The sequence below is a fragment of the Musca domestica genome, unplaced genomic scaffold, assembly GCF_030504385.1.
Source record: "Musca domestica strain aabys unplaced genomic scaffold, Musca_domestica.polishedcontigs.V.1.1 1, whole genome shotgun sequence".
NCBI lineage: Eukaryota > Metazoa > Arthropoda > Insecta > Diptera > Muscidae > Musca > Musca domestica.
In genome coordinates this window covers 5,493,781-5,556,950 of record NW_026712114.1, presented here as the reverse complement: position 1 = coordinate 5,556,950, position 63,170 = coordinate 5,493,781, and the positions used below count along the sequence as shown (strand labels likewise).

At 34.2% G+C, this 63,170-nt stretch overlaps 4 protein-coding genes across 8 annotated transcripts; 2 read left to right on the top strand and 2 right to left on the bottom strand.

Annotated features, from left to right (window-relative positions):
• Positions 1 to 3,773: 3,773 nt before the first annotated feature.
• LOC101901587 (palmitoyltransferase ZDHHC6) lies at positions 3,774 to 16,134 on the bottom strand. The gene is made up of 6 exons (XM_005183957.4): positions 15,930 to 16,134; positions 11,494 to 11,678; positions 8,087 to 8,168; positions 7,724 to 8,022; positions 4,531 to 4,749; positions 3,774 to 4,461 (listed from the first exon to the last, which is right to left on the bottom strand). The coding sequence occupies exons 1-6, from the start codon at positions 15,988 to 15,990 to the stop codon at positions 3,994 to 3,996; spliced, it is 1,314 nt and encodes a 437-aa protein (XP_005184014.2). The 5' UTR covers positions 15,991 to 16,134; the 3' UTR covers positions 3,774 to 3,993.
• A 2,697-nt stretch (positions 16,135 to 18,831) lies between these two features.
• Positions 18,832 to 23,063, top strand: LOC101901422 (protein suppressor of hairy wing). 3 transcript variants are annotated; one of them, XM_059118129.1, is made up of 9 exons: positions 18,832 to 19,035; positions 19,466 to 20,072; positions 20,127 to 20,285; positions 20,359 to 20,786; positions 20,855 to 20,987; positions 21,097 to 21,287; positions 21,349 to 21,491; positions 21,743 to 22,503; positions 22,564 to 23,063. In XM_059118129.1, the coding sequence occupies exons 2-9, from the start codon at positions 19,608 to 19,610 to the stop codon at positions 22,858 to 22,860; spliced, it is 2,577 nt and encodes an 858-aa protein (XP_058974112.1). In that variant the 5' UTR covers positions 18,832 to 19,035; positions 19,466 to 19,607; the 3' UTR covers positions 22,861 to 23,063. The 3 variants fall into 3 exon arrangements, with proteins under 3 accessions (XP_058974112.1, XP_019892465.2, XP_058974111.1); XM_020036906.2 differs by having other exon boundaries at positions 18,832 to 19,111; XM_059118128.1 differs by having other exon boundaries at positions 18,832 to 19,136.
• A 2,423-nt stretch (positions 23,064 to 25,486) lies between these two features.
• LOC101901754 (TRAF3-interacting protein 1) lies at positions 25,487 to 28,419 on the top strand. Its single transcript, XM_020036907.2, has 5 exons — positions 25,487 to 25,738; positions 25,802 to 25,919; positions 25,980 to 27,568; positions 27,713 to 27,912; positions 27,975 to 28,419. Exons 1-5 carry the CDS (start codon positions 25,604 to 25,606, stop codon positions 28,120 to 28,122), a joined length of 2,190 nt encoding a protein of 729 aa, XP_019892466.2. The 5' UTR covers positions 25,487 to 25,603; the 3' UTR covers positions 28,123 to 28,419.
• Positions 28,420 to 32,193: 3,774 nt separating this feature from the next.
• On the bottom strand, positions 32,194 to 58,508 carry LOC101901142 (rho GTPase-activating protein gacG). 3 transcript variants are annotated; one of them, XM_005183954.4, is made up of 4 exons: positions 56,979 to 58,508; positions 39,336 to 39,533; positions 35,603 to 36,159; positions 32,194 to 34,007 (listed from the first exon to the last, which is right to left on the bottom strand). In XM_005183954.4, exons 1-4 carry the CDS (start codon positions 57,024 to 57,026, stop codon positions 33,773 to 33,775), a joined length of 1,038 nt encoding a protein of 345 aa, XP_005184011.1. In that variant the 5' UTR covers positions 57,027 to 58,508; the 3' UTR covers positions 32,194 to 33,772. The 3 variants fall into 3 exon arrangements, with proteins under 3 accessions (XP_005184011.1, XP_005184012.1, XP_019892464.1); XM_005183955.4 differs by lacking the exon at positions 56,979 to 58,508 and adding an exon at positions 40,188 to 40,406; XM_020036905.2 differs by lacking the exon at positions 56,979 to 58,508 and adding an exon at positions 39,654 to 39,675.
• Between the last annotated feature and the right edge of the window lie 4,662 nt (positions 58,509 to 63,170).

Genomic DNA, 63,170 nt, shown 5'->3' with positions numbered 1-63,170 from the left:
ATAACCACTTGTGGTTTTCCAGCCAAATATAAAGAATAGCGCTTGAATTCCATCACGAATACCTTTTTTCTGGAAAATTCCCACCAAATTGCTTTTGTACGGTTGTAAACAATATAATGAGCTGTCATCTGAATTATTTTAACAGCTATCGCACCAGTGGCTTAGAGATGACAGCAGTCTGAAGATGATTGCAATTTTTTATTCTCACCCTGTGTTTTTTTTTTTTTTTTTTTTGCATGGAAACCCCCATTTTGCCAAGCCAAATGTTGTGCATTAATGGAAGCTTGAATTGTGAATACTTTGTCGGAAGAAAATTATTAAAAATTCTAAAAATATTTTTTACACAAAAAGAAAAATTAATTAATTTTTATGTATATTAATACATTAATTCTAATTATTATACTTTTTCCCCGTTTTTATCACAACTATTATACAACACTAAACATGAACAACCAACAACTAAACATAAATACTACATACTACTCTACTATTATATTGTATTATGCTATGGCTATTCTAACTATATACACATAATATTCTTTTTTTAACTATATATATATTTATATTTATGTAATTTGTAATTTTAATTGCTATGAAAATGAAAAACGAAAAACAAAACTAAAAATCGTGCTAATTTTAAACAAAACAAAAATGTTTTTGTTTTTTGTACTTTTTTTTTGTCTATTTTGTATGTCTGAAACGAAAGGAAGAGTGAAAGAAACCGAAAATCGGAAGATAATTATTTATGTATGTTTCGAAATGCATTAGTGTTTTGAGTTCATCATCGATTTTTGTATTTTATGTTTTTGTGACAACATTTATTTATTAAACACAACCACAAAATACGAAACCACACACTCAAACTCAAAAGAAAATGAATCGTCAGTCCCTATTTATTATAATTATTATTATTATGTTTTATACATATACACATATATGTCAATGTATGTATGTACAATACGAATAACGAATTTATTGATTTTTTTATTTTTATTTAACATTTATTCGAATCGACACAAATCAGTCAATAAATAACAAAAAAATAAAAACGATACAAAAAACAAATGTATGTAGCAAAACAAAAATCGCATGGTGTTTTATTTGTAATATTTGTGAATAAGTTTGTATAAAAAACACATTTACCTCAAACTCAATCAATTTGTTTTATTCGCATTCAAAAAACACATTCAAAAACGTCGAAAAAATCGAAAAAAATATGCATTAAAAATATTTAAAAAAAATCCACTATGGTGTTTCTAATAAACCATGAAAAAGAAGAAGAATAAGATCCTTAAAAATTCTCCAGAAGTTCCACAAAAAAAAAAATACAATTATGGATCAAAAAATACTTCTAAAACATTAAATTTTTTTAACAAAATTCCACGATTATGAATCTAATTGTTCTGAGGTAGTTCACGTTTATGTATGGACAATAGTCCTTGGAAGAATATACTAAAAAAAATTATGGTCATGGGTCATAGAAATGTCTAATAATAGTCTTTGAAGAGACATTCTTAAAAAAGATCGCGATTGTGAACTTAAATATATTCTTAAAAAATTCACGATCCTAAGACCATCGATCCAGTTCTTACAAAAAAAAAATCTTAAAAAATCGGGATTATGGACCTAATAATCCTTGAAAAAAAGAGTATGTTCCTAAAAAAATCCACAAGTTTTTAAAAATTATTCTAAAAAAATCCCTAATTTGCATAAAATCCATGATTTATTTAAAAAAAATATTCTAAAGGAAGATCCTAAAAGTCCGCAATTTAAAAAAAATCTTAAAAATAAATAAATAAAAAATATTCTTGAAGTAAGTTCCCGCTTATGGAGGGACAATAGTACTTGAAATATGCTAAACAAATTATATGATAATGGGTCATAGGAATAGACATATCTTTAAAAAACGTCTAATAAGAGACTTTTGAGAGACATTCTTAAAAAATAATCACGGTCTTAAGTCTATCGATCTAGTTCTTACCAAAAAAATATTAAAAAATCGGTATTATGGACCTAATAATCCTTTAAAAAAAATATTATATTCCTAAAAAAATCCACAATTTTTTAAAAATTATTCTAAAAAATTCCTAATTTCCAGGATTTCTTAAAAAAATTCAAAAAGAAGATCCTAAAAGTCCCCAATTTTAAAAAAAGTCTTAAAAATAAATATATAAAAAATATTCTTGGAAAGCCATGGGTTTAAACAAATGTTCTAAATATTCTTAAAAGTACTTTTAATTATTTAATATTATGAAAAGTTTTCTCATCAACCCACGATATATTTAAAAAAGTTCTTAACTTTTCTGAGAATTTTTTTTTCTTAATAATTACAATTTCTTTAACTAATATTTAAAAAAATATTCTTATGAATACAAGCATTTTCTTAGAACACCATGATTTATTTAAAAAAAATTAATAAAGATTATCCCCAAAAAATCCACAATTTTTCAATAAATATTAAAAAAACATAAAATCCACGATTTGAAAAAAAATAAAATCCACGATTTAAAAAAAATTAAAAGCCATGATTTTCTTAAAAAATCTTCTAAAATCCACGATTTGTTAAAAAAATTTAAAATGTCCTTAAAAAAGTTTACTTAGCAATTCACGAGTTTTTGAAAAGATTACTAATTAAAAAAAAAACAAAAAATTGTTTAAATTTATTTAAACAAATATTCCTTAAAATCCTCGAATTATTCAAAAAAACAATTTTTAAATATCCTGGACTTGGGTTTTAATATTATTAAAAATCCGCGTATTAAAAAATCTTAAAAATCCACGGTCTTAAAAGCCATAGCTTTTTAAATATAAAAAATCTGTATAAAATATAAATTAACGATATCCAAAAATATTTAGAAACAAAACCTCGATTAAGTCCAACATTACGGGTCTAAAAATGTTCTTTAAAATAGCGATTTTGGGGTCTAAAGTCCTTAAGAAAATATTCTTCAAAAATTACGATTGTTGGGTCAATTGTTTTCAAAAATAATTCCAAAAAAATAATTATTTATAACAATTAATAGTCCTGGAAACACGATCGTGGGTCTTACTGTCCATGAAAACGAATACCAATAGTGATTGACCTTAAAATATTTTTAAAAAATGCTTAAAAATCCTTAGAACCTTTTGAATCCATTTCGAAACCCAAAAAAACCTTGAAAATATTCTTAAACAGATCCTCGATTAAAAAGAAAAAAAAGAACTAAATATAATTACTACTACTGATCCTTGAAAACCTTTATTTTACAAGAAATTCGAAGCCTTGAAAGCCGGCCTAAGAAAAAAATCATTTTTGAAACTCCAATTTTGAAATTTCACCATTTAACAGGTGCCCAGAATAAAACAGCAAGGCTCGCATAGAGTTGTGTATGAAAAAAATGTTATCTTGGCAACCACCTAAGAATAAATAAACAAATCCAGAGCATACTTTGAGGCGCATAATATCACGTCGTTTGATTAGGGAGGTCTTTTATTATGAAAGGGACAGCTACACATTCCCCAACATGTCATTTAATAATAATCCGCTAACAACTAAGCACAATCCGGAAAACTTAAAGGATAGACTGATACAAACTTGAATTCTTGCTCCAAAAAATACTAGCAAAATTTGGCTGGTTTTTTTAAAGGTATCTCGAAGGAATAAGCTTGCCTTCATCACCGCTGTTACCAAATATTTCAGCTTTATTACAATATATCAATATCCAAAGAAAGTAGATTCAATATTGTTCACCACCATTCTAAAATAATCCATTTTTATTACAATACAAACAACATTTAATTTACCAGAATATATCAGCATCCTTTTTTGATTTCTCCAAAAGAGAAAAAAATATATATATTTAAATAAAAACTGCTTATAAAATATTCACATAAACACTATATAGGTTGTTTTTTTTTACATTAAAAAGACAAACCCCATACTTTTTGCAAGGGCGGGGTTTTCTAAGTCTGTCATGTGTGTATTAGGTAATTTACTTCTGTAATTCATTTTTGTCAATTACTTTTCTTATGACCATTTTGTTGGTGAGTCGCTTTCCGGCGAGAAACATTGCCATTTGCAATTTTCTTTGATTTATCCAATTTTCCATTGTTGGACCTTTCCGGCTCATTGCAGTCCTCTTCTTCCGATGTAATGGGTTGACTTGGTTGTATTAATTCAATGGCACAACGTCGTGGAAACCAGCCACGCAAGGGTTTCTTTTTTATAGCCTCGCCGCCTTCTTTTTGCAATTCTGTAGCGTCCACGACACGTTCACCAAAAAGCCAATGTTTTCGGAATCGTGTCACTTTTATAATATCCTCTGGCTCCAGGCGTAAACGTGGTTCGTCCGTACAGGGTGGTGACAGGCATACACGGAATCCTTGGGAGAAAAGTGGCAAAAAACTTCCGGTAGCTTTCCGTATACATTTATAGGTTCTGGTTCGGGCACGCTTCTCACATTTTTGGGCAATCTGTTCGCGCTGGAAGGAGAAAAAAATGGCAAAATATTAGGGCATTGGATTTTTGTGAAAAATTAAACATCCACTTACTGTCAATGTGTATTGATCACATCCTTCAATAACTTTCCATTCCACACCCACACCTTTGGCAACGCATTCATTCTTGAAAACTTGCCTTAGATTTTCTTTGTAGCCCAAATCATAGGGATACACAAACTCGTCGAGATCTGGATAATGCATACGCCTGTACATGGCTTTTTCAATGATCCACATTTCAATGCCAGTTTGGTTTTTCAAAATTGATTTCATCTGAAAAAGATTAAAAGGAAATGTAATGAGAACCATAAAAGAAAATGAAATTTCTGTTGAAGACAGTCTTTGGACAGCTACAGGAATTTCCGGAAGAGGTGTTATTTTTAATTACCCGTTATATTAACAAGTGGAAAAAACGACATTATTAAAAATACAAGCTTCTACAGCGTATTGAATTATTATAATTCCTCACAAACGGAAAATCTTCCAGTCAAAGTCCACAAAACTGAAGTACAGCAAGACGGACGGAATGAGAAGTGCGAAAAATGCCTTCCCACGACACTAGTGCACCATCTACATAAGGAGGCGAAGGGCCTTCCCATACGTCAGCATAACCATATGCTTTCAGTATTTGCTTGGGCATTATCGTGGAAGTTATCCAAACCACTCCCCCGCATAGGTGTGTCGGGAAAGACCTACACGATCTAGAGAAAGCCCAAGGCTAAAAGAGAGAGCCTCTCGATCAAAAAGCCTTTTAGACAGAAGCCATTAACAAATACAGATTGAATGTCTTCTTCGAAGTCCACCTCCCATCCATTGCAGCGTCCATTTAAGAACTGGGTCCCATCCATGGAAAACGTCTGCTGTCTGGACAAACCCAGGTAGTTTTGGCGCAATTATGTTCAGGTTAGTGCAGTCGTCTCAATTCGTATTGGACACGAACTGACAAAGATGTGCGAATTCTGCCTGGATATATCTTTAATATATTTTATTGTCCTAACAAAATTACCCACTACTCAATCCTGAAGATCTTTTGTTACAGTCCGCGAAGTTTTAGCAGAAACCAAACCAAACATGTATAGCTCTTACAGGCACAATTGTCACACCTGGGGCTCGATAACTAAACAATTATTATTGGAAAGCATCTTCATCTTCATCGTGTGATGGTATTCGGCGATCTGTGATTCGACGGTTCTTTAAAATTTTTTCGAAAATGAGTTTGGTTAAATAATGATTTTTATGCTCGGAAATGGATAGTATTGATCGCAAACAAGGAAATCATTGCTCTTTAACAGGAAAAAAGTCCGAACCGTATAATCTGGCTATTAAAATATTCAGGAAAAGGATTTAATACTGTGGTGTCCATTCGGATATGTAGGCTGTTCAAATATCCAAATTGACATAATTTTTTTTCGAGTGAAGGCACCAAATATGGGCTATTATCTGCAATGGTCCAGTTCAAACAAACGGAACTCAGAACAAGGGAATTTGCATTGTGGGAAAACAATTTTCTCGAAAAGTGTATTAATCTCCTATGTCACGGTGGAACAATCTATCGAAAATTCAGAGAGTGACAGGATATTCAACGGCTACGTGATCTACAAGAGCGAAAGTAATACTCTTTTACGGGAAAAGTTTCCGGACCGTGTTATATTTCAAATAGGTAATCATAGTTGGCCATAAAGATCTGGTGATTTAAATCCATGGGCAAATTGCTAGCGTCTATTCGAGACCTCAAAGATAAAATACAGTCCCACAAACAGTTCTCTAGGCCAAGGGATTCTTAAAATTCTTAAAAATCCTTAAACATTTTCTAGAGAACAATGGAAATCTACGTCAGATTGAAAGACAGTTTTGTTAATATCTCTTGATACTGTACATGGAATGCCCATTAAAGATACGTTCTCTTGTTCCTTCTCGTATCCATGTACCATCCATTCTCATCCATCGGGCAAGACATTGACATTTATGGCCACAGCAGTAAATGGCTAACTTCTCTAATAAATGTCCCTCAGAGACTTCATCCTTTTTCAACATGTCTTGAACAAAATCCCATTGATTTCTTCCAACTAACCGATGTCAGAACCAGGGAATTTACATTGTTGGATAACAAGTTTGAATGATTCTTCTTGTTTTTTATAGGTCAGTTCGTAGAATCTTAAAAATAGCGAATGTAGCAATTATGTTAGGGTCTATACGACGACATGAACCTGCGTAGGTAACATTTGTCATAAGCCATTACAATATTCAAATGCGAAACTTAAAAAAAAAATCGGGTATAATGTCGATAAAATCAAAATATTGAATATCGGGATTTACCGTTATATGGGGGCTATACGAAGACGTGACCTGCACAGATAATTTTCTTTCGTAGGCTGTATTATCCATTACGAACATCAAATATCAAATTTGAAACAATTCTGGTGAAAAATGTCCCTAAAGTCATTAAAATACCGAATATCGGGAGGTACCGTTATATGAGGGCTATACGAAGACGTGGACTTACATGGCTCATTTTCTGTTTTAGGATGTAGTATCCATTACGAACTTCAAATACCAAATTTGAAACAATTCCGGTGAAAAATGTCGCTAAAATCATTAAAATACCGAATACCGGGGAGTTCCGTTATATGGGGGCTATACGAAGACGTGTAGCTGCACAGACAATTTTCTGTCATAGGCTGTAGTATTCATTACGAACTTCAAACACAAAATTTGAAATAATTCAGGTAAATAATGTCGCTAAAATCATTAAATACCGAATATCGGGAGGTACCGTTATATGGGGGCTCTACGTAGACGTGGACCTGCACAGACAATTTTCTGTCTTAGGCTGTAGTATCCATTATGAACTTCAAATATCAAGTTTGAAAAAATTCCGGTGAAAAAATTCGCTAAAATCATCAAAATACCGAATATCGGGAGGTACCGTTATATGGGGGCTATACAAAAACGTGGACCTACATAGCCCATTTTCAATACCAAAAGTCCTGCAGACATAACATACATTTGAGCAAAATTTTATCAATCTACTTCAATTCGTTCGGAAGCTAGAGTGATTTCAACAGACGGACGGACATCGCTAAATCGACATAGAATTGTGCTAATCAAGAATATATATACTTTATGGGGTCTACAATGTTTATTTCGAGGTGTTACAAACGGAATGACAAACTTAATATACCCTCCATATTATGGTGGAGTGTATAAAAATAAAACCTCTTATTGCAAAACCCTTTTCTTTACTCACCTGAAAATATAATAGCATACCCAATGCTATGACCACACCAATGGCTAAGCCCATTGCAAATATGCACATGATTATGCTGTAGACAGTAAATTGAACTGTGGCCAGATGGACCAAACCCCGCGAGAGATACCAATAACGATGGATGCCACGATAAAAGGCACATGACAATATGACAGCACCATGTAAACTGCCCACGATGGAGAACAAAAGGAAATAAGTAAAATAGGCATGATTTGCCCAACCAACGCAATGGTTGATCCACGGGCAATGATGATCCATTTTTTTAATACAACGGTTACCTGAAAGATATTTAAAGTTGATATTAGTTGAATCATATTTTAATAATTAAAGGCAACAACTTACATTTTCTACAATGATGAGATCTGGGAGCTTTATAGCCTTCACACACTTTACAATATTGCAATTGATCCGTAACGCTAGGATCCTGTTAAAAAAATTAGAATTAGAATACATATTAATACCAATTGAAATGAAAATTAATTTCATTTAATTATCCTCTCAAATGTCCTCCTATCCAAATGACTTTCCCTGCCCCACCACTGCTAACTGCTGGGCGTTATTAATATTCCTGCTTATAAGGGATGTTTTGACGCTTTAAAATGGTTTTATTTTATTAATTTGTATACTACACGTCGTCTTTGAGATCCAATCTTGAAACACAATTGCGTGTTAGAAGGATATTTATAACAATGTATGAATATATGCCTAATGGAACGTTTTATTTGTGTAAAATGGTTCACAAGGTTCGACGACAATCTAAACAAGTTTTGCTACTACTAAACTCTCTGGGCGACAAATTTGTTGGCACGATTCAACCGGAACACGGAAGAAAATCAAGAAAGAAAAGAACACCATAAGAACTTCATTCGGGGCGACAAGCAGCAAGCCGAATGCGTTTTTAAATGCAATAAACTAAAATAAAGTGGTTGGGGGAAATTCTTAAATATTATAATTAAATAATATTGGGTTTGGTTCGGTTCAATTAAAATTTGTTTGTGCTTAGTCAGAAGTTTGAAATAAAGGCTGGTTTCTTTGTGAAAAATATTTCGATAGCAACTAGGAAATGCTCATAAAACTATGACTTGAAAATAATAAGCCTAATAATAACAGTTTAGGAACAATAGCTGAAAAATAACTGACCCACTTTTATAATGGATGTTGTTGTTGTTGTTGTAGCAGTAGTACATGTATGTGTTTGCGTTCTGCTAATCTGGTTCCAGCTCGAGGTTTAGAAATTCGGCTACTTTAACGGGCTGTAGCCAGAGATCTTCTGGAGTGAGTTGGGTAGGTTTGGCTGTGCAATTAAAGAGGTGTAGCGTATTATGCGGGCCTGTATCGCACGCCGGGCAGGCGTCACGCACATCTTCATCAATTCGTGCCCAATACGAATTGAGACGACTACACCATCCAGAACGTAATTGCGCCAAAACTACCCTGGTTTGTCTAGGCAGCTGACGTTCTTCAGCTGCAATGGATGGGGGTGGACTCCGAGGACGGCATTCACTTTAAAACTGCTAATAGCATCCGCGACTGCATCGGTGTGAATGCCACTCAGACCTGCCTGATAGGCTTCTTGATTTAGAGGTTCTCTCTTGTCATCTATTTTGCCTCGAAGTCCGTTGCAATTGAATTGCAAGAATGCTGCACAATCCGGAGTTGGAGCAGCAACATGTTGAGTTAGGTGCTGCGGTGTTGGTTGCTGTTCTGGAGACTGCGGTGGAGTGCCATACTCCGACGACGTCTCAGATGAGGACGACGAAGAAGTGGACTCGCTGGGGACTACGTTACTGCAGCAAGTCGCAACATAATCCCTTTCGCTGTAGTCTCGCAAACGCCTTAGTCCGGAACAGTTCTTGAAGTGCACCCATTCTCTGCATCCATTACATCGCACCGAAACAGATCTGTGGTGGATGACGTTCTGACAAACCGAGCAGAACCAAGGTCCGGGGTTTTCCTCAATCCCGGCACGGACCAATAAAATCCGGAGCAAGCATTCCGGGATATGCTGCTCCCAATGCAGAAAAATAAACAAACACAAACATGTACATACTGGGTTGGCAGCCGCTGGCCGAAACTGGGATCTTGTTGTTTCGGGTCAATCCGGTATCGTAGAACCCGCTGCCGTGGGATTGTTTATAATGGATGGTTGTTGTTGATGTAACAGCTTCACATGGCTGTTACAGCTGGGCAGATCGCTGTCAATCCGGCCCAATAGGTGCTGCACCGTCCGGATCTTAACTGACTCAAAACTACTCGGGTTTGTTGGGGCAGCTTTCGCTCTTCACCTGCGATGGTCTCCTATTAAGTATTCGCTATATATCCTTCCAAGACTTCTGAGACCGCGTTATAGTACTATTCAGTCCCGCTTGATAGGCCTGTTGATCTAGAGGCTCTCTCTTATACCTTTGTACCTCCCTCTGGATCGTGAGGGTCTTTCCTTATGTGCCTGGGCGAAGGTTGCCTATCCACCAGATGGTGATTCGGATGACCTTGTCTGTAACACCCAAGCAGGTATTGCATTAACAGCATTTTATTAGAACTTATATTCGCAGACCACACTGGAGCCGCATAGGTGACCATAGACCGTTGTAAGAGGCTAGGCTTTACCATGAGGAAAAGAATATAGTCCTTGATTTAGGTTAGGTCCTTGTTTTAGTCATTGATATTTTCATTTTCCTCGCATGGCAGTAGGCGTGGTGGCTGTGCTATAGAAATATATTGCAAGTATTCCGAAGAAAAAACGTCAGATAGCTTTGAGGACATTAATAAGTTTGCTTCAATGCTATAATGGTTCTTTATTATGAGTATGTATAAAAAATAAGCCCCACAGATAGACATGAAGGACAAAAGATCTGCAGAATTCATTTTACCTTAGAAAACTTTTAGAGACTTTATAATTTCCTTTGATGGAAAGTCCAAAAACGGAATATTCACTATCTCCTTCTCATCTCTATGTACCATCTCTAACCAGCCTTTCCGGGTTGGGTATTGACATGTATAGCTACGTTGGTCGTTGGTTTTAAATTTCTCTAATAAAATGCCTCTCGGCCTTTTCAATATTTGTTAACAAAATCACTTTGGTTTTGACTTCAACTCTTTTTCATATGAGAATACTATAAACCCCACAGAGAATACTATGGCCCCACAGATAGATCTGAAGGCCAAGAGATTTGCAGGAGAGATTTTACCTTAGAAAACTTCAAAAGATCAATGGAAATACAAGTCCGGTAAAAAACAGATACTTTACGTGGAAAGATCAAAAAGGATTTGTTCTCTAATTCCTTCTTGTCTCCAGGTACCATCTCTGACCAGCCTTTTCGGGTTGGGTATTGACGTTTATAGTAACTGGTCGATAGTTTTAAATGTTTCTACCTCTCCGAGACTTCATAACTTCTCAGCATTTCTTAACAAAATCACATTCGTTTTGTCTCCAACTCTTCTTCAAAGTCTTCTTCCACACTGCTGATGAAAACTCCCTAAATCAATATTACAAACTAGCATTAATTCAAAAACAAATTAACTTACCCCAACCTTACTCCCCCCCTCTATGTTCCTTCACAAACTATATATACGTTAGGAAATGTATAATAAAACCAAAATAGCTTTTAATTAATATTGTTAAGTTTGACAATTTATGACCTCTAATTAGCAACCACTTTTTCTTCGTAACTAATTCCCACAAAAATTACTAAATATAACAAATTATTTTTGTGTAGCGTAGAACACTCGCGTTCACTTCGCTCACTTACCTGTGGCTGCCATTTTAGTGGCAATAAACCTGGCCCGGTTATTGTGGCCATCACATAGTTAAAGGTGGCCAACGATGAAAGCATTAAGAATATGGCTTGATTTACGAATGCGCCCAATGAAATATTCGGTGGCCACCACATTGAGTTCATGTATAGAGTTGTCAGCGTAATGCATTTTATAATGCCTGCAAATGAAGGAAAAAAAACGAAAATGTAAATAAAAACTAGTAGTTAAGTGTTTGAAATAAATTAGAGGTAATGGGTGGCAAGGATTGGTGGCTCCTATGCATTTGTCTCGAACAACAGAATTGGTGCAGTAATGAAATTATTAGGTGTTATTATGAAAAACAATTGCCTTGAAGCAGAATATGTACATTTTATAATTATGATTTGAAAGTCGTGGTGGAAATATGCATCAGATGGGAGTTTTATAGAGTCACCCACATACCGCTTACGTGGAAGGAGGTAACAATGGCATTTTCCTATAAGGTTGTAGTTAACAAATAACTGTAGAACAACTAACCTTCTTTCCTTCTAAACTATTTCAAAAAATATTAGCTAAGCAATGTTAGTGAATACATTTAGTCAACAATGAATCCAAACATAAAGTGGGAGCGAACGGATTTGAGTAGTTCTCTATAGCATGTGGAAGGTTCCAAAATCGAGGAAGGCAACGGAACAGTTATATATTATGTTATTAGATATTAGTTACTCAACATGCAGTCGGACGGAAAGGAAATTGCATTTTTTGGGTACTATATTGAAAACTTTTCACTTCTTCCTGTGACTCTCCATTTGTTTGAAGTGCTGGTCCGATACATTCAAATAAGTCGTTATAATCCTTTTCTTCTTGAATATGCTCTCATTTTTGCTATTTTTGGTTTCATTTATTCGCCAACGTTGTTGGAAAAATTGTATCTCAATGCGGACATTTGAATTGGACCGATGAATTGCTCGAAAGTTCCCCGAAGCTCTGGTTGGAGAAATATCAAAATTCAGGTATTCCCTTGCTAAAGGAAATCATATCGTTCAGAAGCTAAGGAAATGGGCAGTATATTATTGGTGGTCTGATCTCAGAAAAATAACACTTGTCCAACGTTTTTGTTTTTTTTTTTTCAAGACTAGATGAGAGTCTAATTAAGGTCTTGAGTCGACGTTGGCCTGTTTCGATGCCTAATAATGACCACATCTTTAAGATATAACAAGGTTTGGAAATGTTTCCCATTAAAGGACAAAGTTTTCGTTGCTTGTGTGGCACGTATCACCGTCTGCCCGAAAGTCATCCATACCTTCGAACTCCAACCAGATCTTGCATAGCTACCGAGTCCAGCATATTTCAGGAAGGCCATCCTCTAAGTGATTACTGTAGTATCCAGATCCATTTCCTCGTCAGGGTCAGGTTATCTCTCAGAAATTCAAAGAAATGCAATACTGACTCAGCCTCAATAATCTAAGGAATTTCTGGTTGTGACTAGGAAAACTATCGTTTTTTTAGTGCAGCATCATTAGAGATCCTCTGGACAAAGTTGGGTAGGCTTGGCTGGACAATTACACAGATGCATCGTATTGTGCGGGCCTGTATCGCACACTGGGCAGGCGTTCCGCACATCTTCGTCAATTTGTGCCCAATACGAATTGAGGCGGCTGCACTTTCCTGAACGTTGTTGGGCCAAAACTACCCTGGATTGCCTAGGCAGCTGACGTTCTTCAGCTGCAATGGAGGGGGGTTCTCCATGCTTGTAGTTTAATTTGGCGACGTTGCCAAAGCGTCCACACCAGCAAGAGTAAAAGTTAATTGTTTTCCCTTTTTTAGCCCGATTGTTATGTTCTGATCTTCCATTTTCCATATCATCGAAGGACTTTGTAAGTAAACCTAAATTTCTTTGAAGCGATACTAACGAAGCTCCATTAAAATAAAGGCTCTGGCTCTAAATTTGTAACATTGGCTCTAAATTTGTAACATTAGGGTACGGAGTTCACCCTCATCCACCCGGCATTGAAATCCTAACTTATATAGATGATTGCACGATCATGGCGTGGCATCCCATCATTGAAGACATAAATGTAAGGCTGAACACCAATCTTGCCGCCTTTTTCAGCAACTAAGTCAACGGCCACATTATTTACCACATGGTCCCCGGAGATGAGAACAGACCTGAATATGTAGTTCATTGGACACTTAATTCCGCTCCACCCAAGAATGGTTACAAAATGAGTTTCAAAATCTCCGGAAACCATTCCGTTGGGCTATTGGGTCTGGAGTATTTTGGAAAGCAAAGTTGGCACTAAAAAATACCAAAGTGTCGATCACTTCAAGCAAGCGCTTCGCAGGGAATGGGTCAAAACACCGCAGAGCAACATTTAGTCAGCGTGTGACGGTTTCATTGGCCGTTTGAAGGCCATAATTCGTGCCAAAGATGACCAACAAATCTAAACTTATTCTAAAATTTGATGCTATTTCCGACATTTGTTGCTTTCATTCAATAAAATTAAAAAAAAAATTAAAAATTCTGTCGTTTGACTTTGTTGCAGTTTTTTTTTTTATCTCACCCTTTATATATATGATTGGAAGGTCATGGCGTCTGGTCCCATCGTTGAAGACATAAGGCTGAACACCAATCTTGCAGGCTTCTTCCATGCAAAGAATATGAAGATATCCGCCACTAAGTCAACAGCCACACTTTTTACCACAAGGTCTGCGAAGAAAGATGAATGTGTAGGTCATGGGACATTAAATTCCGACTAGGAACTACCCCATGGGTCACATTCGACAGCATGTTCAAGTGGTACCCGCAAGCCACAGAGCAAGTTTCTCAAGGCGCTAACCGACAGCACTTGGGGTGCGGTCAAAGAGACTTTGTGGAATTGATGTTCGAAAGGTGCTTCAGGATTGCCCAAAATACTTGTTTTACGACCTGTGACGGCAAAATCTACAATTTGTTATAGTGAGTTGCATTACTGTCAATATCTTGTTCAGGCGTATTTTGTTCCATTTTTAGTAGTGGCCTCAATTAATATCACATACCGGGTAAGACATTTTATGTGTCCTATGTAATTAGAAGTGTACTTTTCACTGGTATAGGATTTATTTTTCAGAACTGCTAGAGATCATCTAAAACACCACAATTCGTACTAAATATTAGACATTTTATCTAGAGTTGTGCTAATCTAGTTCATAGTTCAGTATACCAGTTCCTAAAAGTATGAGTGGTTTCATAAATGTCATATATTTGGTATCACTCGTACGCGGAGTTTTCATACAAACGACCGGAGTCACCGGAACTAGATAAGGAACTTGTTCGTTGCATCGAACTAGATTGGCACAACTCTTAATTTTATCTAGTCATCAAAACCCTTATAGATAGCACATTAAGCGGTTAGGCACATATGTGGAAAAAAACCTAGCTGCTTTAGAATAACATATCTACTGCAGTACAATAATGGGCCGTTACTATACTAAACTAGCAAAAATAAATTCTATGCAAAATTCCTATCAGAGTTAGAAAAAGACTAAAATAAATACGATGCGAAGATAAGAAACAAAAAGAACTTGTGAACCTTCAATTATGATTCATAAAATTATTCCATGGCAAATTGTTATGGGTGCTTTATGGTCGATATGAAGACAAGTCAAAAAAAGTATTTGTGTCAAGTTACAAAAATATTTCTGTCAAGTCATTTGCGTTTGTAGCCAGCCATCATCATGGGCGGACTGACACAAGAAAGTGACGAAATGTTTTGCTTCAGAACAACACCACAAAACAAAATGTTCTTCCATGGTGCAGTTTGCAAACAAATGTATTACAAATCAACGCCTACATCATTTGTTATTATATTTCCAGATGCGGAAGGCAATTTCATTGTTACTTTTTTTTAGGTGTTTACATTTGCATGTCACCATAACCATACCCCATTGGTGGCAAATTGAGAAAAATAACTTTTGGAACAACAGTCGAAGGATTTGGGGGTTGATTGGTGACATGCTAAATACAAGAACACCAAATATATGAGCCGAAATTCCCAACCCATTAAAATAGGGTCGCCTCTTGATTGAAACTGCCACAAGTGGTCTTTTTAGTGCGGAATGTTAACGTGGAATTTTAATATCCGGAGTAGACGCACAAGCGGAAGTACTGTTGGAGTTAATGTGGCATGAACGAAAAAGCCAAATGAATTGTAAGGGCACGAACAACAACAATTACTTTGTTAGCAAACATAGAATTCCTCCTTCCACCACAAAGTAGTAACAAAAAACACCCACTCCAAAGTGACCAAAACACCACAATCAAGCCACATAACATGAACTCGCAATTGCGTCTCTTGTGTAAATTACAACTGAAATTATGTTGGCCAAAAATTTATGAATGTTTACAAACAATATCATTCAATTGGAAAAATATCTGCAAATTCGTACCATAGTATTTTCATTGACTTACTCAGAGCTGTTATTGGACCCCAGTGTAGAAATCGTTTAAACCCCGACAATTCAGCAGACATTTTGTTGGTGTATATAAATAGATTTTTTACAATGCAAATTTATGTTGTAATATATATATTTTTTTAATTTCGTATTCCATTCATTATTTCCCTTTTTAAGCAAAACAGCGAAACGCAAAACAACACCCTACACCTTAGAAATTCAAGAACGAACTAATTCAACGCAACAATTCACGTAAGGGAACCATCATAACAATATCCAGCTGTTTCGTTCATGTGGTTCTTATCGTTCATCTAGTTCTATTCGTTCAATCTTAATTCGATATGTTTGTTACTTGTGTTTCTCTATTAACTGTACTTGTGAAGACTAGAAAATAAAACAATTTCTTTTTTCAACATTATTTTCACAGAATTTATTATTATAATAAAATATCAAAAAAAAAAAAAAAAAAAACAGATCAAACTGATTACAGCATTGTTGGGATATAAAAAAGTAAAAAAGACAAATGGGTAATCGATTTTATGTAATCGATAACTAAGTGCAAACCTCAACTGCCAGGCATGGAAAATTTCATTGATAGAAAAACAAAGATTAACCTGGCGTTTAAAAAATACACATCATCTTCAATCAGATTTTTGACGAAACGGCTGAAGCTAGAATCTTGAAATTTTGCACAAGGATCAGGCGTATGATAAGACTGGGTTTTTGGAAATCCGTGCCTAAATCGTACGAAAAATACTAAAATGTACTAAAATTGAATACTTTGACTCTGTTCCAGAACCTGCAAGTATCTACTATTTTTGCGATTTCATAGAGGGAAAATCGGCTATCGTATTAAAAATATTTTATATTCTTAGAGTTCTGGAAAACACTAATTGTTTTGGACAAACAGAATGACCTGAAATTCTTAAATTAAAAACGAGAATTAAGAAGGTAAAGTCATGCAAATATTCGATTAACTGTTTTCCCTCTTTTTTTCTTCAAAATTATACATTTCAAAATTATTTGTTTTTATGCATTGAAATTTGACAAGGTATGTTACTGACTTTACCTTCTTAATTTTACCATGTATGTACCAAATGGTTTTTGAAAATTCGAACTTAAAGGTCACTTAAAGTTGTAAAATGATACTGAACTTCTAAAATGGCACCATTTGGTATGATGTGAACGGATAAAGGTAAAAACTTGAAATGTTGTATAAGAACCAAGCATGGTAGAAGAATATGGGTAGACGCATCAACACAGCTGCTGGGACAATGAACTGTCAAACCAATTTGGGAATTGAAAATTTTGAATGAAAAATTATTTAATTTTGTAAAAGTTGTTGAAAAACGCGAATTATAAAAACCCCCAAATGACGTCGTATAAGAAAACGTATAAAAATCTACTTATATTTGAAAGAAGATTTACAATTTTTTGGCATATCAATGTTTCCAAGCGTTGATGCATCTATATGTATTTCTACCATGGAACCTAGGTTGGAAAATGTGTTTGACATATGAATGTGGTTTTGAAAATGTGTACCTAGAGAGACAACTGTACAGTTTAGTTAAAAACGGATGAAGCTGGAATTTTGAAAATTTCTGTGGTTCCACATTAGAAGTCGATTTGTGATAAAGAGATAATTTTGGAAATGTGTACTACAAGTGCACGAAATATACTAAATGGTGCTATATTTGGTATTGTGCGAACAGATAGTGCTTAAAATCTATGGAGGTAGTTTCGGAAATGTGGTTTTGAAATCCTAAACATTGATAATGAGGTCACTGTTGGTTTCTAAAAAAAAAATTTAAGACGTGCTTTTCGCGAATGAAGCAACGCCCACTTGCTAATATATGATTTGTTCCAGAACTGCAAGAATGTAATAGTTTTTACTACGATAAGCGATTTTGCCATTGAGGTATCGAAAAAAGTTGCAAACCTACCAGATTCTTGCAGGTTCTCGGACTGAACAATTAAATATATATGTTATGCTTACACTACAAATTTGTAGTCGGTATCTTAACAAAGTCCCACAAAAATAGTACACAGAACTTCCATCTCAATCAACACGTACTGTGCTGGAAGCCGAGCACTTACATTTTTAGCCAAAAAAAATTGATAAGCTACAGTGAGATGCGCTCACCACTCACTCAAAACAGGAAAACCAATGTTGCCCAAAACATTATTTCTAAATATCACCCTTTAAAAACCGGTGGTGACATTTTCCACAGTGCAGACAGAGACCTCAAAGCGTATCAAGCATGTTCTCACTCTTATGTCGGCGCCCAATTGTTCTGTGATGTAAACCAACATAAGCATATCTTTCTACCATTTCTCTCGCACATCCCAACTCCAGAAGAGATTTTCAAGAATAAGCATCCATGAAGACATCTATGCATATCCAAGCCCCTTATCCAAACTTAAAAACAGGTGCCAAATTAACACATTCGATATGAAACAAATATGGATTCTATCAGTTAAGCATTTTTTAGATATCATGAAGGAAATATCGCTTATCGTAGAAAAATAAATTATATTCTTGTAGGTCTGGAACAGAGCATTAAACTTTTCTATGCACATCGGTCCATGCATGCATCGACCTCTCACTCCCAAATCCACGCCTAATCCGTTACAATTCAATTACAATTAGTCGAACTTTCAATTCCACACATTCATAGTGAAATTTTAGGGGAAACTTTTGGTTTCAAAAGCTGAAAACTATGAATCTACCTTATAATGACGTCCACTTGCACACATCAGTTTTACGTTACGTGTTCGAGTAATTCCAAACCTAATTTGACATATATAACAGAGCTGCATAAAACGTACTCATGTGAGATCACTACTTTTGAGAGAAAAAACGCCAGATTGTTAGAATTTATGAACAGTTGATAACATTGTTTCATATATTGCCACATTTCAAAGCATAAAATTAGGTAAAGAGAAGATTTCAGCCGAACTGGATATTGTAAATAGTCAAATAAAATTATTTGGTATTAAAAACGTAGTTTCCCGAAAAGATGCCCTGTAAATTGAGAATGGATGAAAAGTGATTTTGTGGAATATTCGATGATCGTGATTTCACTTAACGTTCAGAAAATTGTTTTTCATACCAAGAAAAAGTGAGAATTTTTGCTAAAAAAGAAAAGTGAAAAATACAATTGACAGACAACCTTTATCTAATCTACAAAGTGAGCAGTGAGTACAAAAGAAAAATATAAAGGTGCATTTTGTTAATAAAAAAAGTAATTTTTAAAGAGAAATTGTGTTACTTTGAAAAGTATGCAATTTCAATTGAAAGAAAAAAAATACAGTGAAATTGCAATTTTATTTTATACATTTTTTTGGTTAATAAATGAATCCCGATCGGTGTTTTCTTTTTTCTTAGTTTGTTTATGTGTGCATGGGTATTTTTACTTGTTGCTTGGCTTGTGTGCTTGTTGTTTTTGTTCCCTGTCTCATTCTCACTTGCGTTGACATCGACGGCAAGAGAGATCATGCGACTGAGTGACTTTATAGCCGCCATTTTATAATTTTCTTCAATGTTTTTAGGCGTTGCTGACATTTGGACCATCATTGCATTTGGAATTAGAAAAAGGTCGCCACTTTTTCAAATTGCCTAAAAGTTTGCTTTAATTTTTTTTTTGTTCCGTTGAGATTTTATCCTTGAATTGGTTTATGAAATAAAACTAAAATGAGTGCGAGTGCAAAGGAGGTTGTTTTGAAAATCGAGAAGAATGATGATAGCAATATAATGCCACCGCCAAAAAATGAGGGCATCAAAATTTTAAATGACAAACAAATTAAACCGCCAGTTCCTGCGCCACCAGCAAAATCGGTGGCCATGTCACCACCCAAACAAATTCGACTTTCCATTGCACAGTCAAAAACACCACCGGCAGCTTTAAAACAAAAAAAGATGGATCACTATCTGATGAACTTGGTAAAGGGTGAAAAAGATGCCGAGGGTGGTGAGGATAATGAAACAATAGACTTTGTATTGACTGAAAACGTTGAAGCTGGGACCACGGGTCATTCGGGTGAAATATTAGAAGAACTTCAATTAAGCGATGATGAGGAAATGGAAACGGCCTCTAGGACCCAGGAAATAGTTGAACATGTTTGTGGAAAATGTTTTAAGACATTTCGACGTTTGAAGGTAAGTTGGATTTTAAAAATATTTTAAATTATATTAATATTTCAATATTTGTAGGGTTTAAAAAAACATTTGGACTATTGCCGTTTTGATAGTGGCTATGAGCAGCGAAAGGAGGAAATGTTAAAGAATCTAGAGAAAATTGAAAAGGATGCAGTTATAATGGAAAATAAAGATGTGTGCTTTTGCTGTGGCGAAAGTTACGATACTTATCATGTAGGTTTTTACATGGTGTATATCATCTGTGGCACATAAGATCTAATCTACTAATATTCTACTTCAATTTCAGTTGGGTCACATAAGTTGTCCGGATTGTCCGAAATCGTTTAAAACACAAATGAGCTATGAACGTCACATTTTCATAACACACTCAGAATTCAATGACTATCCCTGTAGCATTTGCAATGCTAAATTACGTAGTGCCAATCTATTGAAATTACACGAAGAACAGCATAGCAATCGTGGCAAGCCATTTGCTTGTAAGACATGTGGAAAAGATTTCACTCGTTCCTACCACCTGAGTCGTCACAAGAAATTCAGTTCCTGCACTGCCAATGAAAGTGATACAATGCATTGTAAAGTTTGTAATCGTGCCTTCTATCGTCTGGATAATCTGCGTTCACATCTGAAGCAGCATTTGGGTACCCAGGTTACCAAAAAATCCGAATACATGTGTCCAACATGTAAAAAATGTTTTTACAGTTTATCAACATTAAAGTAAGTGGGAATAACTCCTATATTCTCCGAATTTCGTAATTAAATAATTGTATTTTAAATACTCATAGCATTCATGCGCGAACCCATACCGGAGAGAGGCCATTTGATTGTGATTTATGTGAAAAGAAATTCCCATCATTGGTGGCATTGAAAAAACATCGACGTTATCATACCGGAGAAAAGCCCTATACATGTTCTGTGGTAGGTATTGTATAATATATAAAAAGGGGCAACTGGAGATTACTTTTAGTTGGAGCCTTGTTTAAAAACACTTAGCGTATCAAATTAATTTCCCATATTTCTATTACAGTGCAAACAATCCTTTGCTGTGAAAGAGGTGTTAAATAGGCATATGAAACGTCACACCGGCGAAAGGCCACATGTCTGTACGGAATGTGGTAAAAGTTTTATACAAGGCACACAGTTGCGGACACATTTGAAGACCCATTTGAGGCCATATGAATGTACTGAATGTCCAGAGAAATTCAAAACAGAAAAACAGTAAGAAGCTCAATTGTTTAAATTTGGAAATTGTTTTTATGAAAATTATTATTTTTTGCAGACTTGCAAAACATGCAAAGGAACACGATACTGAGGGAAGAAAACGTGGACGTTCTAAAATGTTTAAAAAGTGTACCATTTGCAAGAAAGGTTTCAAGACCGAGCTCGATTACAATAAGCACATGGAAGAGGGCATTCATATAAGTAAGTATTATTGCAAAATCATTCAAAATGAAAAACTATGTGTTTTTGGGAAGAACAAGACCCAATTCTTGCTTCACCCATCTTCCATCATAAGCACGCTATTTTCTCATATTTTTTTTCTGAAGTTATCTTCAGAGACACCCCAAATTTTTCATCATTGAAAAGTAAACTTTTAAAGATTTTTCAATTTTTTTTTTGTAGCCATTTACTTTAAATTTAAAAATATATATTAAACTCCTTTCCTTTTCTAGCTCCTGTGCAAAAACGTAAACTGAAAAATCGTACCGACTGTGCTGTTTGCAAGGAGAACTTTGATTGCGTTCAAAGTTTACAATTCCACATATTGAAGGTACATCAGGAGGATCCAGAGACATTTGTTAATGAAGATCCATTTGGAGATCGTAGCGGAATTATTCACGAAGAACATGAAGACGACGAAGAACAATATGAGGAACCCATTTCAATACCAGCACCGAAAATTATTAAAATTGAAGATGCCCAGGGGCCGCGTATTGAATTTGTGACAACCAATAGTGAGGGTAAAATACTGAATAGCAGTATTGAGGGTTTATCGAATCAACGGATTGTACAATCCCCTACCAAGACTGCTGGTGGTCAACCTAATAAGGTGCAAATATTAGAAGAATTCATTTTCAATGATGGACCTTCAACATCAAGTGGTGTTGCTGCTGAAACCATAATTTTGTCCAATGAAGCATTCACAGTTATACCATTGGAATCAAATGGTGGTGTTATAGAACCCGTAACAACCAATACCATTGCAGCTAAAACCTATAGGACACCAGAAGCTAAAAAAGATCGCAAATCATTGGCGGAGAGTTTGGCAGCTGCTATTGCCGATGATGATAATTTAACACATTTCAGTACCGATGATGAAGAGTTAAACGAAGAGGATTTGAAATTGAAGGATAATGTTGGAAAACTGCTCGATATGTTGGTGGACAGTACAACACTTAAGAAATTCGGTTGGCCAGATGCATCGGAAGAAACGGTAAGTTGGACGAAAACATTATTTTATCTTCAAGTTTAACTCTCAATTTGATTCCATCAGGTTCTTTGCAAAGTCATTGAAAACTGTGGCCATGACTTGTCCAAAGATCAATTCAATTACCATGAACTGGAATTTTCCAGCCGTATGCGTGAATATGTTAAGCTACTGTTCACGGTGGTCATACACAATGATTCGATAAAGGAACTGCTAAATAATTATCCAATTGATGAAGTTATTGAATATGTTTTGGGTAATGAAGATGATGACGATGAAGAGGACGAAGAAACCACTGCTACGCCAACACCCATCAAAGAAGAGAAAGATGACAAGGCAAAAACTATTAAACGTGAAAAGTAAAAATAACTTAACTTTTATACTCAATTATTTTTTACTAACCTAAATGGATTATGGAATGCTTGTTTTTAATACCACTGATGCCTTAAAGTACTTTTTAAGCGTATATAAAATTACTTTTATATATCTGTGAAGAAGGAACTTAATTCAAAGAATTATAATAAAGTTATGTTTTAGTATTAATTTTTTAGAAATAAGAACTTCTAAATGCAATAAATTTTTATATTTAAAAAAAAACAACGAATTAAAATTATTAATACCTACAATAAAATATATATTCCTTCAATTCTAATCAATTTTAAAATGGGACTATTTATCAAAGAATTTATTTGAAAAAGGACAGATTTTACCTCTGTTCGTAACATACTGAGGATTTAAAGAATTTTTGAATACAATCAATTTAAATGCAATAAATGTCCAGAAGAAATTTCTCAAGGAAATGAACCAGGAAGCACTTTAGAGTTTCCAAATTTTCCTTATGACTAACGTAGCGGAGTCAAAGGAACCATATGTTTTGACGCACGAACCTACTTGCTAAGTGTAATAAACATTTGCCTCCAGCGTAACTAATACAGACTGCCGATTAATAAATAATAATATTTAGTCGCAATTATCTTTGCATCAGCCAAGCAATATTGTCTTCCATACGTCATTGTCTTGTGAAGGGACTGAGGTCAACAATGCCATGACCATGACCTCCGTATTAATGATGCAACAACATTTAGGTACTTTTAGTAAAACAGATTTGGTCATATGTCAAATTTCCCCTTGGTGGATGCACAAAAAGTTCCGCTCATTCGAATTTAACGTTGTTTCTACTTGTTGTAGATAAGTTGCCCTTTACAACAAGAGGAGGCTGAGTTCTACATGGAAGCAATGCGAAACAATAGAGGTAATAAAACAGTCCTATTATCGTTACAAATAGGGAGCAAACTCTGGCGGCAATAAGTTAAAATACCAACGCAAATCAAAAGAAACCAGACCAATTTTTCCCGGCAATGTATGCTTCGTGTATACAGGGTGAGATAAAAAAAAACTGCAAAAAAGTCAAATGCCATAATTTGTACATTTTTTTCTAAATTTGATTGTCAATTGTCATCAAATTTTAGAATAAGTTTAGATTTGTTCGAATTGGTCACCTATGGCACGAATGTTGCTCCGCGGTATTTTGGCTCATTCCCGGCAAAGCGCTGGTTTAAAGTGATCGACATTTTGGTATTTTTTAGTGCCAACTTTGCTTTCCAAAATTCTCCAGACACAATAGTCCAACTGATTGGTATCCGTAGATTTTGGTGCCCATTGTGCGCTGGAAATGAAGCGAGGAACCTCATTTTGTAACCATTCTTGGGTGGCGCGTGATGAGTCCTATTGGAATGTCCCAGGTCTGCTGCAAAAATGTTTGTTTGCGTGCCCAAGGCTTTAATACACCTTCCAGAATATTTTCGCAATAATATTCGGCATTCATTCTGATGCCACGGTCCATTAATACGAGCGGAGAGCGACCATCGGCTGTTATGAAGTCGCTTGAGTTCTGGTGGCCAACCGAAGGTGCACATATTCAGCTGACCTCTTTGGCAAGTAAACACGATCATTTTTTTTGTTTACAAAGTGCAGGACATCGAATGTTTTCTCATCGGAGAAAACCATATTCGGCAGTTCACCTCTTTCGGCCAAGCGAAAGCTCTTTTCTTTCCGCTGCGGTAAGATCTTGCACTTTTTGGAATTTTAATGGCCTTACCCCGAGCTCACTTTTCAATATTTGCCGAATAGAATATAGCCATTTTTCGGCCACTGCGACGAGGGTTTTGATCAAATCGCTTCTTTACTTTTCGAACCATTTCTGCTGATGTTGCTGTTTTCTTCCGACCATGTCCACTTCCTTGACATCGGGCTACGCTACCAGTATCACGGTATCGAGCGATGGTACGAGACCGGATGAGTGGTTGCATTTTTTTTTTCATCTCACCCTGTAGCTATGTAATTTCGATTTATAAATCTGGTTGACGTCCAATTTTTGTAATAAGTTTAGAATTGCGCGGGGACTAACAAATCGTACTGCCAAATGTAATTTGGAGTCAATCGTTGTACATGTGGCAAATGGGGTATCCGCTGATTTAGAGAGAGACGCTTAGATATTTCTCGCCTAAATAAAGATTTACATCCGCAAACAAGACACAATGATAATCGGAAGAAAATATGTATTTAAAAAAGCTTTCCCTTCATTGTGTAATTAAAGAAAACTTGATCAAACATACCTTCGGAGCGCCATTTGGATGGACTGGTTTTGATGCTTGGTTAACAAAAAGCTTCCGAAAATTGTCATATTTCCTTTCTCGTTTTTATTGGACTTTTAAGTTGACAGGCGGGAATTCTGCACACCATTTATTTATTGTTACATGCCTAATTCATTACAATTTAGTGTAAATATTCAATATTCTAAACTCTCAACAATTCAAACGTTTGATTGCTCACTTTTACTGAAATTTAATGATAAAAGGCGGGAATTCTGTTTGACATTTATTTTTGTTGCTGTAACGCTCTCACTACTTCATGATTCGGTGTAAATATTCAAGTATGGCAACGCCGCCGAAACTGCAACTGATTTCCTGTCATTGTATTGCCAGTTGCCAAGGTAACTAAGCACTGACTGACTTGGCCAGCTATTGTTTCTTGATTTCAACACAACTAGTAATGCTGAATTATTAAAAATTTGGAAAAATTATAATAAAAAGAAATCTCGCTAAACATGTCCGAAGATATAAATCCGGCTGTTATTAAACATACCCAGGAAACATTGGGGAAATATGTTAAGAAACCACATTTAACGGAAAAACTTTTAAGGAAGCCACCTTTTCGATTCTTGCATGATGTGTTTGCTGTGGTAAAGAATAAATTTACATTATAAAATTTATTATTAATTATTAATAACTGTTTCAATTTCAAGGTTATTCGAGATACTGGTTGCTTTGAGGGCCTGTATACACCGGATGAACTGAATTCCGATAATATTAAAGATCGGGAGGACAAAATGCGTTTCCTGCAAAAAATGATTGATGTTGTGCGTAAGTAAAGGAATTAAATACCAATAATTTTTTTCTCAATATATTTATCCCCTTGCCCAGGCATTTGTACCAATGTACCCTTAACGGTGAAGACTTCAAAAATTGTGGCTGGCCATGAAGCGGAGAAGACCAATGAACTGTTACAGTTAATGGGAAAAATAATAGAAAACAAATTAAATTGGCAACCGGCAGTGGAACAAGTCCTCAAAGGCAAAGATCCAACAAAGACCAGCGATAAGCCCAAGGAGAAAGTGAAAGATAAGGAACCCTCAAAGGCAAAGGACCCATCAAAAACTAGTAAAGTTCCTAACAAAGCTACCAAACAAGCGACTGTAAACAAAGAAGAGAAAACCAAACGTCCCAAGGAAAAGGAAAAAGTTACTAATTCAAAAGAAAAGACGTCTTCTAAGACAAAGGAAAAAGAGAAAGTTTCCAGCAAGTCAAAGGAATCCGCAAGCAAAAAATCGACCAAAACTGAGTCGCAAAACAATAATAAAAGTGTTTCACCCGACAAGGAAGTGAAGACGAAGAAAAAGGAGGAACCTCCCAAGATTGCGAAAGAAGCTGCCCAATTTTCACATGAGATGGAAGAAGAGAAGGTCGATAAACCAATTGAGGTGGAAAGGAAAAATAGTTTAATGGGCGACACAATTAATTTGGAAAATTTAAACGGTGATATGCTAACAGAAAGTAAACTTTTGGAAACGGTTACATCAAAAACAGATGAAGAACCAGAAATAAAACCTCCAAGAACCAGTAGTGGCAAACGATCTGGAGGAAAATCTAGGAAACTCAGGGAAGACAATCATGAAAACTCACCATCCAAGGATGAAAATAATGATAATGAAAGCAGAAAATCTTCAGGAAAATCTGCAAGAAAAGAAGAGGAGGACATTGCCACAAATGGAAGCGAAGAAAAAAGGAAGTCATCAAGCAGACTAAGAAATAAAAATCAAAATAATGAAGTTCCAATAGAGGAAACAAAAAAAGAAGAAAGCAATAATGATAGATCTTCTGCAAAACCTAAACGAGCTGAAGAAGAATTACAACAACAGCCACAAGAACCATTGTTGCCTACAGAGCCCCACTCATCTCCCAAACTAAACAAAGAAAAAATAGAGAAAATCCCCAACTCACCACCAAGTAGTTCCAGCAAACCGGAACAAAACGAACCCCAACCTTTGCCGATTGCCATAGCTGCGGGCATTATCCCTCAAGATCCGGTAATTAAGCGTGAATCCACATTTATACGAGAAAACTCTAAGGAATCAACAACTAAACCCAATCGCCCACGAACTTCGTTGCGACCACCTTCAGCGAGACCACCCTCAGCTCGTCCGGGCGCCCCACGAAGACGTGATCGTAATATTGAAATTATTCTACAGCCCAATGATCAAATTAAAATGTCCGGTATTCAGGTGAAATTGGAAAATTTTGGAGATTTAGATGATGATGGAGAAAATTTAGTTATAATTGAAAATCCCGATGCTATACATGCTGGTGAACTATCCACCAATGGGGATGTATTAAAAACGGATGTGGATTTAGATGGCATGGAACAGCAGGGACATTTGGTACAACAAATATTGGAAACGCAAAAGGAATTGACACAGCAGAAAGATTTCAATCAGCAAATCAAAAATGAAAAGGTAAGAATTGAAAGGACCTTGGGAAGAGGCTACAAAGGGAGTTTTTTAAGTTCTTTAAAAGTTGTTGATTGCTTTCAAAGATGGATTTAGAAAAAAATAAACATGTATTCAAAAACACTTAAGTGATTTCATTCCTCTTTTCAGGACACTGTCAATGGCATGGTTATGAAGCAAACATCCATGAATAATCTACGCGATGTCATACAAAGTTTAACTAAGTCCATTAATCCTCTGGGAAAATTAATGGATTTCATACCCGAAGATATCGATGCAATGCAATTGGAGTTTACAATGTGGCGTGATACCTATACCCAGGCAGCTAATCAGTTGAAAAGGGAGAAAAGGTATACATTTAAAACATTTTTGTTTAAAAAAATATCACATTTTATTTCTTTTTTGTTTCCAGCCTCACCGAATCTGCCACCGAACCCATGAAAAATCAATTGCTACAAATCGAATCGAGCATTCAGGAGTATATGGAAATGATCGATGCCAGCCGTGTTAAAATTTTACAAAATAATGACAAAATATTTAAAATGTTAACACATTCCTAATTGATTTGTTGTTATTTGTTTGGTGAGTGAGTGAGGATATTTGTACCTCCTACTATTTGCTCACTTGATTTGTTGTCACCGAAATTTGTCCAAAATATTCAAGTACTGTAAGACTTGTTTATTTTCGGCGAAGCTTCAAGAAAGACACCTTTGTTGATTTATATCTTTTTCAATAACAAATAAATAAATATCGTAACAAACCGTAACATTCATACGCCGATATATATCATAATCAGTTAAATCAATACCAAAAATAAATTCACAATATTTACTTGGCCTATCTGTGGCTATAATGAATTTGATTTTCAAATTGATGTCACAATTGTCGCCGTTATCACCATCCACTACGCACAACTGCTGCGGAGTATTTTTCCGTTTTTATGCAGCCAAATTTTGGTTGAATGAGGTGTTTATTTCAAGATATTTAGTTTATTATTATGATACATAGGGTGATGTGTCCAAGTTAAAGCTTTATGAATTGGGCATAGCAACAGTTAATTTGCTATGATCGTATTTACATACCTGAGTTCTAATTATGGCTTCAGTCTTGAACGGAAGTAAAGTTATAAATTAGCACTTTCAAATTATAATATTATCGATTAAGGCACTTTCAGGGTAAATTACTTTTCTCAGGGGGAACTAAGCACTCGGACTCAGCATTTTTTAAGTCAAAATTTTAAATGAGGAAATGTATGTGTGTGGCAACAAAACCAAATCTCTCATTTTTGGACTCCGAAGACGTTCCGCCAATCCTAGTAAGAATTAGGGAGAAAAATACGTTGTGTCAACACAAAAGTTCTGCAAGACACCGATTCGAGAAAAGAATTTCCACTGTTCCTTTGCAAATTCTTTCCTGACAAACTTCTTCGTGCAGTAACTTGTAACTCTTCTTCTTCTTTGTGCGACAATCATTCAGACAAACTCCTTCATGCAGTCAGTTGTAGCTCTTCTTCTTCTTTGTGCGACAATCATTCAGCTGTCCTTGATAACAGAGTGATCAATTTTTTTGCAAGCAATTTCGTAATTTTTCAAATTAAAAAAATAAGTACTTTTTAGTGTTTTTTTATATTAAATAAAATATTTTATAAGATACATAAGATGGCTTTTTTTAATACTCAGCTGATTTCTCTCTTGTTTTTAGCAGAAAAATCTATTTTTGTACGCCAATCAACTATTAAATAGCATACTTTAAGGCGGTTTACGTAAGTGGCGAAGCTATTCAAACAACAAGAACCGAATGCACACGGCAATTATAGAAAATGGAAACCCAGTTGATTTCTCATACCACGATAGTTCAATTTGTGGGAGTATCCCCCTAAACCTCATAGGTAGGAGCAAATTTGTATAAAAAAACCTCAGAGGACTTAAATAACTCAGATCGGTGGCACTGTGGCTGCAACCAAGTGGAATCTGGACCATCATCGGGAGAGCAAATTACTAATAATTCCGAAAGAGTTTTTCGTCTTGCAGCCTAGCCCAGCCAAAAGAAAATTCAAAACAGCAAAGGAAACAGCGACGGCGAAAATAAAATGAAACGATTAGGCTTGTCAAGTAAATTTCAAAGCACTTAAAGCGGCTGTACGAGACTCAATATCGACTTTAGTCTCTAAAGGGATATTGACAAAGTTGAATAATTATTGTTGTCCTTTGATCAATATATTATCAGAATGATCAGAATATGTTTTTTTATATTTTAATTTATTTTTCCGATTTTTCGACAATCTTCGCTAGTCATCATGAGGGAGTTAAATTTGATTAAATTTTTTTCTTATTTTTAAATTCTTTCCTTTTTTAGCTTGAATTTTCCAACAATTGGAAAATAAATTAAAATAAAAAAACAAATTCGTCTTTTTTTTTTTAAATTCTGACTTCAAGCCAAACGAAAAACCAGAAGAAAATAAATGTTAATAATTTCACATTTCCTGGCGGAACAGACATAACGAGGGTAGAACGAAGGAAGTGTTAAAAATAGTCCTTTCTGCAGATTATCGTAAAATACTTTACAAATACAATGTGAAGTGTTATTTCGAGGCGACTTAGAGTGGATCACAAAAAATTGTTTGTTTATGAGGTACTTTAAAAACCAATTAATACCTACAGGGTGAGATAAAAAAACTTCAACAAAGTCAAACACATGTTTTTTGCATTTTTTTTAATTTTATTGAAAGAAGTCAGAAATAGCATCAAATTTTAGATTAAGTTTTGATTTGTTCGAATTGGCCACCTTTGGCACGAATTATGGCCTTTAAACTGCCAATGAAACCGTCATACGCTGCCCGAATGTTGCTCTTCGGTATTTTGTCCCATTCCCGGCGAAGCGTTTGCTTGAGGTAATCGACACTTTGGTATTTTTTAGTCCCAACCTTGCTTTTAGGCAGTATGCACGATCATATTGTTTGTTTACAAACTGCTGGACAACGAATATTTTCTCATCGGAGACGGAGAAAACCAAATTCGGCAGTTCACAACTTTCAGCCAAGCGAAGCAACTCTTTAGCTCTTTTTAGTATTTCTTGCACTTTTTGGAATTTCAATGGCTGTACCCCGAGCTCATTTTTCAGTATTTGCCGAATGGAATATTGCGATATGATCAGCTCACGAGCCATTTTTGGGCCACAGCTACGCGGGTTTCGATCAAGTCGCTTCCTTACTTTTCGAACCATTTCTGCTGATGTCGCTGTTTTCTTCCGTCCATCTCCTTGACGTCGGGCTACGCTACCAGTATCACGGTAACGAGCGATGAATTCCTTCACGAATAACTTTTTTTCTGGAAAATTCTCACCAAAATGCTTTTGTACGATTGTAAACAATATAATGAGCTGTCATTGGAATAATTTTAACAGCTGTCAGACGAGTGGCTTAGAAATAACAGCAGTCTGAAATTGTTTGCAGTTTTTTCACCTCACCCTGTAGATGAAGTATGAAAATGGAATACTTCGGTCCGCTATATCTGTTAACTCACGTATAAAGTATAGGAAGTAGTCGATATAGTCCAGATCTGCCACGTTGTAATATTTTTCAGTTTAGACCAGATATGAATTGGTCAATATTTGCCAACTGCTTCGGAACCTCCACCATAAAGGGTCGACAATTTGAATAATCACAACTCAAGGCTGGGGGTATAAATCTGTCGGCAAAACCGAATGAACCTCCACCATACAGGGTAAACAATTTGTATAATCCTAACTCAAGGCTGGGGGTATAATATACTTGTTTCTACTACCAACAATTCCTTTATTTCGGCCGCTGAGCATTTTTGCCAAGAGACACCTGAATACTTAAAAAACAGCTACTGAAAATCGAATGCTTACATGGTTTCAAAATATGGTGCCACAAACATAGCCATAAGGAAGAAACAATGGTCATCGTATTGTATTTTAGTGGACTCTTTATTTATTCCTATAAAATATACATACACCCATCAAATTTTGCACTTGCAATTTTCAACAAATATTTTTTTTTCAATACATACAATATTATATTTCACTCTTTGCTTTTTTTGGTGGTCTATACAAAACAACATGCATTATATGTGATACTTTTTTCTGTTAGCAATTTCAAATTGCATTTACAAAGATAGTTAGGATTGCATCTTTTGTTTTGGCTAGATTTGGAACCCAATATATGCAGGAAATATATAAATATTTCAAAAGAAATCACTTCTATCATTCAACTCCCTAATTTGTAATATAGTTTTTTTTTAATAATTATTTGGTGCGTCTTGGTGCGTAGCTTAAAAAGTTGTATTTTTTTTTTTTGGATCTTTAAAATATATTTTGTTTATCAATTAACTAGGTATGCACATGTATGTATAGGTAGTTTAAATAATTGAGTTTTTTTTTCTAATTCTTTTAAGGTTTTCAAGATATGATGGTGGTTAGTTGTAGAGTGTTGTTTCTTAATTAGAAGACCTGTAATATGATTTAATATTAAAAAAAGGAAACCTATTTAAATCGTTTGTTTTGTTGGAGTTTTTGTTTGTTTTTTAATAAAAATTAATACTTTATTTAAAAAAAAAAGAAAAATATAATGATAATAATTTATAAAATTACAATAACTATACATTGTTTCATTTTGTTTTTCTCTCATATATATAATATTAATAAGGTACTACAATGTGATGTGGGTAGAGGAAAGAAGGGGGAAGGGTAATTGTGTAAATGTAAAGTAATGAAAAAAATTAAAATCTTTACAATCTATAAATAAACATTAGATGTTATTGAAGCGGGAGAACCTATTTCTGTTTATAATGTTATAAGTAAAAAAAGAAATACAACTAAAATTTAAAATATTAATAACTATTACTTAAAGTGGTTTCTATTTTTTTTCTGTATAATTTTGAAAATATAGATGAATTAAAAATATATATATTTTTTAATTACAAAGCTGCAATACAGTTAAAATGTAAATGCACAATACCTATTTTCTTTTCATTTATCGTTTAAGATCACACATTTTGGTAGGTAAACAGTCGGAATATAGTCTATAGAGAATAGTATTTTAAACAAATTTCTTTGTTTGTTCCTAATAACCCTATAGATCTGCATTTTTCAATTAACATACCAATAAAAAACAACAATTTCATTCAAACACTCGAACCCTGGAATGTCATTAACATTCTTTGGCTTGCTGTTGTTTGACAACACAAAATCTATGCTGTTCGGGACTCAAACACACACAGAAAGTTTCATTTAAAAATCTCCAAATTTGTGGAGAAGATGCGCCCTTATCCACATTAGTCTCCCTGTTTTCCTTTCAATGCATATTTCCTTTTAGGCTGCGCAGATTGATTTTGAGCTGCAGATTCAGACTCAATAAGGAAACTACTATATCCTCAGTCACTGAAAACTCTATCCTCAGTTACAGAGGACTCTATACTCAGTTACTGAAAAAATCTATCTACAAAAACTGAGGACTCTATCCTCAGTTATAGAGGACTCTATCTTCAGTTACAGATGACTCTATCCTTAGTAACTGACGTTATTGATATTGAGTTCTCCATCTTCAGTCATTAAGGACTGACTCTTTAGTTACTGAGGACTGTTACCGAAGTTACTGAAGACTCTCTCCTCATATATTGCTTTTGAAGTTACCGAAGGTTTATACCTTTATAACTGAGGACTCTTTCCTCAGTTAGTGAGGATCATCTTCTTAGTTACCGAGATTGCTATCTTAAATTTACTTTCCTTTTTAGCTTCTTCGTCTTCATCTCTTTCATGTTCTTGACTGAGTTTCTTTTACAAATCTCCGTCCACGAAGTATTCATCTTTCTGTGTGTTGCTACAACTCCCGGCTAAGTATATTCAAAGAAACATGTATTATCTTTTCCATGTACAAGGCAATTCTAAAATGTATATACAATTAAAATAAATATAAAATCAAGCAATAGGTTAAAATGTTATTTAAATATTTATCATCATTTTAGGACGTTTTTTCTTCTTCTGCTGCTGCTTCTTCATCTCCTGTGCTCTTGTGTATATTAAACTGTAGTTGAGTTTTTTTGTTTGAAATATCGATGGTCGTATTACATTTTCCTTTTTTTTTGTTTTGTTGCATATTTCAGTCAACTATTATTAATTTTAGTACCATCTCTAGTAAATATATATATATAGACGTATATGTGTAGGTATTATCTAAACTATTTTATTATGCTACAATTCAAAGAAATCATCCTGCTGCTGTTCCAAACGTTTTTGCACTCGACGCATTTGTGTCGTGTTCAAGAGATTGGCAGTATCTGAATTACTGCCCGTCGAACTGTGTCGTATGTGTTGGGACGTATTTGAACTGTTCTTTTTGTAGGAGTTGTTGATGTTGTTGTTACGTCTGCGGGAGACAACTTCGGTGGCAACAAATAAATCATCATCAGTCTGATTGGAGATCATTCTGTGAGGGAAAAAAAAGAAAACGAGAAAAAATGAGATTAGTATTTGATTTCTTTTTAAATAAAACAAAAACAAGGATAAGATCAAGAAAGCAATGAGGGATGTATCAGTTTCTCGGTCTTTGATCATGTATGGCAGGAGTGCCAGAAGGATGTGAATAGAAGACCCTGGCTGGTTGGTTTTTAATACCATTTTGGACTGAAATATCTGGCGGCCCTCAATGCTACAAATGGAAGTGCCAATTACCATTTTTGACAGCATTAAAGCCCTTCTTGGAATTCGTAAATTCATTGAGTTTTTGTGGGTCCAAGGGTATAGTAACATAGTAGGGAATAATAAACTAGTTCGATTTGGCTCCCCATCGATTGATCTACCTATTGATAAGAGTGTCAAAGTTATTATGTCAGCCGCTACAAAAAGGGTCTCATCGATGAACAGAACATGGCACTTGGAAACCGATCAATGAAAGAGGTAGGTAAGATAACTTACAAGACCAGTGACTATATATGTCGATAATCAGGCGACTATCTCGAGAAGAAGCAGCTACCTTCCAGCAATTAGTTGATTTGTCCTTCTTTCTCTTCATACCCTCCACCATAGTATGGAGGGTATATTAAGTTTGTCATTCCGTTTGTAATACCTTGAAATAGACATTTTAGAATCAGACAAAGAATATATATTCTTGATCAGCATAAAGTTCTATGTCGATTTGGCCATGTCCGTCCTTCTGTCTATCTGTGGAAATCACTCTAGCTTCCGAATGAAACAACGTAGGTTGAAAACATTTTACTCAAATGTATATAATGTCTGCAGGACTTTTGGTATTGAAAATGGACCATGTAGGTCCACGTTTTGGTATAGCCGCCCTATAATGGTACCTCCCTATTTTCGGTATTTGGATGATTTTAGCAACATTATTCAATGTAATTGTTTCAAATTTGGTATTTGAAGTTCGTAACGGATATTACAGCCTATGACAGAAAATTGTCTGTGCATGTCCACGTCTTCGTATAGCCCCATATATTATGGTACCTCCCGATATTCGGTATTATGATGATTTTAGCGACATTATTTACCGGAATTATTTCAAATTTTGTATTGGAAGTTCGTAATGGATACTACAGCCTAAGACAGAAAATTGTCTGTGCAGGCCCACTTCTTTGTATATAACGGTAACTTCCGATATTCGGTATTTTGGTGATTTATGCGACATTATTCACCGGAAATGCTTTGAATTTGGTATTTGAAGTTCGTAATGGATACTACAGCCTAAGACAGAAAATTGTCTGTGCAGGTCCATACAACTGCTAGTATCTTAGCTGGAAATAATTTCGAAATCGTTTCTACATATTTTGTACTCCTTTTTAACGTTGTATTCATATTAAGGGTTTTGAGAGAAATTTTAAGTTTGCATCAAGTCGAGCATTCTTATCTCAGGAATGAGACTTAATGTGTTGTGTCTAAAAACTTTACACAAAGCTGTAATCCATTTAGAACACATTCTTGATCATTACAAACTGAGAGCGAGAGAGGCATGAATTATGAGAGTCAGAGACATAAATTATAATTTATTTCTTAAAAATCTAAAATACTTACTCTTTCGACTTTTCCACATATTTGCGTGACTCTGATATCGTGTTATCGATTTTACTTAAAAACTCATTTATGCTACGGCGACTTTCCTCCTCGGGCGTTAATGCAGCCACAGCTGCCACCGAATCCAATGATTTACTCTGTTTTGTTGTATTGCCATTGTTCGACTTGTTTAGGCTGGTCTCAACATCATCGGTTTGTACTAACAACTCGCCGGCTATCGAATAGGGTCGTGTGGGCAATGTACCCGGATGCGGATTGCTGCCACCCACATCCGATGTCGATGACATTGAAGAAGACGAGGCAGAGTTAGAGGATAGAGTCGATGAGGCAGAGGTACAATTTAGAGGATCACCAACCAAACCATTGAATAGAACATCAACATTGTTGATGCTGTTGGTGGCATTGTTCTCTATCACATTGTCCAGGCTGCTCAAGATGTCACCGGGTGTAGCATTGGGATTGTAAATGGATGACTTGTCGACAGGTATCATCAAAAATTGACGTAAAAATAAACTGTCCGAGGCAAAAAGACGATTGGCACGACGTATTTGTTCCGTCTGGAAAAGGAAGTGGGAGAAGAAAAAAAATAAACAAAAAATTAATAATATGATCACATTCACATTATGGCTTAATTCATTAATAATTGTTTAAAGGTATATATTGTGTGACTGTGAGAATTTAATTGCCATCTTATTATTGTTGTTAAAACATGACATTATCGTGATTTCCGAGGGGCATAAAATACAATACAAAAAACACAACGGAGTAATAAAAATTCAAGAATACGACAAACAAACAAACAAAAAAAGTACATCTCAGATTAAAATATTTAGGGTGAATGAATGATTGATGAAACCACCGGCAGTTTTGACTGTTTGATTTATTAGCCTTGCATGAGAATTTGGATGAAAACAACAACAATAAAAAACCATACACCTTAAGAAACTTGCATCAGATAAGATTTTAAAACCACCTTAAATTACTCAATTGAAATGGCGTCAATAGAATGTTTTGCTACGAAAATAATTTACATTAAATAGTTCCATTAAACAATTTAATTTAACTCTATGAGCAACTGAATTCTATAGGGTTCATATTTCGTGACTGCATTTATTTTTTTTTTTTCTCATAATGACAAATATATTCCAACGGAGGAGGGGTGGGATGGAAAAAAAAAACTCGTGATTTATCTTAAGTTACTTCATACGTTGTTGACATGCTGTAGACTTTCCTTTTTTTTTTTGTTTCACTACAAAATCTTATCTCATATTTAATTTATTAAATAAATAATGTCTAAAGCGATGACATGAATTGTATTGTTTGAAATGTGCTGTTTGTTTTTTATCTTATAAGAAAATATTAGAATCTTGCCAAGAAGAACTTCTACTTCCACGTGTGTCTTTTAAAAGTGGGAACAATGGAGATTGATAAGGGACCCAATTTGAAAAAATGGATGTGATAATTTTTAAGACATCATATATGACTCAAATATTGTCAGAAACAAGTAAAAAGACATTAAGTTCGACCGGCCCAAACTTCTAATACCCTTCACTATTCCTTGACATCAAGGAAGTGGACGGAAGAAAACAGCAACATCAGCAGAAATTCGAAATTCAAAAGTAAATAAGCGACTTGATCGAAACCCGCGTCGCAGTGGCCCAAATACGGCTCGTGAGGTGAATATATCGCAATATTCCATTCGGCAAATATTGAAAAATGAGCTCGGGGTAGGTAATGCCATTGAAATTCCAAAGAGTGCAAGAAAGACTCAAAAGAGCTAAAGAGTTGCTTGGCTTGGCCGAAAGTGGTGAACGGCCAAGCGAAAACATTCGTTTTCAAGCAGTTTGTAAACAAACAAAATTGTCGTGTTTACCTGCCAAAGAGGTCAGCTGAAAATGTGCACCTTCTGTTGGCCACCAGAACTCAAGCGCTGGCCATAGTGATGGTGTGGGCCGCCATAACAGCCAATGGTCACTCTCCGTTCGTATTAATCGAGCGTGACATCAGAATAAATGCCGAATATTATCGCGAAAATATTCTAGAGGGTGTATTAAAGCCTTGGGCACGCAAACATTTTGGCCGCAGACCTTGGGACATTCCTACAGGAATGAGCACCATCGCACTCAGCATGCGCCACCCAAGAATGGTTACAAAATGAGGATACCAATCCGTTGGACTATTGTGTCTGGTGTATTTTGGAAAGCAAGGTTGGCACTAAAAAATACCAATCACCTCGATCACCTCAAGCAAGCGCTTCCCCGGGAATGGACTAAAATACCGCAGAACAACATTCGGGCAGCGTGTTCATTGGCAGTTTGAAGGCCATAATTCGTACCAAATGTAACAAATTCGAACAAATCTAAACTTATTCTAAAATTTGATGCTATTTCCTACATTTTTTGCTTTCATTCAATAAAATTAAAAAAAAAAAATGTAAAAATATGGCTTTTGACTTTGTAGCAGTTTTTTATCTTACCCTGTATACTTTATGGGTTACCAACGGAATGACAAATTTAATATACTCTCCTTTCCCTAGTCCCTATTTTAAAATTGCATCTACTTTGAGGAAAATATAAGTATTAAAAAGTTTTCAACCAATTCGGAAACTAACATCGCTTAAAGAAATTTGAGGTATGTCAAAATTCAATCATTTAGTTCAATCCATTAGGGGGAGGTACCGAGAGGTGTGTAACGATCATGATTTAATAGGATTGGTAATGGGCCCAATTTGAAGCAATGGAAATTGTTTGTCGATAGATTTTAATGACCATTTTCTAACATGACTTTTTGCAGAGTAAAAAAACCCATTTTATGCCCGACATTTTTTAAAAATAAACCTAGCAATTTGGCCGACCGCAAACATTGTAATTTTTATTTAATAGCTTAAATGTTTCGTGGTTTTGGAAATGAAACCACTACGTGCGTCACACAATATGGCTCATACTTGATTAAAAAAATTATGAGAACAAATTCTGAAATTTAAAAATATGCGTCAAATATGGAGATATTTGGAAGTGAGTTTTTCGGGGAAAGCCACCCGAATATGAACTTTCTCTATGGATCCAAAAATAATTTGAAACTGACTGTATTAGAAATGAATTCCAACATTAACCCAGCCGAAAGAAGGAAGCTGTATCGGCAAGCCAGGGCAATTTTGACTGCATCTCGACAGGTGCAGTATCCTCAATTTGTATTGAAAACTGCATTAGGCACTAGTCTACATCACATTCAGCACCTCTTCAAATGCTTAGCCGAGCTTTTCCAACGAATCCCCGAGCAGATTGTGTTTATTATGGACAACCTTATTATAACCCTAACAGTTGGCCTCTTTTTTGTACACGGAGTTGGAAGGAAACCCCAATTATTCAGCACTACGCCTAAGAAGACAAAAAATCTTTCAGTTTTAAATGTTGATCACCATTTGATGGCTTTAACGAGAAACAAATTGATGGCAGTTAAATGCATTTCCTTCATTCGCATAATAATGTCAATAGCTAGCTGCGAATGACCGATATCAATGTAATGATGCTGTTCAAGTTGAATGGGTTCATTGTTACTGCACCCTCTTTGGTCGCTATATTGATAGAGCACACACCACAAAGCAATCATGAACATCAGCGATCTTGTTGTTGGACAAAAGGCAATGGGAAATGCTTGCAAAACTTAAAAATTAATGATAATACAATAAAATATATAATAAAATCGAAGAATAGACTTATAATATACTACTTACAGTGCAACCATATTTCAGAGCAATACCCTGTAATGTGTCGGTCTTCTCCACTACATGACGGACAAGTATTTCATTGTTGCGTATATTTTGATTACAGCATGTACTGCCATATTTCTTTAGAGAACGTGAAGAATCGCGTATTGATTGTTTTTCATTGAAGACAAAATCATCATCCATATCGGGAACAATTTCATGGAACTGGAAAGATAATGCAAAAACAAAACAAGAAATGAATTAATAAATACCATAGAAATGTAGATAAAACAAAAAAAAAAAAAAAAAACACTCATAAACGAGAAATTAACAAAATGAAAATACATTTTTAATAATAAAGTAAACAACTGGGGTACTTCGTTTCTAATCCCCCTTGAAACAGTTGCTCATCAACGTTGTAGTGTCAAACATCTCGGAACAGCTTTATTCAGAGTAAAGTGAATCGAGTGGCATGAATGACAAACAAGAGGCCTGTGTGAGTGTGACGTCATATGGACTGCGCAATTAAAAGTATTACAAATTTACAGCAAATTAAAATTTCCACTTGGCACACACAGCTGAAAATGAACGAACAAACAACAACACTAGCACCTATGTCAGCTGTAACATTTTAATTTCAACAATTTTTTATGCAATGTAAAATGTAATTGTAAAAGGCAGGAATTTCAATTTAGTCCCAACACATACCACCCAACCCCACAACCACCCCTTTCTCTCATCACAAACATAACAAGTACCTTTACCAACCAAAAACCAATCTCTTTTTTTTTGACAACAACAAAACACGTTTTGATTCAATACAAAATTTCATGCACATACACACATCCCATTTTTTTGTTATTGCTTGCTTAATAATACCTTTTATTTCGTTAACAAAATAAAGAATGCAACTCTTTGTTTTTGTCTTAACAATATCAACGTTTTATGTAATTATTTAATATATGTTTAAATCTCTTTTAATTGTTCTAATATTTGTACTTTAGTATAGTTTTTATACTATTTTGCGCAAAAATCAAATGAATCCGAAACCAACATTGAAACTCTCGTTGTGTTGTTGGTGGAAACTGAGGAAATTTATTGAATTAAACAGGTCGTGTAAGTCACAATAGACACAATGAAAAAACAACCATTGTGATTGGAAAAAAACCTTATACTGTCAAAATATTTGTTTACGTTATCTAGCAGAGTTGCCAACTCGTCTATGCCCCACAATACCCCCATAACGTTTTTATTTTTGGATTTTTTAAGCAAGTCAAATAATTATTTTATTAATTACACAAATAAATAAAAAAAAAATCATTTAAAAATTGAATCCCAAACAAAAAAAAAGTAAATATATAAAGCCCTCTTCGTTTAGCAACAAGAAAAAACTAACGAAAATGTTGATAAATGAACACAATAAAAGCTATCAAATAAAGGAAATAAAAGGTGGCATTCACTTCAGAATGGGTAACCGTAACCCGTCTGTTGCACTGAATGGAATGATAACACACAAAACACTTTAAGTTAATTGCAACACATCAAATGTTTGCAAAATTTTAATATATTTAACTTTGGTTTCATTTAACAAAACTATTAATTTATACATTTTAAAAATGTGCAAATACACTTGAATATTTATTGTTTACCGTTAAATGAAAAAAGTGCAATAGACTGAGTATTTCGCGATATTCCAATTAAATTACCCGATAAAAATATCTAAGCAGAGATGTTAGCGGCTTTTTACGTAATATATGCGATCACCGTTGATGACAAGATTGAAACTAACAGAATTTCTTAAATGTTGTCTATCTCAATAAGATTACTGCAGTATTACAGTGATAAGATAAAATGTAGTCTAGAGATAACAGAGATGTAGGTTTGTTATCATTCAGAGATGGAAGGGTTGAAATTGAGGAAAACTGGAAAGTTTCTATTATTAAAAAAGTAACAGTATTAAAATTGACTAAAATTAAAGAACTTCGATCATTAGTCAAGAATAAATAAAACGCTTATTTAACTTTCTTAAGTCATCGACTGGCTTCTTTGTAAAAGAACAAAGGAGCTTTAGGTTGACTTAGTTTAAATGCGGTCCATAATTTATACTTGAAAAAGCCAGATGTATGTATGGATCTATGCAACGGATTAAGAATTCCCAATTTAGTGGGAGAAACTTCCGGCGAGACCATAATTCAATAAATTAACCACTAGTAGAAAGGCCCGAGTCTTAAAATCCGTACACACATTACAAATCAAGGGGATTTCAACTGTCAAATTAGTTGACAGATTAATTCTTAGTTGATACGTACTTTTAACTCTTTATCTCAGAAAAAAAAATTGAAGAGGCTTAATAAAGAAATAAAGTGTTTTGAAATCCTTTTAGCCTACATTTGGACCATGATAGAATTAAGAAGGTAAAGACATGCAATCATATGTTTACAATTTTTTCAAAATTATTTATTTGACAACATCTCATTGTCAAAATGTATGCTTTGGTCTGTTCCAAAACTGCAAGAATGTAAACGTTTTTACAGCGATAACCCATTATGATATCGAAAATAATGCAAAACTAGCAGCATCTTGCAGGTACTGCAGGTAAATCAGAGACGGGAACCTATGCAGAAAAAAATGACAAGGTAAATTACAGCAAATGCAGAGATGGGTATACTTATTTGAAATGACTTTATTAATGACATTTTTAACTTTACCATGATTTGGGCGTCGAAAGTGGTTGGTAGAAAAATTTTGTGATAGGGTATAGTGTAATGTTCTAAATAGGCTAATCAATTTTGTTCTAAATTTCGATCTAAATTCTTTAATTATTTTTTTATATCATAAAGTAAATATCGGTTAAAGTAGTAAAAATTTTACTTACTTGCGGGTTCTGAAACAGAACAATTGTGGACTCGTTTTTTTTTTTTATCAGTGATTATAGAAACATTTATAACATCAAATTAATATAAATATTGAAATTGTAACAGTATTGCCTTTATTTTCTTTCTTTTATAATCTTTTTTCACAAATCACATAGTTTAAATATGCCTTAACAAAGCACAGTTACTTAAATACTACCCTTTGGTGTCATAGTGATGAAACAACAGTGCTGCCAAGTTTCATAATAATGATGGTTGTGCACCAAGAGCAAACCGAATGTGCCGTTAGATTCAAAATGACATTTCAAAATATATACCTCAAGTATACCATGGACACACACACAAACAGTAGTTGGTCTCAACTACAGATGTTCAGCGTGTTTAAAGAATGAGTAGAGAGTACCTACAACAAAAAAAAAAACCCAAAAAGATACTAGGGAGAATATCTATTTGTACATGTTTTCTTTCGTAATTCACGTGATAATTATACACAGTCAGCCTTTGTTTGGGAGCATTTATTTGAATAAAAACCGGCTAAAACCTGTTGTCATTTGTTAAGAAAAATCGAAAAGAGTAATAGCAAAAAGCGCTGCAAAAATATTTGCAAAATTAAATATGAAATAATTGTTTTAAAAACGTTCATGTCACATAGGAACGGGTGCTGACTGACTGAGTGGTGGCGGTGAAGCTTGTTGGTAGCTTTTGACTGCTTTGTTGTGTGATTATTTTGACAAACCTTAATTAATAATAATTTTTGGGTTTTGAGGTGGTAGAGAGGTTTGGCGAGTGTTGGCCATTGGTTTCGTGTTTCGCTGATAACACCTAAGCAAACAATGAATTAAGTTTTCAAAAATGTTAATAAGTATTGTAAATCTTTACCACCGAGCAGAAATTCTGTTTGACTTATGAACAAATTGAAATGTTAAGACCTGCCACTTTGCACGGGCAACAAAAAAATGAAACAAAAACAACATACACAAATTCTAATGTTATCACGGGTACGCCGCCGCCATTGTATATTTTAAATTGAAAAAATAATATGCACTCCGTACATACGTAGTGACACATTTACTATGGCAATAATTAAATTGCACAAATCGCGTTAGAACTAAGTACCCATACTTATATCCATATTTCAGAATACATTTGTTTGTAAGAATGTTAATTTTAATTTTGTGTATTGTTGTTGGTATGAAAAGAAACCTCATGACTATGGCAGTGGTGGTATGTTTTACTGTTGTTGTGTTTTTTCTATTGTACTTTTGTTCGCAAGTACATGTATTAATTTAAAATAAAAAAATAACCCTCTGTCTGTTTATTTAAAGTGCCGTGTCTCAAAATTGGCCTTGATTTGGGAGCTTTGTTTGAAATTTATGAAACACAATGAAATTGTTAAATGTTTCTAAATCCCTTGCCTATAAATTGTATTTATACTAGGTATTAATATGAGCAGAATGTTTTATGGTGGTGTTATTTTTTTAATTTATATAATGTTTTTGTTATTGTAAATTAAGAATGAAACGCTTAACAAATGGCATTGTTCAATACATAAAGCTCCCATGTCAATATAATGTGGTATAAAAAAATAAAATGTCTTTAAAAAACTTCCTCACATTATGGCGTATAATTGTTGACGTAATGTATACGCCAAGATGAACTATAACGTTTAACGGGTATAGGCATTGTAGAAGAACAATGAACTGTCAAAACGATTTTAAAATTGAAAATGTTGAAGGAAAAATTATTAACATTTGTTGGAAAATGCATGTCATAAGAACCATCGATTGGGGTCGTATAAGAAAACATAAAAAAATCTACATATAAAAAAACATTTAAAAATTTTTGACATATCAACCTTTCCCAAACGTATTCTTCTACTATGGATATGGGCAACACTAAAGAAATTCAGATCGGATGAATTTGTCTTTGTAAAATCTTAAAGCCCGGCTGAATAAGTATTTCTACGGAAAAATGTTCAATTTAGAGCGGCTGAATTAGGTTTTCAATAATAAACCTTCAATTCAGGTCGGCTGAATATGGGTTTCAACAGGAAATCTTTAACTCAACCCAGCTATTTATTCAGCTACGCTGAATTAAGTTAGTTATTCATTCATAAATGTGTACTTTTTGTTCAATTGAATGAACTTAAAGCTGAACTTTTTTGAATTGATTTCTTAATTAACATATGTTTTATTCCATCGAATTTTGCGTCTGGCGATATACAATGCAATGTTTACATTAAGTCATTTATATGCTTAAATGTGGTATTTTGTATTTTTCAGATGAAACAACAATTGGAAGTCTAAGCGCACACGCTTTAGCTTAAAAGTAAACATTTCAGATATTAATATAGTTGCTCTGTTCCAGAATTCACAAGTTGTGCAATTTGTTTCGATATCATAAAGATACAATCGATTATTGAAGTAGAAAAATTTCACATTCTTGCAGTTCTGGAACAGACCAATTTTCATGGTAGAAGGTACAGGTTGTTATAATATGTATTTTTCAACAATTTCTACAAATTTTAATATTTTTTTTATTTCAAATTTTCAATTTAAAAATTGGTTTTGACAGTTCATTGTCCTAGCAGCTGTGTCTGACGACTACGTGTATTCTTCTACCATGCCATGGTAGAAGAATATAGGTAGACGCGTCGACGCAGCTGCTGAGACAATGAACTGTCAAACCAATTTTGGAATTGAAAATGTTGAATGAAAAATTATTTAAATTTGTAAAAATTGTTGAAAAACGCAAATTATAATAGCCTCCGAATGACGTCGTATAAGAAAACATATAAAAATCTATTTATATTTGAAAAAACATTTAAATTTTTTTTGACATGTCAATGCTCCCAAGCGTTGATGCATCTACCTGTATTCTTCTGCCATGTACCATGCATAATATATAGAATATTATGGTATGTTTACATTGAAACGTTTTGTCGGGTTGACCTCCTTTGTGAATAGATACTATTATTATACATATTTGTAAACTATTTAAATAACAACCAAATTAAAATGTTAGTTATATTCCAAATATCGGAATGATTTATTAAAAAACGTTCCTACAAATTAAGAAACAAAATTAAAAGGCGCTCCAGTTATTAAAAACCGTTCCTACAAATTAAAGAACCACAACAAAATGGCGCTCCATCAATTAAAAAGCGTTCCTAACATTTATAAAATATTGATTAAAGCGTTTTGTCGGGTGGAGCTTCTTTATGAATATATACTTTAAGTCACATATTTGTAAACTATTTGTATAACAGCCAAATTAAAATGCTATATTCCAACTTTAGAATGATGTATTAAAAAGCGTTCTTACAAATTAAGAAACACAATTAAAAGGCGCTCCATTAATCTAAAATCGTTCCTACAACTTGAAGAAACACAAGAGAATACGGTGCACCATTTATTAAAAAGCGCTCCTACAAATTATAGAAATACAATAAAATGGCGCTTTACAGAAACTTTTGCCGCTCTCTTTTTTTCTAATTTTTTGCGTTAAATTACAAAGTGGAAAAATACACATCGGTTTCAAGATTTAAATTTGTAGCTGATCATCAAACGTCATATAACATATATAATAAAAATGTATTATGACAGTAAGTCTGATTATCATCTGTAATAAATCAAGTACCCGTTATCGAAAAATAGGTCATCCAATATAAAGCAATTGACCTACTCCATTGTAAATTGACAGTTCGTGTCAGGACTATTATTGTGATTGAAATGCACCAATACTATCAAAAGTTTTATTGACATTTTCATCATAGTAGATGAATATAGGTAGATGCATCAGCTCTTCTTTAAAAAAATTATTGATTAAATTTATTGATAAATAGTTTTTAATATAAAATGTTGGCCTCCAAAAATATTTTGACAGTTCATTGTACGACCAGCTGTATTGATGATCGTTGTTCATACGTTTCTTTTAAAATCGCGTGTATTTTGGTAATATGGATTAGATCAGCTGATCTTATGAGATGTAAATTTAAATAGACTTGGATCAATAGGAAAATTCTAAAAATGCAATTTTTAATTAAGGAATGCTCGGTTTCGCAACCTGCAAGTATCTATTAGTTTTGAACTTTTTTTGATATCATGAAGGGAAAATCGGTTATCGTGGTAAAAAAATTACATTCCTGCAGTTCTGGAACAGAGCAGACCTTTGCAGCATTGACTCCATATTAATAGGTCTGTCTGGTTATCATAACATTTTGACAAATTATTGTTAGATGATGGGTCTATTCCAGAACTGCAAGAATGTAAATATTTTTACTACGATAACCGATTTTCACTTTATAATATCGGAAAAAATTACAAAAATTGTCTTCTTCTTCTGTCTTTTGAGTATCCGGTTTTTGTGCAAGCTTCTCTGAAAACTTTTTTCGATTAACAAGTCAAATAGATTATCTGCATAGCAATGTTTTAAAATTGGCTCGTTTTCTTTTTAATTATTGATAAACACAGAATTTTTGGGTGTTATGTTTCCCTTCTTGGCGGACAAACTATTTTGATAAATCAGCTGATTACTTGCAAGGGATTCAGTCTGTTTAGTTTTTACAGTTCTCTTGCAAAATTTAATAAAATAGAGAGAGAGTAAGGTGGACCCAGAAAGAATTTGCTGACAATTTTCTGCAGAAAAAGTAAGATAGTTTTGATCGATTTATAATAGATGATCGACAGATTAGCTGTCAAAATACATTATGAAAGATAAACAAATAATAAAACACTGGAGCCAAGTCTTCTTGTGAAAATGTGGAATTTTAATTATATGGAATTCTACTGATGGCCTTATTTGCTTGTAACCATATTTTTTCTCTCTCTCTCTCTCTCTCTCTTCATCTCATTGTATAAAAAATATGCATATTTGAATGAAATCTCTCCCTCTCTCTCCCCACATTAATATTCAACGAAAATCTTAGTCTTAAGTTGTATGTATGTCTACACGCTTCAATTAATTTTATTAATCTTTAGCGTTGGTTATTAAAATATAAACTCCATCTTTGCGTCATAAAAATATGTATGTGTTGTCTACATGTCAAAAAATAATTACCATGTAAATAAATATGAATATGCCACAGAGGTAAATTATAATTTTCAATGTCAAAAAATATTGAAAAATTACCATTTTTGGTGGTAATTGCATCTCGGCGTTAGTAGCAAAAAAAGTTGCAATTTATGAGAGTACACAGATTATGAAGGTCATTGCTATTATGAGTTATTACTATACCCCAGGGACAAATTTAAGAGAGTTTGAAAAGGCTAGTGCCATTAATGTTATATATATTTTAATAAACGTAATGTTGGACAATATGGAAAAAAATTGAACATAGTATATGCGTTGGATGTCTCATCAGAAATGTCAAGTAGGTATTGAGAGTTTTGAAAGACCACAATTGATTCCTTGTGTGGCCGGGCACCTTCATTACTAACTCATTTATTACTCAATTGACAAGATAATTACAGTATGAATTTTAATTATTTTTCTTTATTAATTTTTCGTATTTTTTTTCAACTTTCAACATGATTTATAGGTCATTAAGGTGCAGCCTCTTTATTTGTTAAAAAAAAATCATATAAAAAATGACAAATTAAATTAAAACATATGTGTCAAATTTTTACGCCACGATGACATTTGTCCATCAATTAGCAGAGGAAATATTTGACTGAGTTTATTTTTTCAATAATGAAGTATTGCTAATTTTTCAAAAAACATTTTTTTTCAATGCTTGACTTTCGATGTACTAGCAGCGAAAAAAGTATCAAATGAAGAATTGTCACTTATTGTTCAATTATATTATTTGGTTGTCAATCATCATCACCATCACCACCATGTATTTAGCTAATTTCTTGTTCAGTTTCGATTTTATTTATAACAACAACCAAAAAAAAAAAAAATAAGTGTAAATTCCAAAACAACAGCAAGTACTTGGGTGTCACATACACGCGTTATTGATACGCACCGATATTATTGGCAGCGCAAATACGAAACACAAAAAGCCTCTCTATTCAATTGAGAAATGAATGAACTTGTTTATTTTCACCACTGATTAGATTCTAAGCAAATGTATGAATGAGTGTTTGTCAGCGAGTAAGTTTCACATTTCACATCAACTACCGCTTTTGTCGTCTAATGGTATTATATTTTACCTGACTTATATTTTTAGTGCATTTGTGAGCCTAAATGTAGGATAGGTTGTCATAAACACCCACATTGTTCTCCAAGTGTATGATTAATACGATTTCCTGTAAACATAACTATTTATATTTGTATATTTATATATTTTTTTATTTTTTGTATTTATTCGCATAACGAAAACAAATCACTTGCATATTTACTTAACTAGTTCATGAACATTGAACATAAATTGTTACGGAAATCCAAAAGTCACCTGGCATTTAAACAAGACTAACTGTCTTGAATCAGAGTCGTAGTTTACTACCAAATAAACAAAAAATAATAGTATGTTTACATTAAAGCTTTTTGCCGGTTAACTTTCTTTGCGAGGATTTATTTGGTGTAAAAGCAATGCAAAGTGGCAAATTAAATCCACTGGGTTTACTAAATCCGATAAACTGTAAACGTACTATAAGTTCGCGAAAAATAAACAAAACTATTTCCGTCGACAATTTTACAACTGTCGAAACGCCTATATCACAAAGACAAAATTTTGTGCTTCGACAAATAATACATCAACCCTATTGTCCCGTCTTTCTTTAATGCAGCGTTAGACATAGATATGCTCGGTTTCTGTGTGTTTTGTCAATATAAAATATGGCAACATGAATTCCGTAAACTTTACGATAAAAGATAGATGGAAGATGGCCTGATCTTTTGCTTATCGGACAGTTACATATTTTAATGACACTTGTAATAACGAAAAACGACTTATTTGCCAGACAACATCATTTTGTATCCATCGGAAAGATGTAATAACTGGCCTTAATATATCAATGGTGTTTTAAGTATTGGAACGATTTTTAATAAGTTGGGACGTGTAGATATACCTCGTTCATTTTTCCTAGAGGAACTAGTTTCTTATTCCATTTAGTTCGAAGTCATCAGCAAATCAGGCAACAGTAATTGAGCCAAGCAAATTGAGTAGTAAAATCAGTTACGTTCAAGTATCAAAAAATTCGATTATTTGTACAAGATAACACTAGAAACTCGTCCCCAGCTTCCAGTAATCTTTTACAAAAATTTAAGAGAATTTGTATTGTGTAAACTCTTGATTAGATGCTGACCATTTTCTTGTTCTATTTCGATTAAACAAATCTTGACATTATAACCGTTTTGTGAGACAGTATAAAGTTGCCACAATTATTTTCTGCCGAGGAACTGGTTCCTTTTTCCATTTAGCTCAAAGTCTTTGAAAAATCTAGCAATAATCATTAATTGAAGTGAGTGGCAGAACCAATGTACAATGCATGGTAGAAGAATATAGGTAGATGCATCAACGCTTGGGAACATTGATATGTCAAAATGTTTAAAAGTTTTTATAAAAAAGGGGATTTATAAATGTTAATATGAATTTTTCAAAAATTTTAATAACAAGGTAAATTATAGAAAATGCAGAGATGGATATGCTTATTTGAAATAACTTTACTTTTTTTATTTTACCATGATTTTGAAAAGAAAATGAACATTGTGAATTTTTTCGTCAAAAGATCTAGAAACTGTTTTAGGGTGGAAATACATAAGACGCTTTTTTGACTGACTTAAGTCATCGGCTAGCTTCTTCGAAAAAAAAATCAAAGGAGCATAGGCCCAAAATCGAACTAAGTAAACCTAAAACTCCTTTGTTCAAAGACATATAAAGGTGGGACAAGACAGAGTAAATACCTCTGTTGTTACGATATCATAAAAACAAAATCACCAATGTTAAGTTATTTAAACAGCAAATGCAATTTTCAATTAATTAAAGACGTCAGTGAAATGCAATTTTTAGTTCAAATTTATTTTATTTTATTATTATTTTATTCTTAAAATTGCTCTGTAAATATAATTTTTGTGCTAACATGTCACTGTTGTGAGCAGCGCCTCTATATATTTTTCACATTAACTATTTTTTCATTAGGCATATTGTCATGGTAGAAGTATATAGGTAGACGTGTCGACACAGCTGCTGGGACAATGAACTGTCAAACCAATTTTGGAATTGAAAATGTTGAATGAAAAATTATTTAAATTTATAAAAATTGTTGAAAAACGTGAATTATAAAAATCTACTTATATTTGAAAAATCATTTAAATTTTGTTGACATATCAATGGTCCCAAGCGTTGATGCATCTACCTGTATTCTTCTGCCATGGCATTTTGTCCTGTCTTTACCATTTTAGGTCTTTGCTTTGTTCATTTGCGAAGAAGCCAGACGACTTAAGTCAGTCAAAATAGCGTTTTCTGTATTCCCTCCTTTAGTTCAGGTACACAACGAATGTGTTGCCTTCTCAAAGTATGACATAAAATTAAAGTATAGATGGCGCTTTTTAGGATTTTGTTATTTACAAGGTCATTATTAAAAGGTTATATAAATATATTAATATTTAGATAAAAATAAACATAAATTATAATATACCAAAAAATTTAAATATCAGATAAGATTTATTTATTCTTAACTCATCGCTTCACAGTTATCAAAAAGGGGAGGGGGTGGCTAAAGGTATCAACCCATAATAGTTCAACAATTGTGATGATGAGTCCACCATCTTATTATCTTTTTAACATCCATACTGCATAGTACATACATATGTTTATATACACTTGTGTATATCACTAAATTGATTGTGTTTATATTTTTACCGCATTATAAAAACAAAACAATAACAAAGGCGAAAATGATAGAAAAAGAAATACATATTTCGTTTGTTATGAACTTTCATTTTGAATCTTAATCATTTTGCCATGTTTGTGTGTATGTTGCGAAGAAATTGTGACATTGTTATTGTTATCAAACACTTGTGAGTGTTTTTCAGTAGTTGTTGATAAAGTAAAAATGGAGTTGTGGACGTATCAAGGTTAATTTCTTTCCAAAATATAATGGCATATGGCACATGGAGTAATGTGTGTTAGCATATTGACCCAAAAATGCATCTTGTGATCAAATGTCTTCTGGTAAGGGAATAAACAAATATCAGTCTCGCATTTAAATTAGGTAGTACTTGGACTATTTTCTTCCCCAGTTTAAGTTTTTACTTCATTTGATTTTTTTAAGGCAAGATACTTTGCTTGTCATATGGCTGCAAATTGATATTTGACAAAACCAGATTTGTTAAGAAATTGTCAGTGAAAACTGGTTTATTCAAATATATATTTCATTATACTATTAAATATATTTACTAATATATAATCATATTCTAACTCAATTCGAATTTCTTAGCTAATATACTTCATTACTTTAGACGTCTCGAATTTTATCACTTAATTATATCTAAACAACAACAATAATAATAAAAACAATTAAGACAAGCAATTTTGCATTGTTGACATTATTAGAAAATAATCAAACAGATAATATTTGACAACTAATCAAAAGTTATACGGAAATTTGTCATTCTTCATATTATTAAATTTCACATATCGTCATCATTCCACCACAGAAGGAAACAATTATGAATCAAAAGCAAAAAAAAAAACTAATTGCAAACCGGAACAAAAGATTTAATGATTTGCCTAAATATCGGTAATCGATCATAACAATGAAACACACAAAATTCGATTATTATTGGGAACTTTGTCTTTGTGTCAATTCATGTCTTTATCACCGCTATTTTTATGCACCAGTTATTTTTTTATTATTTTATTAATAGACCAATCGGTTTTATGGAATGTTCCATTTCGTGGAGTTTTTCTTTATTTGTTGATAAGAATTTAATGGTGAAATATGGCATTTTAGAAAGAATTCTATAAATAGGAGGCCGTTAAGGTATTACGCAGATTGATTATCCAAAGGCCTTTTTGAAATGGCATCCATATCTAGAATATATATAGAACCGTCCTCTTTATAAAGACAAAGATTTATTTATTCTTTAAGGTGATGATACATGGGCAGCTTGACATCATGACATGACATACTTATACCAAATTATAGGTGAAAACGATGGCAGAATTCGAGTATGGTTCTGACATACATGCATACAAAAATAAATTCGGTAGTTTACCACTTTCGGCCAAGCGAAACAACCCTTTAGCTCTTTGGGTATATTTTCTTTCTGTTGCGGTGTAAGTTCTTGGATTTTTTTGAATTGCAATGGCTTTACCCGAGCTCATTTTTCAATATTTGCCGAATGGAATATTGCGATATGTTCAACTCACGAGCCATTTTTCGGCCACTGCGACGCGGGTTTCGATCAAGTCACTTCCTTACTTTTCGAACCATTTCTGCTGATGTTGCTGTTTTCTTCCGTCCACTTCCTTGATGTAGACCTAGGCTACCTGTATCACGGTAACGAGCAATGGTACGAGACACAAAAGATTTATTCACGCTTAAATGCTGTAGTGCTCTAACGATAGCCACTTGTGGTTTTCCAGCCAAAAATAAAGAAATCACGCTTGAATTTCATCACGAATAATTGTCTTTCTGAAATATTCTCACCAAAATGCTTTTGTACGCTTGTAAACCATATAATGAGCTATCACTGGAATAATTTTAACAGCTGTCGGGGGAATGCCTTAGAAATGACAACAGGCTGAAGTTGATTGCAGTTTTTTTTTTTTTCATTTCACCGTGTATAGTTCTTAGCTTGCTTTCAATTTGAATTTTCCTGATAAGTTATTCAATAAATTTCATAGCTTTTAGTTCAATTGTCATGCATTTTATTCATAGATATATTATTTCAAGCGCCTTTTTTTGATTCTGGGCATTTGTCAATGAATTTATAGTTAAATATAAATTTTTGGTGTAGTTCGTTGATTTATGGTTCACACTTAATTATTTCATGACATGACAATACTAATTTTGTGCAAATGTTTGCGAACTGTCTTCACAGGAAACTTGTCGTAGGTCATTAACGTGCAGAAAATCCCCCATTTAATATTCCTATTAAAAAGCACCTACTTCCGACCATTTTATTAAGCAAAATATTTCACACCGTGTTGCTATGTGTCATGACTGAAGATAACCAACCATAGATTGACAGTTATTTTAGTGTTGTTTGTTTTTAATAACAAACCACGCTGATATATTCAATCGACGTCATCAATCCATTCACTGAGATCGTGACACATCTAGTGGTCTGACAAGCTTTTTTTTCTTTGAGTGTAATTTCGAGGGATTACCGTTTGGCAGAGATGTGAGAGCAAGAGAGTAGGAAAGAGAATTAATAAAAAAAAAAAAAAAAACAGAAAACCAAAACCGGACAAAAAAAATGCTGTTCTTGTTTCACATTGTCTTGTTTTATTTCAAAATCAATTTACTTTCATCATTGGCAACGGGTGCTGCTGAATTAAGGAAAGTTGAGTTGCCTGTTGTCAATACAGCAATAATTACAGCACAATTTGAGAATAATAAGAACAATAGCAATTGGTAGTACATAGATAGGTTATTCAAACGTGAAATGAACAGAACTTCGTGGCCATCTGGTTAATGGAGTGGAATTGGTAAGATGGAAACAAAGGTAACAAAGAAACCCCAAGCTACGGGTATCTATTTGGACAGCTGTCATTAAGAATTGTGCTAACCCCACACACCACACATACATTCACAAAAACCCCATGGGGGGAAACCATTTGACATATGAGATCAACAGACAGATGACGATGATGAAGTGATGCTGGGTCACCCACCTGAAAAATGCAAAAAAAACTCAAAGGGAACCTATAAAACTTAAACCAGAAACCGGATTTAATTATCGATATCAGCACCAAGTGAATATTTTAAAACGGATATGAATATTAATGTGGGAAAAAACACAACAACTTGGAATGTTTGTTTGTCCACTTGAGTGTGTGTGTGTGTTTTGTTTTATAATTCTCGTAAAATCATAACACAATTCACAATTACTTAATAGTTTTATGGTTGAAAAACGACGTTTTTATAATTGTTTTAATTATTTATTTGTTATTCATTCAAATATAGGTTAGTTGTACCTAATGCCCGGTATAATGTCTAGGTGGTAATACTTCAAAATTCCAGCTAACTAAACGATAACAATTGTTTTATGATGCCAAGTGTGGAACATATAATCATAATCTTGCGAAATGATATTCATAATGCCATAAACATTTCAAACATGCGACAGGAATTATAAACAAATTCGACCAGAGATCAACAGGTGTTATCGAGGGCCCGTTGGATTCGAATGTGTAAATATAACTTTGATAAACATCACAAGCATGAGAAACAAATAGAACATATATTATGGCCAAGTAAAATTGGGAACAATTCTACAAAAAAAAGTGTGTAACAATTAAATGCGCTGCAATGTTATAATTTTTTAAAGTAGTCAAAAGACTCTTAGACTAATCTGATCTCATTTCTCGTCTGATTTGGACTGAATTGGTTATTGCTGAAAAATGAGTCAACTTTATAATCCAGATGCTTCAATCAACAGGTTTATTGGGTGACTTCAATTTCTCCGTATTCACCCTTAGGCCACCGCAGGTATCCCAATTTTTAATTTCTCATATCATTCAGCATACTTTACAACCGATCACTTGATGGCACATTTTCAACACATGAAATCAAATTGAATGTAATTAAAAGATGTTGAATGGGAACAAGTCACGAATTATATTTACAAGTAAACCTTTAAGAGTTGTGCCAATATATGTATAGAAATCCGACCATCAACATGATCGGCGAAGCAGATGATGACAAACAAAAATTCCTACATTTAACTAACATTAAAAGGCACAATTTTTTGTAAGACAACCGTGCTCATAAATTAAACGCCGAATAAATTGGTGTATTGAAAAAGTAGCAATGGATGTGCAGCCATATATAGAGGGTTTTTCAAGTTTTAAATGCTACTTTTTATGTATCTTGATTATGTATAAAATTTAGTGAATATTGTGAGCCGCTTTTCTACGACAAAAGTAAAAAGAAATTAAGCAGACAAGTCGGACAAAATACAGAAAAAAGGAACAATTACGAAACGGATCAACAATTTTTTGATAATTGTCTCCGAACGCTCAATTGTGTTCCAGCCGACCGCCAGGTCTGCGAATCCGTTAGTTCTAAGTCAACTTGATAATTCGCCAAATTCTTTAGGTCAAGGAAAAGACATTGCCTATCACGATATATATGGACCACACCTATTATGGACTAATGAGATAAGCCCTGGGGCACAACGGCATTATCTTAAGCGAATGATCGATGTTTGAATTATGTGTTGGAGACGCCAGAATAATACGTAAAAGAAACGAGGCATGAAAGGTACAAGAGAACAAGAGAGCTTGAAGAAATTGAAATCACGGTTCTGGATTGATTATCTTCTACTCCAGACCTTAATCCAATGGGTTATTATAAAAAGAAAGCTTGGAAAGGATCCCACAATATTTGGGACTCGACAACCCCAGAAAACTGGCACAAAACATAGGCGATGTAACACACTATGAAAATCTGTGATTAAAAGATTTTCGTTTCTGTTTCCTTTTTTAAAAAAATTATTGTAAATATCTCCGATTCTCAAATTGACTGATGATAACGAAAGCAAAAATGACAATCTCAAAAAAGAAAAATGCAAAAAGCTTGTATATAAATTCAATGAAAACTGGTTCTTAAACTGCACAAATGTTCAATTTACTACAGAACAGAAGTGGATTCTTTCAATGGATAAAACAATTGCTCTGTCAATTACAAGGAAACTCCTAAAAAACATATGTCTCGTAGCTGACATGGAACAATGGGTTCAAACAATTAAGGACGAAATACAGAAGTACATAATAAGAGCCAAGAATCGCAAACCATAGACTCAAACTCATAAATGGAATTTTGAGCAAACAATTTAGTATCTGAGGAAACATGACTATATAATGATAACAACAGATGACAAAGGCAATAAGTCGATAGTAACGGAAAAGCAGGAATGCTCGTTCAAAATGAATCAACTATTAGACGACGAAATGACGTTTAAACCAACAAGAACAGGTCTAACGATGAAACTCCGAACAACAAACAATATAAAATCTGATCTACACAATAACAATTTGATAACGAAAAGGGGAAAACAGATTGATCTCTCACATCGCTGAAGCTCCTGAGTTATATGGTCCACCTTCAATACACAAAGGACATTTACCGCTTTCGTCCTCAACTTCATGTTCCATTTTCTTTTTCTGAGATCGCACAATTTTTTTCCAATATTTTTTCTGTATTAAGAAAACTGTCCCAGAAGCCTGCAACACTTCCAAATATTCCAAACTCTTGCATTTAGGGAAACTTAAAACTGGTTCGTGATAAAGACTTTCTTTCTTGTTCGGTTTTTTCCTGTGCGATTAAGACCTGAATGCGTCATCAGTTTAAGAATTGCAGCTGTTAGCAAAAAAAACACATTTTTTTACAATGAAATTGTATATTCCCCCCGTATCATGTACCAAAAAAAACCTTCTTCAAAACTGACTGAACTCAATACCTGATGATGCTCTGAGAAAATTCCACACAAAATGTAGGTAACTGTGGTAAAGGTAATTTTAGTCATTTACATAAACCATTATGACAATAAATATTAATATTGTTGATTTTGACCGCAAGATGGAGAGGTGTATGATCCCTCGTATATATACAAACAAACACAAATTATACATATCTTGCTGTGAAGGAGTAGTAGTTATCTTAGTGTGGGTTTCCCTTACCTGTGAATGCAGTTTCCAATCTTTATAGGCCTTTACGAAGTAATCCATGATGATGTTGATGAAGTGTGTGTGGTAATATGATGATTACACTGTTGTTGCTGTTCTGTATAGCGAATTTGTTGTTGTTGTTGTCTTTGCAAACTCAAAAAAACTCAACAACAACAGCAGCTTAACACAAAACGCCAATAGTTAGGGTAGGGTTAGTTTATTTTTAGCACGTCACAGCGGCGTTGATTATTGCTTTTATTGTGTATTGCCTCCTCTGTCTGGTCTGGTCTGGCTGGCTGGCTTGCTTGCTGGTACGAAGTGTGCCTGTCTCCAAATAAGTTTTTTCTTCTTTTCTTTAGTTGTTGTTGTTTTGTATGTGACTGACTTATGGACTTGGCAACAGTTTTTACTGTACACTCCCAAGCCTTTTGGTGTTCTTGTTTACTGCTTTTAGTACAGATCTGGCCTTTACAATTCTGTTTGCTTGGGTTTGGACGTGCTTGGTTTTACTTTTTTTTTTTTTGCAAAAGGTCTTTGTCTTCTTAAGCTGACTTAAGAAGTAGAAGAATGGCTTGCAAGATAATAATGACAAATGGTTGCTTCTTTTTATTTCTGACCTTTGCAGAGTTCAGGTACTGTCAAAGGGAGATGGACGAGTTTTTCTTAATCTCTTACTACGTCTTGTAGTCTCTAAATGCAGCTCTTCTCTTTTATGCTTAATTTCCTTTTTATTGTCTTTGTAGTCTTTGTACTCCCTGGTATCGTTTATAAAAACACCAACGAATCGTCGTTGTATAGTTTGGAGGTTATTCTTGTTTCTGTACAAAATTCATTGCATGTCTAAGTTGTGTACAACTATGTGAATGTTCATATTGTTGTTATTATTGCAAGCGATTAGTTATTTATTGTTTTTGTTGTAAAAAAAAAACAAAACAATTCAAATGAACGTTGAAACGTGATGTTTTTATTGGGTTTCTTATTGGAAATATGCAAACAATTCGCCAGAAATGTCAATTTGTACACGTATATTATCAAACTGGACGATTAAACGCTGATATTTTCAATTTCCATAAAAACCAAGTTGCCGTTTTGTTTTTATTTTTTTTTTGCTATTAATACTAGATATGGCATTAAAAATTTCGTTGTTTGATTTTTGCGATTTTGTTTTCAACACATGTTAGCTACTAGATTTCAATAATTTCTTCAGTATTCCATAGGCTTCTGTTAACAATCTCTTTGTAGCGTTAAATCTTCCTTTACAATAAGGCACAAATTTTAAAAGTCCACAAAATATTATTTTTTTTCTTTCAGTTTTCTTTGAAAAAATGGAAGACCTTCTGTTTACTTTGCTGTCTCGTACAACCACAACGAATGTTTCACAGTTTAATAAATATATTTTTTTAAATTTTCTTTAACCGAAAACCGTTATTAATTTCTCAAAAAACAGCTTCTAAACATTCGATTTAAGCGCGCGCACAGCTTAAAAACTTCTTCTTCCACCATTCGCTTTTGGCTAGCGACTACTTCTGACTGGTCGTCTGTTATGTGGGGTAACTAACTTTAACACCATCAGAAAAACAGTCAAGCAGCAAGTCAATACCAACAAAGACAACACCGACACCAACGACCGAATGCTAGCAATCTAGTCAGCTGTTTTGTTGTTGTTGTTAGACTTTTTCATGTGTATGGATGAATGGCTGGCTGGCTGGTTTGGCTTGATTTTTGTTGTTGGTTTTTTTTTTGTTTGTGCTGCTTCCTTCTCGTCTTCTACTCATTCGCTCTCAATACGAAACTTCGTTATTATCATTCACTGCCGCCACACAGCGGTTTTGTTATTTAATTATCAGCAAACTCTCACACAAAGAGTTCTTTTGTATTTTAATTCGCAGAGAGAGAGATATAGAGCGTGAGAGATAAGTGAAACTGAGAGTGTGTGTGATAGAATAGTTAAAATGGGAGCATGTGTTAATGGAAACTTCTTATTGTAGTTGGTATTAAAACACAACGAAGAAATTTATAATACACTGGAAATAATGATGTAGGTAATAACATAAACCTGCAATCCAAAGAGCGAATACACAACTTCAAATTCTGCTCTTTTCTTAAATATAAGAAATGTAGTTGACAGGAATTCAGAAGAATATTGGCGTCCTTGTAAAAGAGATCTAATCTTTTAACTAGAAAATATAATAAGAGTAATTCTAAATTAATTGATTAAGGGAAATTTATCTATAGGACTTTCGCCAATTTGACCAATGCCCTCCCTCAAAGAACTTGAAAATAAACATCCATATACTTAATCAAATAAGATAGGAAATTGGTGCGAGCCTAAAACTCATAACCTACAAATACAACCTAATCATGATAGAAATTAAATTCAATTCATTCAGCAACATCAGCACAAAAGGTTCGAAAAGTAAAGAAGCTACTTGATCAAAACCCGCGTCGCAGTGGCCGAAAAATGAGCTGAACATATCGCAATATTCCATTCAACAAATATTGAAAAATGAGCTCGGGATAACCATTGCACTTCCAAAAGAGTGCAAGAACTTACACCGCAACAGATAAAAAAATAGACTCAAAGAGCTAAAGAGTTACGTCGCTTGGTCGAATTTGGGTTTCTCCGATGAGAAAACATTCGTTGTCCAGCAGTTTGTAAACAAACAAAATGATCGTGTTTACTTGCCAAAGAGGTCAGCTGAAAATGTGTACCTTCGGTAGGCCACCAGTACTCAAGCACCGGCTATGTTGATGGTGTTGGCCGCCATAACAGCCGATGGTCGCTCTTCGTTCGTATTAATCGACCATGGCATCAGAATAAATGCCGAATATTATCGCGAAAATATTCTGGAGGGTGTATTAAAGCCTTGGACACGCAAACATTTTGGCCGCAGACCTTGGACATTCCAACAGGACTCAGCACAATCGCACTCAGCACGCGCCAGCCAAGAATGGTTACAAAATGAGGTTCCTCGCTTCATTTCCAGCGCCGAAATGGCCACCAAAATCTCCGGATACCAATCCCTTAGACTATTGTGTCTGGAGTATTTTGGAAAGCAAGTTTGGCACTAAAAAATACCAAAGTGTCCATCACCTCAAGCAAGCGCTTCGCCGGGAATGGGCCAAAATACCGCAGAGCAACATTCGGGCAGCGTGTGACGATTTCATTGGCCATTTGAAGGCCATAATTCGTGCCAAAGGTGACCAATTCGAACAAATCTAAACCTTTTTTATAACTTTATGCTTTTTCCGACATTTTTTGCTTTCATTCAATAAAATTAAATATTATGGCGTTTGACTTTGTTGCAGTTTTTTTATCTTACCTTCTACATCAGCAAATAAGATTTAAGTTTTTTGAATGAATGTGGAATCAATAATTCAATGGAGAACAGTACACTCTCAGAAATGCCAATATCCATAAATAACTCAATCGCTGAAAGGACACTCTGTCAAACGTCCGAAACACAGTGGAATATGCAGACATCTAGTCATAAAATAAGAAATTCACCCAGAGTTTACACAGGATTACCGCCGAATATAAATTAAAACCAAATGATGAAAATGGCCAAATTTGCAGTTTCAAAGTTTAGCTAGTGGCCCAGATTTTTCACAGAAATGCGAGGTTGATTATCATAAGATTTTTGCTTCATTTCATATGCATTTCAATGCATATCATGTATTTTTCTAAACTATACATTTTTTTTTGAAAAACCTCCCCATAGCTCTACTCCCTTTAGTATTTTCTTCAGTGTATTTATTACTTCCGATTATTTTCCTTATAAAGATTGTTATTCTCTCTTTTGCATTGGCTTATAAACTGTGAATTTTTTCCTCTCCCACTTTTTATCTTCGATCAAAAATTGTAAATTTTGGCAACTGTCTGTTTTTATTTTTCTTCTCAAGAAACTAACCTAAATTCCCCATAAAGAGACGAAGAGAGGAGAGATGTGTGAGCATGGAGAAATTTGATTTTTAACACAACACAACGATGAGTAATTGATTGATAACGGATATTGCTCATGTTGCTTTTGTTGTTGTTATTGTTGTACACAATGATAGTAACTGACGACAAAGCCAAAAACTATAAATTGCGTGTTTTTGTTTTTATTTCTGGGAAAGAAAGACTCAACACAAATTTCAAGAGAAAGAGTATCAAGAGGGAAGATATACAAATAAGAGACATGTTGAGTGAGAGGAAGAAGAGGAATTTAACCATCCATAAAAAAAGAAATGGGGATTTTCTGCATCAAACCAAGAAAAGAGAACTTCATGGAAATGAGGTACAACTATTGAAGTGTTAAGGCAAAGAGGTGTGTGAACACAGGTGTTTGTGTGTGTGTGTTTAGTGTTATTGTTTGTGATTTATATTAAAACTGTTTACCCATTCCTGTGTGCGTGTGCTTTGTTTTGCTAAAATATTAAACTCACCCGTTGATATATCAACAAAATAAACAAATTGTCACAGAGTGCTAATGACAAAGGTCTATAGGTATGGCGACGTTGTATGGATGGTTGAAGAAAAACTGAAATGGCCAAGAAACCTGCAGAGCACATCAATAATAGATAATACCTATCTGCCATTGAATTATTGAGTTAAATTGAAGCCAACCAACCATTACTCCGTCCATCCAACTTGGTGTCAGGTGCTTAAGCAGATACCCACTCCAGTAACAATTAGTAGCTTGTTTACATGTTTGAAGTTATCGTAAATTACCCCCTTACCGGTGTAATAATGAAAATGCAAATATATGCATTTTCATTTACACAAGTAACGGCATGCTGGTTGCTTTGCAGCACGCTTTCAGACCAACGTCATCGAAACGGTAGTCCCGTTAAATGAAATTAGTTGTAATGGAAATTACAAAAACAAAAGCACCTGGTGTTTTCGTTTTTTTTTGTAGTTTTTGTTTTAATTCTGGCAAATCCAGAATTGTGACGTTAAATATTGGTGGCGTAGGTGCTAATATGGAAAATTTGGAAAGAAATTTATGTAAAAAAGGTTTTCGTTCTTTCGAAATACTCTAGTAAAGAAGCCTGTATTTTTATATACTAAACACGGTATCTCATTCATTTTTGCGTATGATGTATATGCAAGTATGAAATAGTGTAACACATACGCCACACGGTAATAGATAAAACTATAATTGAAAAATAATCAATATATATTTTAAAGATGCAGAAACAATTAAAGGTTTAGATACATAAAAGGTTGTTTTTATTGTCTTTGTCATTGGCTGGTTTCTTCGATATACTCTGTAAGATGCCACTAGAATGAAGGGAACGCACATGCATATAACTTTGTATATTTCATGCTGGAAGAATACAGGTAGACGCATCGACACAGCTGCTGGGACAATGAACTGTCAACCCAATTTTGAATTTGAAATTTTGAAAATTATTCAAATTTGTAAAAGTTGTGGAAAAAAACGGATATTATAAAAACCTCCGATTGACGTTGTATAAGAAAACATATACAGGGTGAGATAAAGAAATAGCAACAAAGTCAAACGTCATAATTTATACATTTTTTTTAATATCATTGAATGAAAGCAAAAAAATGTCGGAAATAGCATCAAATTTTAGAATATGTTTAGATTTGTTCAAATTGGTCACTTTTGGCAGGAATTATGGCCTTCAAACGGCCAATGAAACCGTCACACGCTGCCCGAATGTTTCTCCCCGGTATTTTGGCCCATTCCCGGTGAAGCGCATGCTTGAGATTTTCAACATTTTAATATTTTTTATAGCCAACCTTGTTTTCCAAAATACTCCAGACACAATAGTCCAACGGATTGGTATTCGTAGATTTAGGTGGCCATTGTGCGCTGGAAATGAAGCGAGGAACCTCATTTTGTAAGCATTCTGAGTGCGATGGTGCTGAGTTTTGTTGGAATGTCCAAGGTCTGCTGCTAAATTGTTTGCGTGCCCAAGGCTTTATTACACCCTCCAGAATATTTTCGCAATAATATTCGGCATTAATTCTGATATAATTAACACGGTCGAATAATACAAGCGGAGAGCGACCATCGGCTGTTATGGCGGCCCACACCATCACCATGGCCGGCGCTTGAGTTCTGGTAGCCAACCGAAGGTGCACATTTTCAGCTGACCTCTTTGGCAAGTAAATACGATCGTTTTGTTTGTTACAAACTGCTGGACAACGAATGTTTTCTCATCGGAAAAAAAAAAATCAAATTCGGCAGT

Excerpts from the sequence above, each read along its gene's own strand:
- LOC101901422 (XM_059118129.1), top strand. The coding sequence starts at position 19,608 with ATGAGTGCGAGTGCAAAGGAGGTTGTTTTGAAAATCGAGAAGAATGAT. Across the intron at positions 20,073-20,126 it reads AGACATTTCGACGTTTGAAG|GGTTTAAAAAAACATTTGGA; the intron begins GTAAGTTGGATT and ends CAATATTTGTAG. Across the intron at positions 20,988-21,096 it reads AGCCCTATACATGTTCTGTG|TGCAAACAATCCTTTGCTGT; the intron begins GTAGGTATTGTA and ends TTTCTATTACAG.
- LOC101901587 (XM_005183957.4), bottom strand. The coding sequence starts at position 15,990 with ATGTCTGCTGAATTGTCGGGGTTTAAACGATTTCTACACTGGGGTCCA. Across the intron at positions 8,023-8,086 it reads ATCTCATCATTGTAGAAAAT|GTAACCGTTGTATTAAAAAA; the intron begins GTAAGTTGTTGC and ends AATATCTTTCAG. Across the intron at positions 4,750-7,723 it reads GTATGCTATTATATTTTCAG|ATGAAATCAATTTTGAAAAA; the intron begins GTGAGTAAAGAA and ends AATCTTTTTCAG.
- LOC101901142 (XM_005183954.4), bottom strand. The coding sequence starts at position 57,026 with ATGGATTACTTCGTAAAGGCCTATAAAGATTGGAAACTGCATTCACAG. Across the intron at positions 39,534-56,978 it reads ATTGGAAACTGCATTCACAG|TTCCATGAAATTGTTCCCGA; the intron begins GTAAGGGAAACC and ends TTATCTTTCCAG. Across the intron at positions 34,008-35,602 it reads TATGTGGAAAAGTCGAAAGA|AATGATCTCCAATCAGACTG; the intron begins GTAAGTATTTTA and ends TTTCCCTCACAG.
- LOC101901754 (XM_020036907.2), top strand. The coding sequence starts at position 25,604 with ATGTCCGAAGATATAAATCCGGCTGTTATTAAACATACCCAGGAAACA. Across the intron at positions 25,920-25,979 it reads AAAAATGATTGATGTTGTGC|GCATTTGTACCAATGTACCC; the intron begins GTAAGTAAAGGA and ends CCCCTTGCCCAG. Across the intron at positions 27,913-27,974 it reads CAGTTGAAAAGGGAGAAAAG|CCTCACCGAATCTGCCACCG; the intron begins GTATACATTTAA and ends TTTTGTTTCCAG.